Raw genomic sequence first — 69,477 nt, 5'->3', positions numbered from 1 at the left:
CCTTCGTCTTCTCCACATTCAGGCGGAGGTTGTTGTCCTTGCACCACATGGCCAGGTGCCTCACCTCGTCCTCATCGTTGTCGACGAGACCCACCACAGTTGTGTCGTCCGCAAACTTGATGAAGAGGTTGGAGCTGGATGATGGTGAGCAGTCGTGGGTCAGCAGAGTGAAGAGGAGGGGGCTCAGCACACACCCCTGGGGGGGCCCCTGTGTTGAGCATGATGGTGCTGGAGGTGTTGTGCCTGCCTCTTTAAGAGGCCTCGCAGATGTACTTTTTCTGGGTGAAGTGGATTCTGGACAAGACCCGTGGCTTGCAGACATAAACGCGAGAGGGAACAAAATGACTTTTCAGTTGGATTCCGGAGCGGACGTCACAGCTATCTCAGGACAAACATTTGAACACTTCGGAGACAAAACTGAACACTTGGAAAAGGTAGAAAAACCACTCTATGGACCAGGGAGTGCTGCAATAACTGTGTTGGGCTCCACAACAGAGACTATCAAACATGGTGACACGAGCACATCTGAGAAAATCTACGTAGTTGGAAACTCACGTGTGGCACTGCTCAGTACAACTCGTTACGCCGCCCCCTACAGGTTTGGAGGCTCATAGCAGCCGTGAACCAGGTTTTTCTGCAGGTAAATGAAGGTTTTAGTGTAGTTCTAGTTCCGTTCTAGTCTCTTTGCTGTCTGTTTGGGGGGCAGGAACTGAAGCCATCATGACGCGTCTGTGATTCCACTGCGATGGGATGTCAGGAGTCGAGATGCTGGGCCAGAGAGACTTTGGAGGAGGAGGAGGAGGAGGAGGAGGAGGAGGAGTTTCTGATGGACGAGGTGAAATGTTCAGATCCAACGGACGGAGGCGAGTGTGACCCCCCCGCAGCCGGCAGACCCGTCCTGGACTTGGCCCAGAGGATGTCGGAGGACGTGGTGGCTCAGGCCCTGCAGCTCTGCTGGCTGGTGGAGGAGCGCTACAAGGAGCTGCCCTTCATCGACAGCCAGCAGGATTACGTCATATGAAGAACCTCCTCCTGAGGGGTTTGACCAACTGTCCTACCTCCGGCTGCCTGGACCAGAAACTCACTTTTATCATCAGAAAATCACACTGGAAACAACGAAATGCTCGCTTATTAAACCGTTTCCTTCTGTTAAAACAGCCGGTTGTTGAGGTTTTCTGCAGAAATGTGTGAAACTGGAGGAAAAACATCTTTCTCTTTTTCTAGTTTAGCTTTTTTTAAGGTTTTATCTGCTGTATTTGTGAATGTTGTCTTTATTGTACACATATAATCGTTATTTATGTCATTATTGTATAAATATAAATGTAATATTGTATAAATAAATCCCCCAAAAGTTTCGAAAAACAAAACATTTAAAGGAAAAGAATAGAGAAAACAGAAAAAAAGAACAGAAATGTACAAATGAAGGAATAATAAATACAACACATACTCTCAATAATGTTCTAGTAGTATTTTTGGGTGCTTAAGGTTGTGATTGAGCACTAAAGTTCAATAATCATGCAATGATTTAGAATGATCATCTGAAAAAGACTGAAATCAACTAAATGTTCACCTCAATCCATTTGTGAATGCTTTTATTTTCTACAATCAGCTTATGTATGATGAATTTAATGCTGTTTTTGCGAAAATGCTCATTACTCAGTTACTTGTCTTTAAAATGTGATCAAAATCTGCATATAACTGTATGAAGAACGTGAATAAATGTTTTTGCGCGTGTTTACTCTTCAGCGCGAACATGAAAACAACAAAGTGGCTGGAGGTTGAAAAAAAAAAAAGCATAAGAGCTTGAATGAAATGCCTTCAGGTGTTTGTCATCAGAGTATTTTTAATTCACAATCATCTTCCTGGTGTTGACAGTGTGGTGAGATTTCACTGTGTTGGCTGGATTTCAAACAGGATGACGAGCTGCATGAACACCATCTTGGCACGGAATGTAAAATACTTTTGAGATGCTTTTTTTTTTTTTCCTTGTAGGTTCTTATGAATGCAGAGCGGTTCTCTGCTGGAGGACACTTCTGCTGCCTGGAACAGAAAGGGACAAAGACACGTGACATTTAATCTCTTTGACCATATTCAATAATACTGACGGGGTGAAACTCCAAAAACTTTATTGACCCAAATCCAGCTTTTCCTTGATTTTCCCCTCCATGAGAATATTGGATCCTAGGAGCTACATTCAGAATCTGCTGTGTCTGTGTGAGCTGGACTGGCTCCGCCCACCCATGTATGGGAAGAGGAGGAAGTGCTTCCTCTCGTGGCGCCATGTGCCAGAGCAGAGCTGCCTGATTGTGGGAGGAGTCAAAGGGGAGGAGTCTACCTTGATTGTGATTGGCTGAACCCCCGATGACACTATATAGGGTTTGATTTCTGATTGGCTGCTTGGAGCAACACACTTTTTAAAACCTGGAACAAGCCGGGGAGAGAGAGAGAGAGAGAGAGGACACACTGTCTTCACCTCTTCAGCGTCGTTCCAGGTATGGAGACGATTATTACCGATTGAAAACCTTTAGAAAGTGAATTTGACATAATGTGCTTGATTCTCTTGTTAAATGGTTGAAGATTCTTCAACTATGTTGACAAAAATAACAAAATCTTCAAACTCCTGATGTGAAAATGTGCCAAAAAGAAGAGGGGGGGGTAAACGAGTGTTTTTGTGTTGAGTGATGAAGTGAGCATCTCACCTGACGAGACCTTCTTTCTTTTTTTAAGCGTCACAGGCCTTCTTTCCCTTGCACTTTTTGTTCTTTTTACAGCGTCCACCCGCTCCGTCGCTGTCGCTGCTGCCGCTGCCGCTGTCGCTCTCTCCACTTCTTCCACCTGGGCTGTTGCCACGGTTCCTCCTTCCACCTCCACCTGGGCTGTTGCCACGGTTCCTCCCTCCACCTCCACCTGGGCAGTTGCCACGGTTCCTCCTTCCACCTCCACCTCCACATGGGCTCTTGCTGCGATTCCTGCCTCCACCTCCACCTCCTTTTCCACCTGGGCTCTTGCTGCGATTCCTCCCTCCACCTCCACCTCCACCTCCTTTTCCACCTGGGCTCTTGCTGCGATTCCTCCCTCCACCGCCGGGGCTCTCATTGCGCCTGCTGGGAGAGCAACTCATCTCTGGGTTGGATGATGTCTGGGTCAGATGTGACACTGAGAGAGAGAGAGAGAGAGAGAGAGAGAGAGAGAGAGAGAGAGAGAGAGAGAGAGAGAGAGAGAGAGAGAGAGAGAGAGAGAGAGAGAGAGAGAGAGAGAGAGAGAGAGAGAGAGAGAGAGAGAGAGAGAGAGAGAGAGAGGGAGAGAGAGACCACAAACATGCATATCAGCACAAAACTTTATTGTGGATCTGCACTAAGATACCATTTTTGTTTTAATCACTTAGATCTTCTTGGACTTAAAGTTATAAGGTATGGTATATCTTTAATTGGAACTTAAAATAAATATATAATAAAAAATTATAATAATTAAATGTGAGTTGCCACATTTACTTAAAATCTTTCTAAACAAAAAAAGAGGTGACAAATACATTTCTCAAAATCTCAACATATTAGTAATACTTATCTAACATCTAATATTCTGGTTTCCCGGGTCAACTAAGCAGAGTTGGAACTCACCTGATGTGAACAGCAGTCCAGAAACGCAGCGTCTGTCCGTGTGCAGGAGATGCTCTTGATTTATGAAGGCGTTTCCGCACCTTCTCAGCACCTTTTGTTGTCGCCGTGCGTCAACAGTGACATGACGGGCGTTGTCCTCAAGTGGGAAAAAAAAGGTCCTGTGTTTTGTTTCATGTGTCTTTGTCAAAACAGAATGAATGCATTTTTTAAAATCAGGTTCTTCAATTGTGAGCAATCGATGCCCAAAAAATTAAAAAAAAACTATTTTAATCCAACAAATGGTGGTAATTGTCATTGATATGCTGTTGTAAGTGGTTATGAGCTATGTTTGCCATAAATAAATATTATAATGACACTATAAAGACACTCCCTGAAAACTTACTGTTTAGTTATCTGTGTGTGCTGTACCGGGAACTCGGGTGACAGGAATCAACTATTTGAACTGACTGAAGCTGCCATGTTGTTTTCAAGATCCTTTAAATTAGATTTATTAGTAACTTACTGCTCAAATCCACACCGCAGTTCATCATTTGTTCGTTATTTGATGTCCAGCTTCTGTAATTATATTGCTTTATATTTAATGTTAGTGGAGGTCACTTAAGGTCGTGGCTGAATTACTGTTTGTTACGTAACAAGTTACTGTTGTTACACTGACAATGTATGTAATTACTACCTCCGCCTCTTTGACACAAACGGTTTCGGATGGAAAGTCCACATTCTATTGGTTGGTTGTAAACCGGTTTGTGCCGAACATCAGTATTTATCACCCATCATTCTGATAAACTGGACCAGCTTGGGCTCAACTAGCCTACTGGACTCCCTGACAGGGAGACGGCAGCAAGACGTCCAGCACCCGCTTCCCCCTCCGCTGACCTCTGACCTTTTGTGAAAATACATAATCATATATAAAAATACACATGGTTGGTATCATTAGTTAGTTTTCTGAGTCCATTCCGGAGGCAGAGGACTCTTCTTAGGGTCAAACGGCAACATTTGCTGCGTTAGCACCTCGAGCGTGCTAGCCATTAGCTCATGTCAACGCTAACTCGCCTGTCAGGTCACGACATATCCCTGTGCGAAACACTGAGCGCGGGGCACACAGATAAACCTCTACCAGAGTCGGTGCGCTCACACTGGTGTTTCTGGATACTTGCCGAACCGAGATATTGGCTGCGAGCTTCCGGGGCGCCGCGCTAGCTGGGGGCTAACGGCGGCTAGCACAGTGGAGGAAATATCTTCACTCTCCAGGAGCTGCTGTGTCTGAAAATGTAATGGATTGATCCTTGGATGGTGACAAATCATGCCTGGAAATGTCATGCGGTAGCTTTTTTTAGCAAAATGTTGGTAAAATACATGCAAACAAACAATCCAATCAATAAATAAATGTAAATAAAGTGGCCCAGAAACAATACCTTTGCCCAACTTTTATGAGCAACGGTAAGAAATGCTTTCAAGAGGTGAAGTGCACAAAGAGACATGTTCAACCAGATTGTCTGTGTGGCGTAAACAAGTTTGATTGGCATCTCATTATCTAGTCTCCAGCTCAAAATGCCCCAGGACACGATGGCAGCATTACCCAGCCACCATCCTATTTGAACTATTTGTACCTTACCTTACCTTACCTTTCCTAACCTCCTCACACAACACAACAAGACACTTTTCAGATTTATTTCAGTCCTATATTGATAAAATTATTAGCTTTTCATATTTGTGAGATGAAGTGAAGTTCATCGTGCAATGAAATGAATCTCGCAAATCATAACTATTCTTTTGTTCGTCCTCTTTATGTGTTTAAGTAGTGTTATTTTCTTTTTCTCACATTTTTAACAGAGAAGATAAAACTTGTAGCAGGTGCCCGTTTCGTCAAACCTCAGCAGCAGAGAGGAAAAATAAATATATATATATATATATATATATATATATATATATATATATATATATATATATATATATATATATATATATATATATATATATATATACTCCAAGGCTCATTTTATTTGTTCATATACACTGCTCAAAAAAATAAAGGGAACACTTAAACAACACAATGCGACTCCAAGTCAATCACACTTCTGTGAAATCAAACTGTCCACTGAGGAAGCAACACTGATTGACAATCAGTTTCACCTGCTGTTGTGCAAATGGAATAAACAACAGGTGGAAATTATAGGCAATTAGCAAGACCCCCCCAATAAAGCAGTGGTTCTGCAGGTGGTTCCACAGACCACTTCTCAGTTCCTCTGCTTTCTGGCTGATGTTTTGGTCACTTGAATGCTGACGGTGCTTCACTCTAGTGGTAGCATGAGACGGAGTCTACAACCTACACAAGTGGCTCAGGTAGTGCAGCTCATCCAGGATGGCACATCAATGTGAGCTGTGGCAAGAAGGTTTGCTGTGTCTGTCAGCGTAGTGTCCAGAGCATGGAGGAGACACCAGGAGACAGGCCAGTACCTCAGGAGACGTGGAGGAGGCCGCAGCAGGGCAACAACCCAGCAGCAGGACCGCTACATCCATCCTTTGTGCAAGGAGGAGCTGCCAGAGCTGCAAAATGACCTCCAGCAGGCCACAAATGTGCATGAGTCTGCTCAAACGGTCAGAAACAGACTCCATGAGGGTGGTATGAGGGCCCCACGTCCACAGGTGGGGGTTGTGCTTACAGCCCAACACTGTGCAGGACGTTTGGCCAGAGAGCACCAAGATTGACAAATTCGCCACTGGCGCCCTGTGACCTTCACTGATGAAAGCAGGTTCACACTCAGACCATGTGACAGAGTCTGGAGACGCCGTGGAGAACGATCTGCTGCAGCAACATCCTCCAGCATGACCGGTTTGGCAGTGGGTCAGTAATGGTGTGGCACCCCATTCCTCTGGGGGCCCACAGTCCTCCATGTGCTCGCCAGAGGTAGCCTGACTGCCATTAGGCACTGAGATGAGATCCTCAGACTCCTTGTGAGACCAGATGCTGGTGCGGTTGGCCCTGGGTTCCTCCTAATGCAAGACAATGCTGGACCTCATGTGGCTGGAGTGTCGGCAGTTCCTGCAAGATGGAGGCATTGATGCTATGGACCGGCCCGCCCGTTCCCCAGACCTGAATCCAGTTGAGCACATCTGGGTCTCTCCATCCACCAACACCATGTTGCACCACAGACTCGTTACTTAGACATTACAATCAACTGGCCTGGCCCGGTACCGTGGTGTATGGGTCAGCAGTATCATCTCAAAGAGACATGTTTATGTAGGAAAAACAAACTATTCTACAGGCGCAAGTATATAGGTGACCGTGGAACAGAGAGACTTCCTTTTACCAGAGAAATCTCTGTATTGTTGGCAGTTTTCTGCTGGTCTGGCTGATAAAAAGGAATAGAGCTCCGGATGAGCCCTAAATGCAAGATTTATTCATTAAGACGATTGTGAGATGGACCTTTAGACTGTTTTAGCCGAACCCAAAAACTAGGGTTGTGTTCTTTTCTTTTATTAAGGAGGAATCGTGAGCAGTTGGAGATTTTGCAAAGATCATTTTCAAACAATCTTTCCAAGCATTACAGCACACTTCTAAATGAGTTAGATGCCATTTCCTCACTCGTTTTCATAATGACCTTTATTATGTTCACAATTGTTTGTTATACCATGCAGCTCACCTCTTCTGAGTCGTTGTTTTTATCTTCTGAGGGGCAACAGAATCAAGCATGGAGCAACGTGAAGCTGCTGCAACATCTACAACGAAAGCAATCCGAATTGGGCTCATTGCTAAGACAACTGATTTCCATGATTCAACTTTGTTTTTGGTTGCATATGGAGACTAGAACTGTAGATGAATTCAACTCCTCCTGAACTAGTTTCTCGAGGAATCTGATCACTAATATGAGTAGTGGGGGTGTGTCACTATTATTTGATGATTGCGGTTTTGGTTCTGCTCCAGAGGCAGTTTTTGAATCATAAAGTATTCCAGACTTTAGTCAATCACCGCTGACAGTGGACATTATGTCACAGTTGGATCAGCCTGTAGTGTCTTTTTCCACTTTATTTTTTAGTGTGATTCCAAATCCAGACCTCCATTTGTTAATAAATTCGATTTCCATTGATAATTTTTGTGGATTTTGTTGTCAGCAAAATCAACTATGTAAAGAACAAAGTATTTAATAGGAATATTTCATTCATTCAGATCAAGGATGGGTTATTTTAGTGTTCCCTTTGTTTTTTTTATTTCTTTATTTCCTTCATTATTACTTCGACGGAAGGTCACTTCAGGTCGTGGTTGAATTACTGTTTGTTACGTAACAGTTGCTGTTCTCACACTGACAGTCGTGTGTAATTACTACCTCCGCCTCTTTGACACAAATAGTTTCCAAGCTCGGTCGGTAAATCCACATTTTACCGGTTGGCTATAAACCGGTTTGTGCCGAGCATGGCAATGTTATGAACACGTCAACAGAAAAGTGACAACATGTCGTTTGTTGGTACTTTTTAATTAGAAGGTGTGTGAATTCACGACAATAGGCAAATCAGTAACAGAACGTTTGATTTATTTAAAATAGGGATTTTATACAGGTAATTAAAGTTCCATTTATGATTCCCCTCCCATGATGTCAGACAGCAGTGTGTGGACTAGTTTATTTTCATGCATAAAGTCTTGTATTTTTTTATTTGAACATGCGTAGCGGAATATAAAAATCAACACGTAACATGGATTAGCTTTCTGAGTGGATCCCAGAGGGCTCTTGAGTGGGTCAATCCATGTGTCTGAAAGACAAAATAGGAAGAACAATTGAAGTGTTTTGGGTTTTTTTTTCATACAGTCACATGAGCAAGAAAACAACTCGACAAGACAAAGGTAGATTTGAGGCGTGTGCATAAAGAGACATGTTCTGCCAAACTGTCCGTGTGTGGTGTAAACAGGTCTGATTGGCATCTCGCTATTCTCCGGTTCAAAATGCTGCTCGACTGTTTGGGACATTAAAGTGTGCGAAGATGTGTTTGATCCGAATGAGTCATGCACACATCAGACCAGTGGGACGACCTGACGCCGTGAGAAATAACCCTTTGATTCCTTTAAACAATTTTCATAAGAGTGGCAGATAAAACACTGAGACATTATCTCAGACTCTAAGAATTAGTCTGTCAAGGCGATTTTGTAAAAACATCCATAATGCAACAGTTTTCTGGACATTTGACTGTATTTTGCACCAGAAGGTTTCATCAAACCTTTATGTTGACATTGTCGTTTTACATAGTAATTGTTTTGGTTTTGGGAAAATATAGACATTCTCTCCAAGCTGTAGATTTTTAATTTAAAGGTTATCATGACACGATTTGTCCTCCTACTCAAGGTGATAGTAGACTATTCACGGCACCTGAACTAAAATGTATTTGTCACCACTGGTCTAGAAGTTGATCCTGAGGCGGATCGCGTTTAAAGAATGGAAAAAAAAAACTTGGCCTCTCACCTGTGTTGACCTGTCTACCACCTCCCGTGTCCTTTCCGGTGACCTCTCCCACGCCCCTGGCCGTGACCTTTGACCCTCTGCTTGTGGCGTCTCCCTCCGCAGCCGTCGGACTCGCTGCCGCTGCTTCCGCCGCTGCCCCGACCTGGGCTGTTGTCACGACTCCCGCGGCGGCGATCCCTCCTGGGACTGCCGCTCTGGTCCCGGTCACGGCGAGGGCTGCCGCTCTGGTCCCGGCCCCCGCGACGGTCACGGCGAGGGCTGCCGCTCTGGTCCCGGTCACGGCGAGGGCTGCCGCTCTGGTCCCGGCCCCCGCGGCGGTCACGGCGAGGGCTGCCGCTCTGGTCCCGGTCACGGCGAGGGCTGCCGCTCTGGTCCCGGCCCCCGCGACGGTCACGGCGAGGGCTGCAGTCTTCCCTGTCTCGATCCCGATGGTCATCTCTCGGGCTCCCTTCATCCCGGTCACGATAACGACGGCGACCGTGATCATCGTCGTCATGGTGATCCCTGTCAGGACTGTCATGATGGCCCTCGTCGCGGTCGTATCCACGGTCTTTGTCGTGTCCACGGTCTTTCTCGTGTCTGTCGTGATCATCTTTTTCATCGCCATGCCCATGGCCACCTCCAGACCCTCCGTCCTCCAGACAATCGGTCAGATCAAATGGGGAACTCGCACCTGCCAAGAAACATCAGAAACATTTTAATACCAAACTTCCTCAGCAACAGTCCTGACACTTTTCCCAAGAAAGAATTCAAAAGCTCGTCTTACCCTTAGGTAGGTTGAACATTTTGGCTGCTGGCGGTCTTTGTGTCAGATGATACTATAAAAGACTGTTAGAAAAAAGGAAATATATTACAAATGTCAGTGTCAAAACCTGTTCAGAAAATGTTAGTATACTTACGGGACTTCAGATGTCGTGTCTCCACACTGAACTTTTTGCATTACAAAGAAAAGAAGGTGTGCTGTATGATTAACAGGGCGGTCCGGTTCAGCCTGTGTCACTTGCGTCAGAATAAAGGGGATGTCCTAATAAGTGTTTAACAGACAGGATTTTATTGTCATTTTTATTTATTTATTTATTTATTTATTTATTTATTTATTTATTTATTTATTTATTTATTTATTTTCTATTTTATTTTTATTTTTATTTTATTCTATTTTGTTTTAATTTAATTTAATTTAATTTAATTTAATTTAATTCAATTCAATTCAATTCAATTCAATTCAATTCAATTCAATTCAATTCAATTCAATTCAATTCAATTCAATTCAATTCAATTCAATTCAATTCAATTCAATTCAATTAAATTAAATTAAATTAAATTAAATTAAATTAAATTAAATTAAATTAAATTTATACTATTATCTACTGTACTATACTATTCTACTCTACTCTGTTCTGTTCTATTCTATTCTATTCTATTCTATTCTATTCTGTTCTGTTCTGGTTTGTTTTATTACATTTAATTAGATTTAATTTAAGTATCTAAAAAGCCAAAACACAAATACACGGAGCTCAATCTTTAACATTGTGGTCCACACATCAGAACAAATAAAAGCATCACGTCGGGACACTGAAATGTCTGTGGTGTCCTGCACACACAATTAACCTGGTTTTAAAGCACATTCGGTGTTGATGAGTTGAGATTCGTCCTTCTAAATTTGGAACAATTGTCCTGCTGTGAGTTGCAGTGAGTGTCGAGTGACAAACTGGATCTGAGTGTCGTCTCGTCTGTAGCTGAAACTTCCTGACAAGCGACAGACGCAGAATGCCGCAGCAGTGCAGACAGACAGATGGCGGTGTGAGAACAGTCTGTGCTCAGTGTTGATGGATGTGCGTCGTGACTTGTTGACGCTGAGGCGTCAACCTAAAGTCGACCGGTTCAGTGCCCTTATACTGGGTGTATTCTTTTTTATTTTATTTTTTTATGATTGACTAAAAAACACATTTATTTAGGATGGTGAACATTTCATTACATTTTCAGTTGTTTTGAGCCTGATTTTTCCTATTGTGAAGCTTTTTTTCTTTTAGTTGTTTTTTTTTTACCTGTTGTAGCAGTTCTTCCTCATTTTTAAAATGGTTGATGGGTTTTACACGAGTGTCACTTTAATTTTACACATGTATATACATTTTATATTGTTGTTTTTACCTTTTCTCCTGTACAGCACTTTGTGATTTTATCTGTGAAAAGTGCATTTTACTTACTTACTAATAATTTTAGTGGTCATTTTTAAAAAGCCCTAATTTTTTTTAGATAAAAGTCCTGTTGAAAAGGACTTTGTGAGCATTAATCCCCTTCCTGTGTCTGGATGAATCAGGATGATCATTGACCTTTGACCTTTCCTCTCTGCTCTCCAAAAATATTGACTTCCGGTTTGGGTTTTTTTCTGGGTTAACTTGTGAATTTCTGACACATCCACTTATTAATCTGAAGTTTGCACTTAGGGCAATGCCGGGAGCCTTTGAGCGCACATCCAGATCGCGCCAGAAGGGGGCGCTGTGCCCCGTTGAACGGCAGCTCTGAAGAGGAGCGACGCTGACTTTGACGCACACGTGATCCGCCAGTGAGCTGCAAATGTGCTGCAGCACAACATGAGCCCTGCAGAGCGGATCCTCTTTAAAAAAAAAAAAAAAAACACTTGGGAATTCAAGCTCACCGCGCGAGGAACGTTTAAAATGACCGGTTGGCGTGGATGAAGACGGATCAGCTGCTGGATTTGTGCCATTTTGTGGAAAGTTTTTTTTGTTTGTTTGTTTTCTTCCAAAGAACCATCTGACAGTAAGTTAAATATCCTTTAAGTGCTTCAATAGCGGCGATTATTGTAAATAAGCGGATCATTTGTTATGTAATCTATGTGAACATGGTGACGTAGAATGTGGTTAATATTGGTTGACATAAGACACTTAAAAATATTGTTAAATTAGAGCAAGGAAACTGTTAAATATGTTCATTTTCGAGGTTGAAACAAAGACAACCTTGACATGTTATTAATAATTAATCCATTTCGGAGACGTCCCACGTCACATAAGGACAAGACCCTCATTTCGCTTTCATCCTCCAGAGTGAGCGGATGTGGATGGAGGCCACTCCACCCGAGGCATCATGGATGCCGTGGACTACAGGGACCACCTGAGGGCCTCGGCAGGGAGGATGAAGTGGTGGAGGGAGGTGGTGGATCGGGAGAGTGGCGAGCTGGTGAAAGTGCTGCTCCGGGGCAGAGCCCCGTGGGGGTTCACGCTGAGGGGGGGCACGGAGCACCGAGAGCCCCTGGTCATCACCAAGGTAGCCCAGGAGGACGCTCAGGCTGCAGGCACTTCAGTCCGAGTCGTTGCTTAGACTTCTCGTGCAGAATTGGAACGCTTAGTGCAGGTGTGAAATATTGCACTTGAGGTTTAAAGCTTTGAGGAGCTCAGTTCACACTATGGAACTCACATTTGTCACCGTGGAAACCAATAGATTTACAAAGGTTGTTTGATCCAGCACAAGCGCTCCTTCCGTCATTGCTCACGGACATCCATCGGATTGAAACTGACTGTGTCGCGATGAAATTAAGTTATTGACCTTGTCATGACCTTTGACCCAACCGCGGCGCAAAACGGAACGCCACCTGAAAGTTTCACACACTTCCTGGTCGATACTTGTTGCGAAAAAGTCGGTAAGACACGTGCATACAAACTAAGCAATAAATAAATAAAGTTTCGCCTGACTTTTATCGGCGAAGGTAAACATTTCTCCTCCTGATCATCCTAAACACACGGCAGACATGTGAAGCCTGGTAGGCACCTCGGGTTACAGCTGCCTGAAATATTCATCAGAACACTCGGGTTGCAGCCGCCGGAACATGAAATTCTGGTTGTCTTGGATGTCATCAGACGAGACGAGATGACATAATGTTGAGTGAAGAGTGAAAAGTAGTGGCGGTATCGGCGGGTACCGGCCCTGTGCTTCGATACCGGACCTTCGCGGTGTCGCACGCCACTGTTAGGGACGACTCTAAACGGGCCGTTGTCGTCTCCGTCCAGGTGGAGGCGGGCAGCGTGGCGGCGGCGGTGCGTCTCCAGGCCGGCGACGAGATGGTGAGCGTCAACGCCGTCCCCCTCAGTGGCTCTCGACAGGAAGCCATCTGCCTGGTGAAGAGCTCCCACAAGACCCTGACCCTGGTGGTCCGGAGGTAAGACGGCCGACTTGACTTCGTTGGGTTGAACGTGTCGAGCAATTGTCAAAAGTAAATGATGAGTGAAGTGCGTAAACGAGACCGTCTGGATCGAGCTGCTGTTCGGGGGACGTTGAAATGTTGAAGAGGCAACGTGGAATGAAGTAACACGCTGGCGTTGGGCACACCGTGTCCCCGAAACATTAATTTCTCTTACGACGGGTACGGAGAAGAACAAGGAGCACGACGACCTTCCACATGGGCCTCTCGCCGCCCGGTTGCCCCTCGGGGCTGGAAACAAGAGCCGGCATTGTGGCGGCGGCTGAGCCCCGGCCAGCGCTGTTATTGCGGAGCCCCAGATAATGACTTGTCAATTAGACAGCAAGGAACAACCCCCCCCCCCCTCCCCAGCAAAACCTCGCCACATCAAACCAGCTATGACCCTATTGGTGGTCCAGCAGGAGGTCAGGACACCTTGTCCACATCTGCGGACACAGTGTACGAAGGCTTGAAGGGTGTGAAGGCTGAACATGTGTTGTTGGCGTGGAGAGCCTGTCATTATGTGTGGAGGTGATCTTTAGTTATATGACACTGAAAATTCAAAGGAGTCCTTTGATTGTCGTCAAACACAGGAGGCTAATATCATAAACCCACCTCGGTTAAAGTTAGGGGTTAGTCGTTTTTCATTTTTTGTGTGAGCAAAGGACCGCTATGCTATTGGGATTTATCATAGCTATCGCTATGCTATCGGGATTTATCATAGCTATAGCTATGCTATCGCTATCATCGACAGTTCCCATGGCCGGCACATGCCTAACTTCCATACCGGTCAAATGCCGTTTCTCAGCATGCGTACTTTGTGCCCATACTTGCGTTCTGGCCTACTTCAAGTACTGATCCGATCCAAGGTACACGTCTCGTCGAGTACGCGTGAAATACCTGGATGTGTTCTCAAAATTACCCATAATGCATTTGACAAGGGATTGCGAAAGTACGTACTTGCGTACTTGGCACCCAATAAAATGTCCAAACTCTCTCGTGAGAAGAAGTTACGGTATGGAAGAAGCGTCAGAACAAGCTCCACATTTGATAGATTTTTTTTTTCTCCTAATAAATGTGAAGAATTGATTTCATAGATAATTTAATGGAGACTAAATATGTGAGAACACCAGCTGATGACTCTTTTTAAAACAACTTAGTTTTGCTGCATTCCTCAGGTTTTAAGTCGTTCATGAGCAAAACTCTCGCTTCATGTCTCTTCGGATTTCTCTCTTTCGGTATAACCCGTCTAAATGGCCCTGAAAAGTTTTTCTCTTTGTTTGTTTCTTTTTTACTCATGTGCCACTGATGTCCTGTCCCCATCAGGAGTACACGCTCCCCCTCCTCGCCGGCAAATGGCAGCCGAGTATTAGAGCTTGAATCCAATTACTAGTTGTAAAGCCACAGGCGTGGGCTCGGCTTTGCCCAGCAGGCCGAGTCAACAGACGGTGGACGCGGACCGCCGGCGTTCCAACAACCTGCCTCCGCCGGGGAATCGCTCCACCCGGGTCCGGCGGGGAAACGGCGGGCGGCGCCCGGGAGGGGAAGTTTTTGGAAGTTGTTTAGCGAGACGGCGGAGGGGGAGTCTGAGGCGCCACTGCTGAGCGGTGGGTCCCCCCCTCCGCTCGCAGGAGGAGTGGTATAGTCCCTGTTGCCTAGGTGAGTGGACACCGCTTAGCGGGATAGGCCGTATCAGCAGAGCCTATTGTTTTCAGGGGCTTTAGCGTCTCCGACCCACTCTCCTGTGTGTTGGTCTCTTCCTCGCTCTGCAACACCGTTCGGCTTTCAGGGTCCCAAAGAGGAGATTCTATCACAAGGTACTTCCTCTTCTGCATCTTCCTCCCGATTCGGGGATTTGGTCCACCGGACCAACGAGTTAGTTTTGCTTCGAAGGCTTTGAGAGAGTCTGTTTTGAACCCAGTGGAAACAGGTGGATGACACAAGCGCAGGTAAATTCACCTTCCCGGTGACTCTGATTGCCGTGGAGATCACACTGACTTCATCCTACAAATTATGTGTTGGAGGGCTTCAGCTCTTAAGCCTGTTTTCGTCTGCCGAGGGCAAAAATGGTAATTATTGATTGTTTTTCAGGGTAGGACCGAGAGGAAAGTGAACTTTTAAGTGAATTGTTAACCCGGGCAAATCTTGTCATTTATTAATCTGGATCTGCAATCATGTTTTATCCAGATCTGAAGGCTTTTGAGCCGCGTTTTCTATCCAGAGGCTCTAATTGAAATGAAGTTCTTGACATGGATCAACAGTTGAGGGAATAAACAAGCGGTTGTCGGTGTGAGCCAGATGTTGCGGGCGCGTGCCGTCCCGGCGTTTGCTCTCTGCTTACAGTGCGTTGTGTCTTTATTGCGTGTGTTATACACACACACACACACACACACACACACACCGATAAGCCCAGCTGTGATGACGCTGGCACTTTCTATTGTGCCGCCGTGTTTGGAGCTCAGCGGGGGCAGCAAGCTGCTGCTGGCGGCCCACCGGGGCGGCGAGCTGGTGAATCAGCAGGATGTGTCACCGCTGAGCCCTCCGGGGGGGGGGGCCTGGGGGGGGGGTTACATGTCACAGATTGAAAGAGTCATGATGGAATAACTGATAAATCCCAACAAAGCTTTGTGTGCATTAGATAGCGAGTTACAAAGGACTTGTGCCGTTAAAAAGCCCAAAACAGATGCTTTGATTGTCCGTTTAAAACCTGAAAATCTCTCTTCATTTTTCTATTTATCATAAAATTGATAATACAGTGTTTCAAAATGTTGAAATATTTAACTCGATAAGATGTTTTTCTTACTGTTTTTAACCGGGAACCATAGTTTACACAATCAATAGAGGAAGCAAATTGTACTTTATTCTTGTATTATATTTATTTTTTGTTGAAAAAAATAACAAAAATCAAGATATATAATAATAGGAAAATCATTTATTGTTCCGTTTGTTTTTTTACATGATAACTTTTGGCCCCATTCAACTTGAAATGATCTACTTAATTCAAGCAGTTGTTGCTTGTTGTATTGGTAAATATTTATTTAGTATAAAGCTATTATTTTTTTTACTTCTTATTGACTTTGTTAGTCTTTTAATGATCTGATTTGAAGTTGAATTTATCTGAGATTACATTTTTCCTCACGAAATTATTATATATTGATGTGTCAAAGAATCAGTAGTAGTAAAGTCTTTATCTGGAACCACTTAATCCAGAACTTTCATCTTAAAATACAGACATGAGAAGTGATCCTTCACTCTCTTTTTACTTATTTTTGTATTAATTAAAATTAATATATATAAAAGCAGTTCCATGTAAAACAAGTACATGGAGAAAGTAGAAAATGTAATTAAATAATAAAGCAACTTCCAAACATGGACACAGGGTGCTTTAAACTATATGATAAAGAAAATATGAGGAGGATTGTACAATGTATATGTAAATATAGCTTTTAATATTAAATATTTTAAATATAGCTTTTCCAAAATGAGCAATCAAAGTAGGAAACGCAACAAAAACTCCCAGATTTGGTCAAATCTTGCTTCTGGAACCACTTGTTTTTCTCCATTGCAAAGATTCCGGAGGTGAAGCCATGCCTTCATGTCTGCGTTCTAATAAACTGGTCGGTCAAATTCAATTTTACAGGCCAAATAAGTGCACGTGTGCTTGTTCCAGTCTTAATGTTTGCAGTAGCTTCTATCTAAAACCTGTACCAAACATCTGAGAGTTCACCATCAGCCCCCCCCCCTTCTCCTCCCACTCAGCCTGACATTGGCTGGTATCTCTCAAAAACAGAGCCCAAACATTCCTGCCTGTTCTGTTTGCTGACAAGGACGCTGATGTACGTCCTCCGCGGGGGGAACAAAGTGCTCGTGAAATCTAAGACACGACGGAGAGAAAACAGAGGCCGAGTGGAGACTAATGACTAATAAGTCATTTTTGCGTAAAACGAAATTGTCCGCTAAGATTATTATTCTCGTTTTAAGATGATTATTGCTTTATTTTCTTATTTGCTCGAATGGTCTTGGCGTTGAGTATTAAAAACTAGTTCTAAGTACTGTTAGGGGCTTAAAACAAGCATTTTTTCTCATTTTAAGACGACTGACCAGCATTCAAAGCCTGAACTTGCATTTCATAAGCCCAATCTTCTTATTTTAATAATAACACATGAAAATAATACTTGTTTTGAGTCCAAAAATGCCGTTTTCAAGACCACGCTGGGTCTTATGGGGCGAGAATCCTTTTCTTATTTTTGAAAATCTTGTCGAGTAAAATTTTCTTGTTCTGTTGACAGAAAATTTTGCTTATTTAAGTATTAATTTTCTTGTTTTAGTATATATTTTTTTTCCGGAGGGATTTTTGCAGTGCATGGTGTTGATTCACCTTTCCCAGCAGCCTCAGTGGCGCTCCACCGGGGCCCGAACGCTGGATTACAGCAAGGACGCCGGACGGGACAATAACTCCTCCCCCCCCCCCCCACCCCCCCCACCCCCCCACCCACCCCCTCGTCTCAAATCCCCCACCTCCCCTCCCTTTTATAATCCCCAAGAAATCTCCTGTGTGGCACAAGGTGGAGAGCGTGCGTTCATACGGGGTGAAGGAGGACGAGGAGCAGCCACTCATGGAGACGTCAGACGTCCTCCTCTCGTCCACGCAGTGTCGGAGTCCTGTTCTCTGGTTTTTGGTGATTTTTGGGAGGGGAACTGTTTGAGATAGTTGGTGAGTTATTGATATTTTTTTGTCCTTTTAAAAACAATACGGACTGCCACTTTAATGTTGCTGTTTCTGTGTCTTGAGTACGACATAACAGTGTCTCTCCCGTTTTTAAAGCACAGCTACAAGCATATTATGTCAAATGGATTGTGGTCAGTTGACAATTTGCATGGTAAATCACACTTTCAGAGGTTTTCCAGCTCGGGTTGTCCAATGTTTTTGTGTCGGGATGCGTCACGAAAAGACTGTTTCGTTTGTGGGATCAGACAAGAAAGTCCTTCTGTGTCTCTCCTCCAGATTCAGTCTGGATCTTCAATCCAAGAATCTTAACTGACAAAGCAAACCTGTGATTCTACTCTGAAACCTCCCCTGTTTTGATGACTGTGGCCTGTATCCGTCGAGAGGGGTTCCATGCCCTGGGAGCCGACGTCTCCTCCCCTTGAGGACTATCTGTGACGGACCAGCTGTAGCCCCTGACAATAGGCCCCTTGGCGCTTTAGAAGACGGTACATTTGCATTTGCATTGTGCTCTTGTTTGGAGGCGACACAACTCTCGCTTTGTGTGTTCACGCCGAGCCGCAGAGATCATTTTACAAGTCGCAGGAAAATAATTGGAATTGCGCATTTATTTTACTTTATGTGCCCAGATGTTGATAATAGACCCTAAATAAGTCTTTTATGACATAAAGACCTACGTTTATGATAAGTTGAGGGAATTAGAATTGTCAAACCTGCAATAATAAAAGTCCTCAGAAGCTCATGTTGGAAGGTTGTGACACCCTGGTGAATCTTTCCGTAATAGGAAGGACGTATTGCTGGATTCTTAGGGACTAGTAAATGATCACATAACTCTATTTGTTTTCGTTTTCATAGTATTATCAGATAGTTTAATCGTAATACTTTTGTTTCATATGTTGGTATCTGTCATTTCCAGAGCGTACCTGAAAGTTTTAACCTTACTGAGGATTCACAGGTGAAATAAATGTGAACGATAGGCAGCAGCTTTACATTTATCAAACTGTGCATTTAGGATATCAAAGTCCCAAGATTCAGAATGAAAAACTGATGGTTTTTATGTGTAGAATCCAGTAAAATTGTGTCTGGAAGCATCAATGTTCTTGTATTGATTCCTTCTCCATTCTCCTGGGAGATGGCCAGTGTTGATGTCCCACTTAAAATCAGGGAGGGGGGGGGGGTTGAATACCTCCCTGCATTCCTTTGTGGAAAGAATGCGGCGTCTCCGTCGTGGCCTGGCAGGGTTAAAGTTTCAGTTGGGTAAACTCTCATCTGGTCGGGATATTTTACTTCTATTTGACGTCCTGAACTTGAACTATCTGGTAAAAAAAAGAAAATCCCAGTGATCTAACACGGCCAAGCTTCTGTATGTATACTCTTTTGTCTTGTATGTGCTGAGATTAAGTCATTAACCTCACCGGTTGGATATAAATGCGGTTTTGGAGCCTTGTGGGAGCAGATTACGCTCCGCGCCGGGTATGCAAAGCCACATTCATTGAATATTTCTAAAAGCTAAAGCAGCTAAACTCCATCGGGGGCCATCTGGCCGTGGCAGGTCTCCCCCTTCCCGTTGTGACGACCCTTTACAGTGAGACAGGCGACGTGTCCAAGAGCTTAAAACTTGAGAAAATGGTCAACGTTTTCTTTTTATTTACACCGCAATGACCAGCTACTGAAGGGCAATCGGATAGTTTCTAAGTTGGGTGGTAACATTTTTAATTGGACTGTTCAGATCCCATACTTCAAATGCTGCGAGCACAACTCATGCCAACATGTCCTCTTTCCCTTCTCTCTCTCTCCCTCTCTCTCCTCCTCACTCGTTGGCCATCAGGGCTAAAATGGTCGATGTTGTGTCGCCACGCGCGATGCCGTCAGAAACTGAGGTTCATGTGGCGAGGAGCTTCCTCACCAAGATTTTACGAAGCTCTATGAGGTACCGGCTCCTTGGCTCGCCGTGCTATAGATGCTAGTCCCCGATGGTGATCTGTGGCCATCGACTTTGTGCTCCTTTTGTTTGGTGCCATCGATTTGTGTACGTTTGTGTCGCGTCACAACCAAAAATGGCCGATTTTGGTTGCGACGCCGTCGTCAGTTCTGTGTCGTTCGCCCCCCCAGTGTTTGTGTCGTGACGGTTTCTTGACGCTTTTGTTGATGTGACTGAAGATCTTTTCCTTTTCAACATGCCTTCCAGGAAGAACCGCTTCAAAGGGTATGTGAAAGCGTCACGCTCACCTTTTGTGGGGCTCTGACCAAATGTTTGGGCGATGAATCATATCTCATTGGTCTCATTGAACCCAACACGAATGTGACTGCTGTGTATCCTGGATTAAGAGCGCCAAAATGGACCAAACCTCTTTCTTGTGGACGTTTTGACTTTTTTAACTAATTGAATAAGTTGCTGGTAAAAATCCATGTCCAGTTGGTACATTTCAAAACACCAATTCACCTAATCTGCACGTCTTTGGACTGTGGAAGAAAACTTTACCCGACGTTATCCTAGAATCAGGTTTTATGCTTTCTATTGTGAATTCCAGGTTCCAGTTGTCTCCAAGCAAAAGAAAGCAATTTAAACGTAATCCAGTTGATAAAAAAGACAAACTGCTCTTAAGCTTTGTGAGGATGAATAAATGTAATGTCATAACTTCATACCAAACAGAATATAATAAATAGCGCTGCTATTAAATTATAGATATGTTCAAAGAAACATTTGAAAAATTCCCTACAGCCTAAGGATGACTGGAATCACTTGTATTCGAAGTCAAAGTTGGTGTTCTCACCAACCTGTCCTTGCTCTTATTTAAACTAGGTAGTGGAAGTACACAGTGAAATGTTGTCGGAGATGGATGGGGTTGCCCCATTTGGCGCATGAAGAAATGATAAACTCTTGAACTCCGTGAAATCCTGCCGTCTTTTTTTCTGGGAATTAAAGAAAAAAAAAAAAAAAACCTGGAAAATGTCAGAAGTTAAGTTGTCAAATACTCCCTGGTTGTTTAAAGTGTCCTGTTGCCTCTGTGTTTCACAGAAAGAATGATCCGAGCTCGCGGCCTCATTCCTGGCACTCGTCCAAATTGACAGAAGAGGAGACTGATCCTGCCAGGAGAGAGGCCTCCCCGGCACCAGTCTGGCAGCCAAAACATGAAGCAAAGTGAGCTTTACAACTTCAGCTTTACTCAGCATTAAAGAGGGCAGAGAATTCAGATGGTAATTTTCCGGGGGGGTGTGGTGGATTTTCTTTGAACGCAGGCCTGAAGAGACGTCGAACCAAGAGGAGCCGATCACAGAGCAGCAGCAGGCCAGTCAGTTCAGCTCAGTGAACAACATGGAGAGGCTGGAGCGGCCCCCCCACCCCTACCCACCAGGTCGTCTGTCTCCGGTTAAATACGTCGGCAGTGTCGAGCCGTTCTCTGAGCCAGGAGGCAAAAGAGACTCCGCCTTCAGCTGTTTCTCCTCTGGCTCCAGCCCCCCTGTTCACGACCCCCGGAAGGGCACAAGTACCGAGAATATCTTCTTCAAAGGAATTCAAAGTGAAGGGTCTTTGAGGTACCTGCAGCCGACGCTGGGGAACGGAGGCTGGGAGGTGCCGAGGCCAGACGAGCAGCCTGCGTCTCGGGTGTCTATCGCAGGTAGAGCCAGTATCGGCCCAGTGTGGCAGGTACCAGAGAAGAAAAAGTCCCAGTCGCCTCCTCCCCCACCCCCTCCCCTGCGCAGTGACAGTTTTGTCGCGACAAAGGTGTTCCCTTACTCCGAAGGGCCCGGTGGTCTGGCGAAGAGCCACGGCAGGTCGGCAGAAAAACTGACCGAAGGTACGAACCACAGCAGCCTCAGACCTCCGCACGAGAAACCCTCCGAATCCAGACGTAGCGTCAACCCTCTGCCCGCCAAAGAGTTCCCCCATCCCAACAAGACGGCCGATCACAACCACAACCAGCTTCACCCCAATAAACTCTTCTCGTTGTCCAGCTGTGACGTCAGACAGTCTCATTGCGCCCAACTGCCGGCTCACCAGAGGCAGTACAGCGACGAAAGCCCCTTCTACTTGCAGAACAGGACCGCTCCTCCCGCCAAGACTCAGAGCGTCGGAAGCTACTATCGCAGCCTCCAGGATCTGCCCACCAACGCTTTCAGCCGCAAGCATGTACGGCACTCCACTGCGACTTCGGCCGGGAACACCAACCTGGAAAGCGTGGGCCACAGCAAGTATTGGCAGAGTCTGGCCAGTAAACACTCGGTCCAGACTACTGAGCACAAGGCCAGGCCGGGCAAAGCGGAGGGCTGGAGAGGGGAAACGGAGAAGAGCCAATGGGGGCAGAACAATGAAGCAGGCTTCTCAAGCTCCTTGAAGATGAACGTTAAGGCAAAGTACTCTCTACCTCATTCCCAGATGCCTTACAGTGAAAATAAGGAGCGCAACGGTCATTCCCATCTGGGGAATGGCCTCCATTATGACCACCAAGCCTCGGAAGATGCTGCAAAGAGAAGTGAAACGCACTTCGACGTTAAAAGACACCTTCCAACACACCAGCAAAGCAGTGAACATAAGGTTTGCCTTTCACGACATCAAGATCCGTGGGTACCTCAAGAAGACCACCGGATATCCCCCTTGAAAACCCCTCTTCTCCACTCCCTCACCCAGGAGAGCAGGAGTCTGGCCGAGAGGCAGCCAGCAGCCGCCGGCGTCGCGTCCACGCTGGACGCCGGCGACACCGTGGCTACCGGCAGTGGGAAGGCGAGCCGACGCAGCGACCGCTATGCCACCACCCTCCGCAAAGAGATCCAGCAGAAGCGAGCGCAGCTCCAGAAGAGCCGCAGCGCCGCGACCCTGACCTGTGACGCAGAGGACGAGGACACGGAAGAGTGGAGATCCATTGGGGCCTTGACATCCTCTGGAGTCTCCTCCTCTAATACTTACAAGGACCATTTAAAAGAGGCTCAAGCCAGGGTCTTAAAAGCCACGTCCTTCCAGAGACGAGACCTGGAGCCCGTGGGACCAGAAGTACCCGTGGCTAAAGCTTCAAGTGGTCGTATCAGAGGACGCAAGCGCTTCCACTTGGCTAAGAGGACACACTCTTTCTCAGAGCCCGACAAGATGGACAAAGTCGGGATGGAGGGTGAATCTCAAACAGGCTCATTTGGGGAACAGCAAAAGCTCTTTGAGACCAGACCTGCTTTTTCCAGGCCTGTACTGAAGTCCGGTCAGAGTGCAAACCTGGACACGGATCTCGATGAGTCCAAGGAAGGAGCCCAAACGAGAGAGCCAAACGAGGCCGAACCATCCACAGACCCCGACCTCCTGAGTCCGAGACACAGGCAGCTCCTGCTGGAGCAGCAAAGGCTGGGCACTTTCGCGGAATTCCAGGCCACGTGGAACAAGCAGAAGAAGTCGTTGGAGGTCAAGACGCAAGGGCGGTATCACTCGGCGGAGAACATCCTGGACGCAGGTACCGAGGAAAAGACTGTCTGCATCCACGAGCGGTCCAGATCTTCTCCCTCTGCAGACTTCTACACACAGGTGATGGTAGAAAAGCTTATTTCTTCATTACTTTTTGGGATCCATTTTTCACCAGGGATAGATTGCAGCTCTTTCTGTCCCTTTGCCGATGATGGATACTTGAATAAGCGAGCTTAAGTCCTGATGTGTTGTTATTTTACAGCTTTTTAACACTTTCACATGGTCTTGTTGCTCCAAAAACATTTTATTCAAAGTTTATCACGCCAAATCCAGCTTTCTCCTTCATTTTCATCCATTAGAATATTGGATCATAGGAGCTGCATTGAGAATCTGCTGTGTCGATTATTACCATTGGAAGACCATTAGAAAGTGAATTCTGCATAATATGACCGCTTTAACACTCGGCTGAACTTTGGTTTGCAGCGTTGATTTAGTGTTTGGACAATCCAATGACACTTTTCCATTTGAAAAGTCTTTAATAAGTCTTTATTCTCTCTTTCAGGAGATTCCTTGTCCATGGAGTGATTCTCAAACACAGCAGAGCAGCTTAACCATCAGGTGAGACCAACAGAGGAAGCATCCGATTTGTGCATTATCTCCACAAAATATCTCAAAATGATTGGAATTTAGGGTGTTGTTCATAAATTTTAGGTCAAACGTGGATAAATATGGTTTCATGCGGAAAGAGCAGCGTTTAGTGTTTTTCAGGTTTCCTCGCGTTAAAGGAAGTGATCGTCTTCTGTTATACTAGAAGCTTTTTGTTTTCTAACCTGATCCTCTGCTGCTGGAGCTCATGTGGAGGAGAACAGTACCTTTTGGGGTTTTTACAAACGTTTTCTCAGCAAGTACAGGTGATTCAAGGCGGGTGGGAGTATATCAGTTTGTCCATAACCTCCGCGGACAAAGGGACAAATTCCTTCGTGGAGTACGTGATCAGTGTCTCAGCCTGATGTGGAAATTCATCCTCGGCCTTGGCGTCTTTGTTGACGTACTACCCTGTGTGCGAGGTGTTACATTGAGCTTTTCAGAACAAAAAAAGAAATTCAACCAGCAGGCTTACAGTAGGAGGTGTTTGCTCAAGTGTTTCCTCAAATTCGTCTTTTCTAATGTTACACTGGACGCCTTTTTTTTTTTTACCAGGTAGCAGTGTCGGGATATTGTTTCAACCGAGGATATTCTTCCCACGTTCCCTATGAATTTATCACGTTTCCATTTTTTTTAATAATGTTCACGTGTGAATTTCATCTTTCTAAGATATTTTTGTCTGCCTGCGTCGTATAAAAGCAAACCGATCAGGTCTGTGATAATCTGCATATCAATGGCAAATAATAATCGCCGTCGCAATTTTATCCTCCGAGCAAACGCCGTCACTTCACCGGTGTCACTTTCCCCGTCTCCCACCGTAAAGTCTCACATTGGCGTTTGAGAAAGAGCTTTAACGTGGGACACCGACAAGGAAAAACACTTATTTACAGAAAGTATTAAAGTCTCCGTTTGCATGTAATCCAAACGCGAACCAGCCAACACCTGGAAAACCAAAAAGACTTTCCAAAAGACTCTCCTGGCTAAGATGGTTAAAACGGCTAAAATCGGCACTTATAAGTTAGAAGGTGGTAAATTTGTTTAAAAAAAATCCAAGAGCAAGCAGAGGTTTCCACCAAAGGTTGACGGAGACACAGAACTTTTTTTTTCCAGATCACCTCCGAAATTTTATGGAAAATTAGTTTCTCCATCCATCCATCCATCCATGGATTATTTTGCTAACAGACATCCAGAAAGACGAACAAATGATTTTATTACATATTTGGTGGATGTAACAAATCTGAAAGTGTTAGAATTGCTAAAAACAAAAAAGAAGATGGGAAGGGTGTCAGACCTGGTGTATTTCTGTGTATTTCTATATATTTCTATGTATTTCTATATATTTCTGTGTATTTCTATGTGTTTCTGTGCATTTCTATATATTTCTGTGTATTTCTATGTATTTCTGTGCATTTCTATGTATTTCTGTGCATTTCTATGTATTTCTGTGTATTTCTATATATTTCTGTGCATTTCTATGTGTTTCTGTGTACTTCTATATATTTTGATGCATTTCTATATATTTCTGTGCATTTCTATGTATTTCTGTGCATTTCTATGTATTTCTGTGCGTTTCTATGTATTTCTGTGTATTTATATATATTTCTGTGCATTTCTATATATTTCTGTGTATTTCTATGCATTTCGGTGCATTTCTATATATTTTGGTGCATTTCTATATATTTCTGTGTATTTCTATATATTTCTGTGTATTTCTTTATATTTCTGTGTATTTCTATATATTTCTGTGTATTTCTATATATTTCTGTGTATTTACAAGCCGCAGCTGAAGACTATCTTTGTCTTTATTTTGACCTGTAGCGGGAAGACGGAGAACAGGCCGCCATACGAGTCCGACCACAGCCCACAGCCGGTCCCGTCAGCCCCCACAGACGGGGGCATCGTCTCGGGCCTCCCTGACCACAGAGCCAACCCAGACGCTGCCAGTCCCTCCCACAATGCACCCTGCCCCGGCTCCGAGCAGCGAGCCAAGAGCCTCCCGCCACCACCCAGGCCCCATTTAGGCCCAGAAACCACATCCTCCTCCCAGGAATTCCTCGCCGGCGCCCAGGCAGAGCCGGCCGCGCTCCAGCCTCTGTCCGGCTCCGACACCCAGCGCCATGCCGCCGCCGCCGCCGGCCACGCCCCGGCCGGCTCCCCTCGCCCCGGCAGGATGTCGGCGCCGGACGTGAGCGAAGGAGGCTTGGAGGAGACGGAGCGGCTCGGATCGACCTCCCCGCCGTCCCCGTCCCCGCTCCGCCCCGGGACCGCCGCCCTCTCCCTCGCCGCAGGAGAGCGAGCGCGCTCGCCCTCGCCGCAGATTGCGCCGCCGAGGCTGACCGACCAACCGCCCGCCGTGTCCGTGCGAGATGACTCACCTCCCAGGTAAGCAGCTTAGCCGGCGGAGCCCCACGTCTCCTCGCTGTTCCTTGTTTACGCAAAGCCGCTCCCTCCCGTCCCGGTTAAAGAGGCTTTTGAGTTCCTGCTTCACGTAAACAAGTCCAGCGAAGAAAAGGCTCCCGGAGGCTCCAGCAGAAGCGGCAGCATGTGGCTGAGATTTGAAATGTGGCCACGGGACGGAAGACGGGAGATTGATTGTTGCTGTAATTTAGCTGAAGCCACACGGCTTTGATTTCCACTGCAGATCCAGCCTGCGATGTGTCCTCTCCTTCACAGTTGTTACGTAGCGGTGTTGTTTTTAAAAAGAACATTTTATCCCAATTTTTAGGATCAGTTGTCAAAAACAGTTGAAAGAATATGAGTTTGAAATATGTTTGTCACAGTTTTTGTGTAGTTTGAGGTTGAATTAAATACATAGAAGGAAATTAAACCACGTCTATGATCTCAATAAGAAGAAAATGGTGCATTTCACTGCAACGTCACAGTGACGGTTGTGTGATTTTGCTCTCCAGGTCCGAAAATGAAGGCGTGATGGACGTGAGCAGTCCGGTGAGGAAAGTCCCGGTGAGGATCGTCCACTCCGAGAGCAGCGCCGAGCGGGAGGGGCGGGCCTACCTGCCCCAGAACCAGGCCTGCAGCTTCTTCCACTTCCCCCCCCACATCCCCTCTCTGAGCACCGCCGAGCGGCCGGGCTCCTCCCTGTTCAGCGCCTACACCCGCCAGGCAGCCCAGGACCCCGGTCAGGCTCCGGCTCCGGCTCCGGTCCAGGAGCCGGTCCCCGGGTCCGGCTCGGAGGAGGACGCCAAGAGGGAGGAGCTGGCCCGAGACATCATGGGCAAAGACAAGTCCCTGGTGGACATCCTGGACCAGACCGGCAGGAAGACCACCATGGACCTGATGGAGGGGCTCTTCCCTCAGGAGGAGCAGATCCTGGAGGGGGCCCAGCAGCGCAGGAGGGCTTCTGCTGGATCCAGGCTGCCCACATCGTCCCCCAGGAGCACAGACAGGTGGGACGACTTCTGTTTTTCAGGAGAATCTCAGAGAATTGGGTTTAAAGTTTTGGCCACAAGCACCCAGCCTGCCCTCTGGTGGCCAAATGGAGATATTGTTCAATTCGTTCTGGCTGCTCACAACAGTTTCCCCACGATTTCTGTGTGTGTGTCTCAGGAGGGAGGAGGACGACGTGTCTCTATCGGCGGCGTCTTCTCTCGTCCCCAGCTCCTCCTACTACAACACGTCGGCTCCCAAAGCCGAGCTCCTCATCAAGATGAAGGACATGCAGGAGCAGCTGGAGGAGCAGGACTCTGAGGACGAGCTGGACGTCGATCTTGCCAGTAAAAAGGTAAACGTTCGCCCACTGAGACTCAATTACTACGGTGGCCCAGCACGACAGCAAATAGCAACAACACAACACAAAAAGGTACAACAACACAACAGAAAAAGGTACAACTCAACAAAAAGCAACAATATAACAGAAATAAATTACAACACAACACAAAGTAACAATACAACAGCAAAAAGTAACAATACAACAGCAAAAAGTAACAATACAACAGCAAAAAGTAACAATACAACAACAAAAAGCAACAATACAGCAGCAAAAAGCAACAATATAACAGAAATAAATTACAACACAACACAAAGTAACAATACAACAACAAAAAGCAACAATACAGCAGCAAAAAGCAACAATATAACAGAAATAAATTACAACACAACAAAAAGCAACAATACAACAACAAAAAGCAACAATACAGCAGCAAAAAGCAACAATATAACAGAAATAAATTACAACACAAAGCAACAATACAACAACAAAAAGTAACAATACAACAACAAAAAGCAACAATATAGCAGCAAAAAGCAACAATATAACAGAAATAAATTGCAACACAAAGCAACAATACAACAACAAAAAGTAACAATACAACAACAAAAAGCAACAATACAGCAGCAAAAAGCAACAATATAACAGAAATAAATTACAACACAACACAAAGCAACAATACAACAACAAAAAGCAACAATACAGCAGCAAAAAGCAACAATATAACAGAAATAAATTACAACACAACACAAAGTAACAATACAACAGCAAAAAGCAACAATACAGCAGCAAAAAGCAACAATATAACATAAATAAATTACAACACAACACAAAGTAACAATACAACAACAAAAAGCAACAATACAGCAGCAAAAAGCAACAATTTAACAAATAAATTACAACACAACACAAAGTAACAATACAACAACAAAAAGCAACAATACAACAGCAAAAAGTAACAATACAACAGCAAAAAGTAACAATACAACAGCAAAAAGTAACAATACAACAACAAAAAGCAACAATACAGCAGCAAAAAGCAACAATATAACAGAAATAAATTACAACACAACACAAAGTAACAATACAACAACAAAAAGCAACAATACAGCAGCAAAAAGCAACAATATAACAGAAATAAATTACAACACAACAAAAAGCAACAATACAACAACAAAAAGCAACAATACAGCAGCAAAAAGCAACAATATAACAGAAATAAATTACAACACAAAGCAACAATACAACAACAAAAAGTAACAATACAACAACAAAAAGCAACAATATAGCAGCAAAAAGCAACAATATAACAGAAATAAATTACAACACAAAGCAACAATACAACAACAAAAAGTAACAATACAACAACAAAAAGCAACAATACAGCAGCAAAAAGCAACAATATAACAGAAATAAATTACAACACAACACAAAGCAACAATACAACAACAAAAAGCAACAATACAGCAGCAAAAAGCAACAATATAACAGAAATAAATTACAACACAACACAAAGTAACAATACAACAGCAAAAAGCAACAATACAGCAGCAAAAAGCAACAATATAACATAAATAAATTACAACACAACACAAAGTAACAATACAACAACAAAAAGCAACAATACAGCAGCAAAAAGCAACAATTTAACAAATAAATTACAACACAACACAAAGTAACAATACAACAACAAAAAGCAACAATACAACAGCAAAAAGCAACAATACAACAGAAATAAACTACAACACAACAAAAAGCAACAGCAAAATCAACAATACAACAAAAAAAGCAACAATACCACAAGAAAAAAACAACAATATAACAGAAATAAGTTACAACACAAATGGCAACAACAACAAAAACCAACAACACAACAACAAATGACAACAAAACAAAAAGCTACAATACAAGTGTTTGTGAATTTTCATCTCTTTTGTTTTTGCTTTTTGTTGTTGTTTTTGCTGCTGTTGCGTTGTTATTGTTTTGCTGGTGCATTATTATTGTTTTTTTTGTTTTTTTTTTACTGTTGCATTGTTGTTTTTTTGCTGCGGCGTTGCCCTGCTGGCCCTGCTGGGCCACCGTACCGCCATTCACTCCTCCACAGAGGCTGTTGTTTCCGTCTCCCCTCCAGCAAGAGCTGATCTCCAGCCTGGCGAGGAAGCTGGCGGTGCTGCGGGAGGCGCGGCAGAGCCTGCAGGAGGACGTGGAGGACAACGAGGCGCTGGGCCGCGAGGTGGAGGCCACCGTGCAGCGCCTCTGTCAGCCCAACCAGCTCGACAAGTTCCGCATGTTCGTGGGCGACTTGGACAAGGTGGTGAGCCTGCTGCTGTCGCTGTCGGGGCGGCTCGCCCGGGTGGAGAACGCCCTCAACAGCCTGGAGGACGAAGCTCCGCCCGAGGAGAAGGTGAGCAGTTAGGCATTGAGGCCCGTTTCCACGGCGACGTTTCACTACACCGTTAAAGGAAAGTGTTGCGCTGTATCTTTGTGAGCGACTAACCTCCTCCCCCCCCTCCCCCAGCGGACCCTGACGGACAAACGCAAGCTGCTGATGCGGCAGCACGAGGACGCCAAGGAGCTGAAGGAGAACCTGGACCGGCGGGAGCAGCTGGTCTCCGGCGCCATGGAGGCCCACCTGGGCGCCGAGAGCCTGGACGACTACCGGCACTTCGTGAAGATGAAGTCGGCGCTCATCATCGAGCAGCGCAAGCTGGAGGACAAGATGAAGCTGGGCGAGGAGCAGCTGAAGTGCCTGGTGGACAGTCTGCCGCTGGAGCAGAGGCCGCCGCTCTGACGCCGTCCGCCGGGGACGAGTCCTCCTCCCGGGGTCCCCGCGCATGGGACGAAAAAGTTACCTCCCGTTCGGCAGCGAGAGATGTTCTCCGTGATCTCACGGCCATCCCTGTAGCATTTTTTTTTTTTTTTTTCTTCAAACCAAATGGATCTTGCAGCTCTGGAGCTCGGACTACGTTCACACTGCACGTCTCCACGCTCCATTCCTATTTCTTTGCGTGATCGTTGACCTTTTATTCATGTTTTAAGCGTCATTTTTAATAAACAATGAGTTTTATTTTGACAAAAAAAAAAATGGGGGCTTTTATTTCGAAAGCCTCCAAGCCTAGCTAAGCACTTAATACCCATTTTGAAGTCCACGTTGTAATTTTAATAGAATATGACTTATTTTGAAGGGGTTTGGGGCTTTTATTTTGAAAGCCAGGACATACAGGTTAACTGGTCACAGTTTATCAAACTGCATAATCCTGCGTGAGACTGCCGTGTGAACGTGATCCCCCCCCCCCCCCCAGAGCCCTGACCTCACGGAATACAGATGCCCGGCTGGTCAGCGGGGTTGCCAGGTCTGACTCGCCGTTTCCAGCCCAAACGACGGGAAGACCCACACACCTCAATGAAGACCAGAACCAAATCTCAGCCCGTGAACAAGTCATGTACATGAACACACTCGATGAAGGAAGTCAAAATGTTAAGAGAATTGTGGGGGGGAGACCCGCCCAATCTGGCAACACAGGCCAGGAAGTAGATTCAGTCCAACGCACCTGATTGGAATCGAGGCGCTCCTCGTTGATTGGAATCAGGTGCGTGGGAGCGGCAGGCCTCACACCCTGACGCTCCCAGAGGCTGGAGGTCGCTCACCTGCTCACCGCAAGGTATTCCCCCCCCCCCCACACCACCACCACCACGTTAGCAGCATTTGTACGCGTGTCGATCACTGCGATTCTCTCGAAAAACAAAATCCGGTCCTTGATTTTTCAAGTATTTCTATTGAAACTTTTAAGTGTGAAACACGACAAACTCAAACCGACTTGTCCCCGTCACGCTGCAGCGTTTTCGGTTTTACCTATTTATTTGTGTCCTTTCAGAATTCTGCTGCCGGGTTCGTAATGATCGCTCATGTTGTTTTTAGTTATTTATTGTAGCCTTTCTGAAAACATATAAATGAACTAAAGGGGAAATGTTTTTCCCTGTAAAATATCACTCCTTTTTTATTTTATTTTTTGCTTTCTAGTGAAATTCTTCAGTTTGATTTCAAAGTATTATCATCTTGTCAAACAAGATGTGAAGTGGAATATTCTTCAGCGTATTAAACAATGAAAGTGTCACTTTTTCTTTTACTTTTTTCTTTTCTTTGCGTATCGTTTTGGAGTGCAATTCTTGAACTTGTGCTAGCATACGAAGTGGATTTTGATGGTAAATGAACGCAGACGCTGCTTCTGTTTTATACCCAGGAGCTAGATTGAAGGATTAATCGTTTATATCGTTTTTTGTTTTTTTTTGGTGCTTATAGTGGAAGCGCCGATTCACGATCGGAACATTTTATACTGTTTTTGAAGGCGAATAGTGAAAAGTTAGCACTTTACCCTGCGGTTTGGTCTTATTTAGAGTTTCATAAAGACGTGCCTACTGTGATCTCCATGGACTGACCTCACCTGTGTGGTGTGCTCATTCACCAAATTAAAGGCAATAAAATGATTAAAAATGACTTTTTTTTTTTTTAAATCTCTTTATTTTCCTTGTTTATCTTGAGCTGGAGGCCAATGCAGACTATTTTTATTTTTTTGCTCAGTCATGATTGTTATAGTTGAATAATCATGTGAGGTTTCCGTGTCGTCTGCAGTGACGAAATTATGGAAACATTTGATTTTACAGCTTTGAACTGGAAACATTTTACTGCCTTTTGACTGTTTTTTATGGCTGGAGGAGAAATGATTACCTTTTTTTTCCCTTGATGGACTCATCCGTGCCCCACCTTCTTTACGCCGACTTTTAACCTATTGACGTTCCCTGAGCTCAACGGGTGAAATGTGGACAAATCCACACTTGAATCTCAACTTTTAATCCAGTTTCTATTCCCTGTAATGCGTCTGGATCCCCCCGATTCACTAAAATATCCCAGTGGACAATAGTGCAGGATATTTTGAGTTTTTCTGGGGGGGAAAGAAAAAAAAAATCTACTTTTAAAGCAAAGGGCAGTGATGCTCAGACATCGAATCTGCATCCCGATCCGAGTTTGAGTCCTGTTGATCATTTACAGCCTCACACACCTGCCAGGAAGCTGCATCTAGGCAATGAGGAAGTCTTGCGTTTTGCTCAACAAAAGAATCAGAAGCCTCCCTGCTCATTGTTTTCACTCCGGCGGTTCCAATTCTTGAAGACGACTTCACCGGGAGCCCGACAACAAGGTACGTGAATTCAATTCTACTTTCTATATAGATATTAGTCAGGAAATCCATTTATCACATGGTTTCACTCTTAAATCTAGTTTTTAAAGCACTATTTCTAAAAGGTAATGTTTTAAATGTATGATAATTTGTTCATTATTTGAAATCTAAGGGATTATTTGTGAAGCTTATTTAGAAAATAAGCCCGATAAGGTTATTTACTGTTGGAGGAAATGAGCTAAAGCTGGATCAAGATGATGGATTTAAAAAACGTTTCAGTTCTACACTGAATACTCCCAAATCCATCACCTTTTTTTGATGTTTGTGCTGAAGAGCTGTTAAAATTCCTAAGTTGCCAGAAAGCAAACACTCTTGTAAATATGCATTTGACATTTTAATAATTATTAATTGTATATATATGTGTGCTTTAATTTAGATTAACATTATTTTACTTTTCTACACTTATTAATATTCTCATTTTGGTGTAGAAAAGGCAGTAAAAACATTTCACGGCACATTTCACTGTGTATAATTGTCTGTGACAAACAAAGGACTTGTTAAATTACATTGGAAGTTTATATTTACAAGTACGTAATATTAATATTTAAAGCATGCCTGTCAAACTGAAAACGTGAGAATGGTGAATTCTGTTCTTTTTTTTTAAACTCTATTTTCATTTTTCCCGTTTTTCTTCTTGACGGTAAACACAAAGAAAGAACAAAACAGCAACACCAACACAATAAGAATAAATAAATAAATACATAAAAAAAACTAAAATAAAATAAAATAAAAAAAACACAGAAAAAGCAAACAATTAACAATAATTCTAATAATAAAAAATAATAATAAATTGTGCTCACATTGACAATATTAATAAGACAAGGTCATTTAGCCTAATTCATTATTATTATAATAATTCTTTATAGGCAAGACTTGGAAAGGGTTTCACTGTTATTTCAAATCGTGGCTGAGATTGAAAACATCTCGTATCAATTGTACATGGGTAGGAAATAAATAAAAAAATTTGACCTCTAAAGAGGCTTAAAAATACAGAAATAGAAAAGCTTTCAATTAAAGAGCCACAATTTAAAGAAACAAAAATATTTTCTGGTTGACTGTGAAACAATAAAACGATGTCTGGCTTAATGTGTTACTCGAGTCTTTAGTTTGTGTGTAAAATTAAAGTGTAACTCCTTCCTCCTACATCACAGAAAAGGATTATAAAGGGGAGGAGCCTGAGGAGGAGAGATCTACACAACGTCAATTTAACAACAAAAAGCTCCAAATCAATATTCCTTTGACCAAGGACGTTTGTAATCTGAATTTGCTCAGTCAATAATAAGCGTCGTCGTCTCGTTGCAAAACGGAAGGTGGGACGATATTGGGCAACAGGAAGTGATGAAATGATGTGTTTATGGCAGGATTATAATCCCGCGGTTGCTCACCACCTCTTGTTTCCATCCCGTCAGAGTCTGAGGCTGGACGCCATGCCCTCGCCCGCGAGCCGGCGTCCGGAGACTCGCCCATGACCTACCTGGCTCACACGGCCCACGCCCAGCTCGCCGCCCTGTGGGCGTCCAGCGTGGGCTGGACGCTGACCGCCGTGGCCCTGGGCCTCATCCAGTGGCGGGTGTGGCTGGTGGAGGAGAGCGAGGCGGTCAGCTCGGGCGTGGCGTGGGTGGGCGTCTGGCGGGCGTGCTTCAACAGCCGCACCGAGGTGACGCCGGGCCTCCGGGTGATGCACTGCACGTACATCGACGCCACGGCGGCCTTCGCGCCGCCGGAGATCGTGGCGGCTCAAGTCCTCATGCTGCTGTCCGTGCTGGTGGGGCTCGGCGGGAACGCCGGCGGCGTCTACTCCATGAGGAACGTCTACTTCGGCGTGGCGAAGGGCTCGGCGTGGTTCGTCGCCACGGGCGCGCTGTGCCTCCTGGCCGCCGCCATGGCGCTCGTGCCCCTCCTCTGGAACCTGACGTCGGTGGCGAGGAACCAGACCATCGACTTCCCCCCCGACTTCAAGCTGCCGCCGGCGCCCGCCTCGCAGCACGCCGGCTGCGGCATCGCGGTGGGGCTGGTGGGGGCCGCCCTCATGCTCGTCTCCGGCGTCGTCTTCTGCAAGTACAAGGCTCCGAAAAGAGCTGAGCGGTGGACGCACGGCGCCGTGGCGCCGGCCGGCACGGCGTTGGCGGTCCTCAAGGGGAAGGACAACCCCGTGTTCCAATCACACGAACGCTTGTGACTTCCTGTAGTCTTTACCCGACACCACGGTTCATAGGTTACATCGTCTTCATCAGGACCGACGAGCGACTGCTGTACCGAGCACTTTATGGACTCGCCGTCCTGAACCAGGAAACGGCGCCACGACGGGATGAGATTATAGAACAATTCTCTCCGCGTTCACATTTTTATCCCCCGCCATGGCTGATAGGCCCCGAAGGGGGATCTTGAAACAGTCTCCGTCCGTACGGCCGTCCGTTCGAACGTTTCTACCTATATCTCGGCAACCCCTGGGCCCACAGTGACCAAACTTCACATGTGGATACATCTCAGAGGGGGAAGGGATACTATCGTGACCTTGACCTAATTTGCATATTAAGTAGGTTGCAGGGTCACGAAGTGCTTAAAAACACATTTTGGGCTCTGGAGGCCTAGGTTTTTGAGCTAGGGCTCTGAAATTTTATACACACATGAGACACACTCCAGGGATAACCTCCAGTACACCAAGTGACCTGACCTTGACCTTGAAGATTGGTAGGGTCTGAGGTTTGCTCGTCATGGTTGCACAATACATGTATTTTCATATAAACATTTCTCCTCATTTCTCAGCAGTTCCTGGGCCCACAGTCACCAAACTTCACACATGGACACTCCACCTGGGGAGAAGGGGCACCTAAAGGGGCATATAAAGCCCTCCGGCGGGGGATTAGCCGAGCAACGGCCTTCTTGTATAATCTGCTTCTGAAGCCGTTTGTAAGATTTCAACTGTGCTATTTTGTATTTTTAAAACCTCAGTTATGCGTTTCGTGATGGAAATTAATATATTATACTCAATTGAAACGAGTAGACCTTGTATTTGTTTTTTTGTTGTTTTTTTTTCACAACCAAGCTCTAGAACTTAAGTTATAAAGCAGTTTATTATGTTGAATTTAACTTGAATACATGTTAATGCAGTTCACCTTTGGCACGGAATAACTCCTAAATGTATTTAATACTGTGAAATATTCTGTTAATCTGGTTTAAAGGGGGGGGGCAATTACTTAAAAACTATTTCTCACTTTAGGTTTGAACATTTTTTTCTCATTTAAAATGAGTGATTAAGGTTAACAAAAAAAGAAATGGGAGATAAAAGAAAAGGGAATGAAGAAAGAAAGTAAAAGGTAGATAAAGAGTAATATCTTGTATTAAAAACTAAAGTGAGAAAAAGTGCAAATGGTAGGATTATACAAGTCTGTACTTCCTACCCTCATCCAAAGATGTAAAGCGAGTGATGTATATGAAAAATGGTGTGCTATTGCTAAAACACTTTGTGCTCTACTTATCTTGATTTTTGTCGTTTTTTTTACTGATGCCATTTGAATAAATATTCACTCATTTATAGATGTGAATGTATTTAATTGCTCAAAATCAAGCTGCCGTTGTATTTTTCATCCTCTGAGCTGTGTGACGCCATTATTTCGAGTCCAACAATTCCACCTGGGCTGTCCAGTCAGTTTGTTTTGATCTGACCAGTGAAATAGGAGCAAAATTAACTTTGAAAAAAATACAATTTAAAGGGGGTCATATTTAGCAAAATTCACTTCCTAAAGGTTTTCCAGCAGTACGACTCGTCTCCAGACCTGGAACGAGGCCCGAGAAGTGTAGAAAGTGTGTCCTCTCTCTCTCTCTCTGGCTTGTTTCAGGTTTTAAAATGTGTGTTGCTCCAACCAGCCAATCGGAAATCAAACCCTATATACAGGTGCTGGTCATATTATTAGAACACCATGAAAAAGTTGATTTATTTCAGTAATTATATTCAGAACGTGAAACTTACATATATCAATTCATTACACACAGTTATATATTTGAAATGTTTATTTCTTTTAATTTGGATGATTAGTACTGACAATTACTGAAAATCACAAATTCAGTATCTCAGAAAATTTGAATATTAGTTACGACTAATACAAAAATTATTTTTTTTAGAAATGTGGGCCAACTGAAAAGTATGAACATGGAAAGTTTCACTGTGTGCAGGAGCCAAGTCATGTTGGAAAATGAATTCTTCACCTCCATAAAGTTGGTCAGCGGCAGGAAGCATAAAGTGTAAAACTTCCTGGTGGACTGCTGCATTGACCCTGGACCTCCGGAGACACAGTGGACCAACACCAGCAGAGGACACGGCACCAGACCAGTACTGACTGTGGACATTTGCCACTGGACTTCAGGCAACGTGGATTCTGTGCCTCCCCTGTCTTCCTCCAGACTCTGGGACCTTGATTTCCAAAGGAGATACAAAATGTACTTTCATGTAGAAACAGAACGTTGGACCACTCAGCAGCAGTCCAGTCCTTTTTGTCTTGAGCCCAGGCGAGACGCTTTTGACGCCGTCTCTTATTCAAGAGCGGCTTGACGCGAGGAATGCGACAGCTGAAGCCCAGATCTTGCATCCGTCGGTGCGTGGTGGTTCTTGAAGCACTGATTCCAGCTGCAGTCCACTCTTTGTGGATCTCCCCCACATTTTGGAATGGGTTTCGTTTGACAATCCGCTCCAGGGTGCAGTTATCCCTCTTGCTTGTACACTTTTTTTCGACCACATCTTTTCCTTCCCTTCGCCACTCTATTAATGTGCTTTTGGACACAGAGCTCTGTGAACATCCAACCTCTTTGGCAATGACCTTTTGTGTCTTGCCTTCCTTCTTTAAAGTGTCACTGGTCATCTTTTGGACAGTTGTCAGACCATTTAAAGGCTTTTCCAGGTGTTTTGAGTTAATTAGCTAGTTAGTGTGGCACCAGGTGTCTTCAATATCTGACCTTTTCACCATATTCTAATTTTCTGAGATAATGAATTTAGGGTTTTCATTGGTTGTCAGCTATAATCATCCTTTTTTTGGCAAAAAAACACTTGAAATATATCAGTCTGTTTGGAATGAATATATACATTCTACACGTTTGACTTTCTAAGTGGAATTAATGAAATAAATCAACTTTTTTCATGCAACTGTAGCGTCATGGGGGGGTTTAGCCAATCACAATCAAGGTAGGCTCCTCCCCCTTTGACTCCTCCCATAATCAGGCAGCTCTGCTCTGGCACATGGCGCCACGAGAGGAAGCACTTCCTCCTCTTCCCATAGATGTGTGGGCGGAGCCAGTCCAGCTCACACAGACACAGCAGATTCTGAATGCAGCTCCTATGGTTGAAAAAAAAAATCAAGGAAAAGTAGGATTTGGGGTAATAAACTCTGAATACAATATTTTTGGAGCAACGAGAACGAGAGCTGGATAACATGACCCCTTTAAGGACACATTTAAATGCTTGTTTTTGTTGTAGTGCATTTTTCCCCTCACTTGAAATAGTGAAATCAAAAGGATAGGAGGATTTATTTATTTATTTTTTTTCCTTTTTTAAATATTTTATTCAAAAAAAGCCAAAACCTCAACTCCAGAATTTCAAACCATCTGTATCAATGTTCCTCTGGTGATCAACAGTCCCTTTTTTTTAATTTTTTTATTTGACCTCGACGATCCCCGGAGCCGCTCGCGAAACACGGGGGGTGAAACCCAATTGAGGTATATCAGAATCCAGAGTTCGAGGCGTTTTTCACTTCCTGCTTGAAAACGCCTGGTCCTAAATGAAAGGGTCGAACTCTGGAGCTTGCGAACGACCGCGTTTTTTTTTTTTTTTTAAATGGTTATTGCTCCGGGGAACACCACAACCTCTCGCTTTGGCGTCCAATTAATTTTTCCCCCGGAGGGGGCAGCTCGTCGTCGCTCGTCAGGTCAAAGTACATAAAAGAGGGAATCTTTGGGCCGGGGGGGGGGCTGCGTCCGGGCTTCACCGTCTAGAGGACATTCATACAGCACACACAATTTAAAAGGTTCATTCCAAAAAGCAAACAAAGGAAAAAAAAAAACCCAAAACATAAAAAGGGAGAAACGCCGACGTCGGCGTTTCTCCAACAGCATACAACGTTTGTCGCTACAGAATGGAGCTCGGCTATAAATAAGAACACTGGAACGACACATGGCTTGTCATTCAAACACACAAATACTGAATACAACATGTACAAGTAAAGCACATTTATCTTAAAATGTTCGCAAATCTCCTTTACTGTTTCAGGGCAATTTCTTTTCATTTATATAGATTTTTTTTTTTTCCCATGATGGGTGACGCACTGGGGCTCCATGGCTCAAATCCGAGGTGATAAATGGAGTTTTGAGTGAATCTCATCCTCGGTGAGAAACGTGTTAAAGTTTCCCGAAGCGGACAGTTGTAAAAAGCTTCACGCGGCTGAAGTGTGATTAATGAGACAAACTGACAAATCTTCAAACAATTCAAAATCTGTATTTCACTTTGATCAATCTCGACCTCCATAAACGTCTCTCAGTTGATTCTTTAAAAAAAACAAAAAAAAAACCCAAAATGAAGCCACGTCGGCTCACACAAAGGCAGCAGAAACGAAGGTTTGTACAAAGAACGTTTTCAACTCAAACCAAGACAAAGTTTCTGGTGTTGAATTTCGGTGTAGCGCACCCGGAGACCCGCCTTCCGTCCCCTCGGCGTCTCCGCCTCCCCGCATTCCGCGACATGGAAGCCCTAATTGAGTCCGTTTTGATCCAGATGGTTTGAAACTGAACGAAAAATACGTAAAAGACATAAAAAAAAATCAAAACAAAGGGGAAAAAAAAAATAAAATTGTAGAAATGCAGGCGGTTTAATCGTTCCAAAGTCCACCCGTCTGTTCTTGATACACTTCAATGACGTCTTCGTCCTCCATGCCGAGCTGGACACACACACACACACAACACAGAAATAAACGAGTGAGATGGGATGTATATATTTTGCCAGCAGAGCTTGATGTGGACAAATGGACGCACCTCTTTTGGGGTCTGGTTGTCTGAGATTCTCTGTCCTTCGAACAGGAACCTTAGCGTGCTGGCCGGGACGCCCTGGGGGCCAAACGCAAAAAAACACACACACACACACACGTTTTCCTCGTGTTTCCAAAGTCTCCGCAAAACCAAAACGTCCACGCTTTAGCGGCTGATGGGTGAAATACCTGTCTCTGGCTGTACGACTCTTTCAGCTTCTTTAGATGTGTCGTCATTTTCACCTTGAAGTGGATTTCACTGCTGTCCTGTGGGCAAATAAAGAGACGCGCTGATACATTTGAAACCCAATAGATGGATTGAGTGCCTTGCATACCAGCATCCTCCATTAGTGTGGGAATGTGTGTGTGATGAAGAATAATACTCTTATTAAAATTCCTTTTGTTCAAAGCTGCTGACGCAGCATCTGGCTATTTGTGTCTAATAAGGACAATAAAACAAAATCAATCATTAATAGACGGCGAAACTGTTGGGATGGGACCATACGGTCAAGGCCACAAGATAACGCGTGAAAAACATCTGATCCTTCAGATAATATCTACACACGTGAATTAATGGGACATCTTTCCTGGCAGGTAATAAGGCGTCATAAAAGGTCAGGAGTTGTTTTGGACTGTTTCTGTAACAGAACAAGTTCGTATAGGATTAAAAGACTTGACAGGATCCGGGTCCCAACAGTGAATAAGAGTGTGATTCAATGTGAGTAACAGTGTAAAACTGCTCAAACCATGTACATTATTTTTCTAAAGTGAAAATAATTTACACAGACATTTTAGTGAACCTGATTAACCAGTCACTTTCGGATTACTTGAAAATGCAGTATGTCAACACGACACACTGATGTGACCCATCCGGTAGCCACGTGCGTGTGTGTGTGTGTGTACACACCTGACCAATCACTTTCAACTTGATGTATTCTCCATCTTTCTTGTCTCCACCGTCTTGGCTGGAAGGTTTTGTCTCCTACGAAGGCAGATGTAAACAAAAACAAATCAACAGCAGAAAGCACCTGAACGCAACGCGACTAAAAAAGGCCTTAAAGCCTCAATTGGCTTTTATCTACCGTCTTAAATGAGTAATAACTTGAACATTTAGAGTGCATAATGCAGGTAGCTGATATTATTTTCCTGCAAGATCTCTATGGATTAAATTGAAACCTGAGATAAAAGCTGCAAGTTTTGGGCCTGGAGCTACGCGGGCTAACAACTAGCATATTAGATAACCACACGGAGAAGTGATCACAAAAAAACATCAACTTGTATTTTTAACCGAGCCGTACTGCAGTCAAACAACGGAGACTCGTCAGAACTCGCATCTTACCGTATCTGACATGTTTATGTTCCGTGTGTTGTGGTGAAAAGGAGCAGTAAAAGATGTTCGCGTTAGCGCTCTGTCCGCTCCAGCTTGTTGTGAGAATTCAACATCAAGCGGAAGTGACGTCAAACTCGAAAGTCGCGAAGGGTTATTTTTTTGTTGTTGTTTTTTTTAATAATCGCAAATAATCACAAGTACTCACAAATACCCCAGTTTAGAAATTAAAAAACAAATGACTTAAATATAATTCTTCTAGGATTATAACGCTGCTCAAGTTTCTATTTGTTTCCAAGACCAAGATAAGTCAGTGAATATAGGATTGTTTATGAAGATATGTAGTTTAACAAAATGCAACACAAATTTGAATTTAATGTATTGCCGGGTTTCGGAAATGTCTTTTTGTTGGTCGCTTTTAGAGAGGTTGTGGGGTTCAGACTTGTCAAGCTAATTAAGAGAGTCATATTTCCGGTTTGTTTCTGTGGAAATAAAATGATAAAATCTCGTTCGCTTTATCAAGGAACTATAAAGCATTTATTTTGTCCCAACATCACTTCCGGTAAAGTTGCCTTCATGGCTGGGAACTTGACGAGGCGGTTGTGTCAACAGCGAGCGAAGCTACCGTTAACCGGGCTGTAAAGTAGCTCAAAATGGAACCTGTCGACTGATTTAAGGTTCCCAAACCCACCGCGGAGACACGGATACATCTCATCGGGCTGCGAGCGGCCTCCAGCCCCATCCAGCGGTCTCCTCCGGCTCTCGGTCCGGCCTCCTCGTCGTGGCCCAGCAGGACTCGAGTGAAGTTGGGAGCGGGCTGCCAAAGTTCTGCTTCCCCCTGCGGCTCTCCGCGGGGCCCGGGGCTCCTGTCACCGGCCCTGTGGATGAGCGACTAAAGAGGGAGCTCGAACCAACCTCCAGGTGCGATGTTGACGAGAAATCTGCCCGGATTAAAGCCTCCCTGCAGGAGAACCGTGATGCTGCGGAGCTGTTAGCATTAGCTTAGCTTGACAACTTCCCTGGCCTGACAGCTAGCTCCCAGCGTTAGCCACTTAGCTTCTCTGATCACGTCTATTTGTTTGCTATAACTCAATTTTTCATCTACTAATATCCACGAAAAAACCCCTATATGGTTGTCTACTGTCGATGTCAGCCTTATTGGCAACAGTTGTTAGCTTGACGGGGCTATGCTTCTCACATTAGCAATGTAAAGGTAATTACACACCTAAAGAGAACATCATGATGGATATCTCTCTATTTAATGGACGTTAAAGATGCTTCACACTTGGGAATCCATGAATATGAACGTGTTTGTGTGTCTACATACACATGTATGGATACATTCCTACAGATGCATAGTGTCACATGATTAAATGGAACGAGCAATACACACCCTAAAACAGCAGGTTATAAAGATAAGACACTCTTACAAAGTGAAATACATTCATATATATATATAAAACATCAATGAATGCATTTAGGTTTAAATGATCTGCGAAAATAGGATTATTAATGTACACAGCGTGGCTGAAAACGTGGATTATATGTTTTTTTGGTTTGATTGACAAGTATTTCATTGTTCCTGGAAAGTGTGGTCCAGGTTCATGACATGTCGTCTTCTCATTTTAGGACTGTGTTGTCCACTCTCTTATGAAGACTGATATCGGGAATGTTTAGTTGGCCATGACTCTAATTGTACCTTGTTGTCCTTTATTTTTTTTAAGGAATAGAAATACTTATCCTCCATATTGATGTTGTTATACTCGGACACACTTTATTACCTGTGTTGAGGAAACGCTGGGGATTATATTTGTTTATATGTACTCCCGGCTTTGTCAATTGATTTGCTTCGTAATATCTGAAATAGTTTCCTTCTTATCCCGGCAGTAAATCTTGATCTGCTAAAATAAAAATAAAAACAACAACGTGACATTCATTGTATTTTGTAACCCGCACTCAGCAACTTTAGCCTCTTAAAGGTCCTGACTGATAACGACGTGACGTGTTAAGATTTCTGTTGTCTTTTTTTTTTTTCTTGCTGCTGCTGCAGGAGAAAGGAATCCCTTTGATGGGAGAATCCTCTTTCCTGGCCTCCTGGGTCAATCGCAGTGCCATGATGATGGGTACGTATGTGTGCGTGTTCAGAGTGTGTTGCCGATGGGCACTGAGCCAACCTCTTTTTTTTTTCAAAACTACCCCTCACCCCTCATCCAACAATGGTTCTTTGACATCTTTGCCTCACAATGATCCCTTGTGTTGTCTGCTTAAGGGAACAGTGATCACATCTCCACTGTCGAGGCTTTAGAAAACTTGCAATATGGGCGAAGGAATTGTAAAGTATGTTATATTTCGTTTGACTTTCAACACTCTGACGTCCGTCTCTCCAGATGAGCAGGAGGCTCTGAACTCCATCATGCAGGATCTGGCCGAACTGCACCGCTCCAGCCGTCCTGCCATGCTCCTGTCGGACCTGGGCAAACCCAAAGCCTCCTCTCCCAAGAATCAGGCGAGCACTCGGGAGCTTCTGACTCTCAGGTTTTTTTTGTTTGTTTTGTTACTCGACGAGATCTTGAGAGGTTGTTCTTTCTCCCTCCCGACAGAATGACGTGCGAGTGAAGTTCGAGTTCAAAGGGGAGAAGAGGTGAGGAGACGGCGTTCAATCAAGCGGCCCCGCTTCGTCCACTTCCAAAACCTCTCTTCTTCTCTTGCAGGATCTTGCAGTTCCCTCGGCCTGTCAAGCTGGAGGACCTGAGGTCCAAAGCGAAAGTGGCTTTCGGTCAGACGATGGACCTTCACTACACCAACAACGAGGTACCGAGCGCCGACGCTTTAGATCAGGGGGGCCCACACTTTTTCAGCCTGCGAGCTACTTAATAAACGACCAAATCAAAGTGATGTACCCACTACAAAAATGCAAAACATATATTTATTTTCAAATATATTGAGGATTCTTGATATGTATATATGATCGACTGGCAGACGAGACAAACGCACTTCGAAAATGACATCGTGAAAAAAAAGTCCACCTCCCATTCCTCGTGAAAGTGACACGTCTTCGTCTTCTCACTTGGTCCGGCTCCCCCACTCATTTTTTGGGGGGGGCTTCAAATTTGTGGTAACTCGCTGACTAACTTGTTAGCTTCGCCACACTTAGCGTCGTTGTTTGCGCGTGTAGGGTGACCTGAAGGTCAGAAAAATTCAGCCGTCATCTGACGCTGCGTTCGATTGTACTCGTAATTCGGTAAATTAGTTTCATTACACCAGCGTCTATTTTTCGTTTCTAATGTCATGCGATCTACTATTACGACCTTTGCGATCGACTGGTAGATCGCCATCGACGTATTGAGCACCCCTGCTTTAGATCCATCGTCCGTTTAAAAAAAAAAATAAAAAAATACTGAATAATTCTTTTGTTTGCCTTCCAGTTGGTGATTCCTCTGACCACCCAGGACGACCTGGACAAAGCCGTGGAGCTGCTGGACCGCAGCGTTCACATGAAGAGCCTGAAGATCCTCCTGGTGCTCCACATCTCCTCTCAGGTCTGCACGCGTCGCGTCTGAATCCGCCTCCCGCCGTCCGGCAGGTTCTAAATACTCCCTGTTTTTTGTTTGTTTTTTTGTTTCTCCAGAACTCGTCGTCCAACATGGAGCTGCTGCCGTCCCACGAGGAGCTGGACAACACGGGCTTCAGGGTGGCGGACAAGAAGAGCATGCTAGCGTTGATAGGTGAAGAGTCCTTCCCGAATCGTTTGCGTCTTCCCAGAATAGATGTATTAAAATGTATAACTCCTTCCCCCTCCGTCAGGCTCCCATTCAACCGACCGCAGCTCTCCTCCCCCAGGATACATTCCCGACGCCCTCCAGCAGGTGGCGAGAAACGGCTCCTTCACCAGCATCAACAGCGAGGGGGAGTTCATCCCCGAGAGCATGGACCAGGTACCGGAGCTTCACTGGCGCCCGGCGCAGGTTTCGCAATCGTGTTTGAGCGTCTTTGTGTTTCTTCAGATGTTGGACCCGTTGTCCATGAGCAGCCCGGAGAACTCTGCGTCGGGAAGCTGTCCCTCTTTAGACAGCCCGCTGGACAGGTCAGGAGGACACCCCCCCCCCCCCCAACACACATCAATCGGTGGGCCCGTTTCTAACATGTTGTTGTTCTGCAGCGACTACCCCAAGTCCAGGATGCCCCGGGCGCAGAGCTACCCAGACAACCATCAGGACTTTCCAGGTAGCTGCTGGAAGAGCCCCCCCCGTCGTCGTCCAGGAGACGAGCGCTTCTCTCATGCTCAAGTGTTTCCTCCACAGAGTACGACATTCCTGTTTTCGAGAAGTCGGGGAAAGGCGGGACGTATCCCCGCCGGTACGGCATTCCCTTCGGCCAGGACTATAGTGATGGTGAGTCGCCCCTCCCCCAATCCCACCCTCCCCCCACAATCTGATCCCTGCTGATGGAAACGTGACGCTCTGCGTTTTTTTTCCAAGCAGGGAGGAAGACGTTCCCCCGCGCCCGGAGGACGCAGGTCCACGGCTTCCGCTCGCCCGTCAGCTTCAGCCCCACGGAGCAGTCGCCGAGCACCAGCAGCGGCAGCAGCGTCTTCACCCCGGACCTGGAGGAAGCCCCCGGGCCGGGGCGCCGGCCGCGGCGGGGCAGCGACATCGAGCCCAACCCGAGCGCCCCCACCCTCTCCGTCATGGACATCAGTCCGCCCAGCCGCTGTGAGTCCTCCCGCCGCCACCAGGCCGCCGCCGCCGCCTCGTCTTCCAGTGCCGTCACCGTTCTCCGTCTCTTCCAGCGCCGCGCGCTCCGACAAACTGGCGCCTGGGCAAGCTGCTGGGTCAGGGGGCGTTCGGACGCGTCTTCCTGTGCTACGACGCCGACACGGGACGGGAACTGGCCGTGAAGCAGGTCCAGTTTGACCCCGAGAGCCCCGAAACCAGCAAGGTGGGTGGGAAGTGATGTCACTGCATCACGCGGCATGTCAGACGACGGGGAGTTGGAAAACTGACCATTTTGGCGTTGGTCCAAAACTGACAACAAAATGCATTTCTGACCTTTTTGCAACCCCGACCTTTGACCCAACTGTTCTACAAATCTACGCAACATTTCCTCTGATGAATTTTGATTTCTTTGGCGACGGCCTCAGGAGGTGAGCGCCCTCGAGTGTGAAATCCAGCTCCTCAAGAACCTGTGCCACGAGCGCATCGTCCAGTACTACGGCTGCCTGCGGGACTCCATGGAGCGCACGCTCTCCATCTTCATGGAGTACATGCCCGGGGTGAGTGTCGGGCGCGACGACGTCCCGCCGCCCTCGAAGACGCTTTCCTTTAACGCTCCCCCCACCCCCCCTCAGGGCTCCATCAAGGACCAGCTCAAGTCGTACGGCGCGCTGACGGAAAACGTGACGCGCCGCTACACCCGGCAGATCCTGGAGGGAGTTTCCTACCTGCACAGCAACATGATTGTCCACCGAGACATCAAAGGTGAGTTGGACTTCAAAGCTTCGCGGCGCGTCTTTGAAAAGGTAAAATGGCCGCTGACGGACTTGCCGTTGCGTCCCCCCCCCCCGCAGGGGCGAACATCCTCCGCGACTCTGTGGGCAACGTGAAGCTGGGCGACTTCGGGGCGAGCCGGCGGCTGCAGACCATCTGCCTCTCGGGGACGGGGATGAAGTCGGTGACCGGCACCCCCTACTGGATGAGCCCGGAAGTGATCAGCGGCGAGGGCTACGGCAGGAAGGCCGACATCTGGTGAGGGCGCTCGGCCTCGCCGCCTCCTCTCTCTGGGGCTCGGCGGCGGGACGCCACGCTTAACCGTCCTCCTCTCTCTCTCTCTCTCTCTGTCTCTCTCTCTCAGGAGCGTCGGCTGCACCGTCGTGGAGATGCTGACTCAGCGGCCGCCGTGGGCGGAGTTCGAGGCCATGGCGGCCATCTTCAAGATCGCGACGCAGCCCACCAACCCGGTCCTCCCCCCCCACGTGTCGGACCACTGCCGAGACTTTCTCAAACGGATTTTCGTGGAGACCAAGCAGCGGCCGTCCGCCGACGAGCTGCTGAGGCACATCTTTGTACATTAACCCGCCGGAGCGCCGCCGGTCAGATACGGCCTTACCTGGCGGCGGGGGGGGGGGGCCGTCGACGTTTGTACTCCAGTTTTTAATGTTATTTTTCTCCGCAAGATGCACCTTAATTTGTCAAACGGAGGGCGTGGAGCCCGTCCTCCTGAAGAAAACAAACAAAAACAAAACTTTTTTTTTTTTTTTTTTTTTTTTTAATGTTTGTACGGTTTTTTTTCCTCGAAATGCGAGAGAGCGTCAGTGTTGTGGACCTACAGGAGCCGGTGCCTGACTCTGGACCCCCCCCCCACCCCTCGGTCTCGCTGACCCGACCCCAAGAATGTAAGTCTTTCTGCCAAAACCCGTTGCGACGCTGGCGACCTTGGGCCCGCTGCTACAGAGAGAACAAACACTCCCCCCTCCGGAAAGTCGTCCCCCCCCCCCCCCCCCCCCCCCCGCAGTCTGACATAATGTGGAGTCACTCCTCCTCCTCCTCCTCCATCTTCGTTCTTTGCCGTGTTGCCTTTTCAGTTTCTGTCGGCGCGAGTCTCGACTTTCTTTTTGCCTCCCGGATTTAAAACGAAAACAAAACAAACTGCCTTTCGCACCGTTTAGCCCGAACGTCCGTTTTCTGCCTTTTCTCACTCGGATCTCAGCTCGGCTCATCCGCTGTTCACCAAAAAGTTACTGTGCCAACGTCAAAACTGGAGATTTAGGGTTGTTTTTTTTGTTTTTTTTGTTCCCCCCTCCCTCAGATTTCCTCTTCTGCTTCTCCAAGCTGCTTTTTAAATCCCAGCAGAATCTGGAATGAGCACGTTTTAAACAAAAATCAACCTGGACCTTGAGCCGTCTGGAAAATTGTGACGGAATGAAAACGGGCGCACAATGAAATGATATTCATTTCATCGTCACAATGGGGGGGGGGGGAGTCGGTGCTTTGAGCGTGAAATAATGTGAAGAGAAGCAGGAGCGGGAACGTCTGAGGAAACTCCACGTGTCATTTCACCAACAGGTACTTAAAAATCGTCTGCTGCAGTCGGAGCGTCGCTGTTTGGTATCGGCGTGCTCTCGTCTTTTTTATTTTCATTTTTTTTTTAATCCAACATCGCACTCCAATAAGCCAGGTCTCCCAGCCTGTGCTTTTTTTTTTTTTTTTTTTTCCTTCTTCTTCTCCCCCCTCTCTCGGTACCGCAGTCGAATCATCGAACGTGATCTTGTCACTTTATCCGAACCTCAAAACGCTCCCATCTATGCACACGCTGCCATCATTTCACCGCCTTTTACAACGTTTCAGTCGGGGGGGAGGGGGGGGAAGCCGACACGCCCGACCGGCCTGCTCCGTCCACACTGGTTGTGGAACGCTTTTTATGGCGGCGACGCGCGGGAAACGACGAGATCTAGTGGAAAAACGATGCCATTATGCACTATCCATCATTCACTGACGGTTCCTCGCTCCTGCAGCGAGCTTTTCTTTGCACATTTTAAGGATTTCTCTTCTTTTTTTTTTTTTTTTTTATAGTGTGAATGTGAACAGGTGTGTGTGTGTGTGCGTGTGCGCAGTGCCGATGTAAAACTCCTCATGAATGTAACGTCTCATCTCGACCGTCGGGTGCTCTCGCTCACCACAGTGGATTAAAACCAGTATTCGTCAGCCCGCGAAAGACGCTCCCGCCGTTTCACTTCTCAGTGTCTGAAGCCACTGCTGCCACGCTTCGTGTGAATGTCCGCGTGCGTAGATTTGCATTCGCTGCAGATTTTTGCGCGCCCAAAATGCCTCGAGCATTCTGACTGTCGGGGGTGAGATCCTAAAAATAATCATAAAAAAAAAAAAAAAAAATCATGTACAAATGTATAAAATTAAATTGTACCTTTTTTTTTTTTTTTTTTTTAATCTAAAAAAAAGGAAAGTACGCTTATATCCCACCTGTTTGGTCTCTGTGTTGTCAAAGAAGCCATGTTTATAATTCTAATTGGTTTGTGACCAATGCGCCTGTTTATATCAGATCTGTATATCAGTGGTACGCATAATTTTTTTAATATATATTTTTTATTTTACTTTTTTTTTTAAAGAGAAAATGGGAGATTTTATGCATGGTTGGGTCCTGAGAGACGCAGCGGTGCCATTGAATGGTTGCTGTTTTTTTTGACAAAAGATGCTGGACTTATTGCAACAGCTCTGTGTTCATAATTACAATTATGACAATGAAAACAATAAAAAGATATTTATTTCACATTGTTGAATTTCATTCCTTTGTATTCATGTTGTGTCGGTGTGACAGCGAGTAAGAGTCAAATATATAGTACTATATATTTGAATTCAATATACTATAATACAGGCTCTGACTACTGTTTATTTTTCATTTGCTTGCTGTCATTTAAAACCAGCTTCTTTTAAATATTTGCTCATATGAGCCATTCTAATTTTTAAGGAAAAGCTGGCGACAAAGGGTTCCGGGACTGCGCCGGAAGCAAGGGGGGGGGTATTTTAGTGTAACACCGCGGATGAAAATGGGAGAAACATAGTCGCTGCTGTTGTTTTTTAATGTCTGGAGACGCAGCAGGCTGATCATGGACACACGGAGGAGGAAACTGCTGCGTCTCGTCGCCTGTGCCGCCGCGCTGCTTTTAGAAAACACTTCCGGAAAGCGGAAACGTCACCGACGCGTGTGGAGGAAGAACCGACCGCTGGACCTGACGGTGAGGAGGGGACTGCCGTCAAGTGAGCCGGCACTCAATTTTAACTGCGCTTTTATTAACGCCTTTACGGTAAAACACAGGACAGCGTACGGCCGCAATGCTGGAAGGGAGTGACAGAAAGACAGATGTTCTGATTTCAAAATGCAATTAAACGGAATCCTTCATAGGTTTCCACCCAATTTCACTTCAGTGCAACACTAGGCATACTCCTTTATTACTACAAGAAATATGAAAGAATATTACTGTAGAAATTTGGAGAAAAGTACTCTTAAACTTGGATCTGTTGATCGAAAATGATGGTCTCGTCTATTTTCAAATTGCAATAAAATGGAATCCTTCATAGGTTTATGCCTGATTCCACTTCAGGGCAGTACTAGACATACTCCTTTACTACTACAAGCAGTATCAAAGAATATTACTGTAGGAATTTGGAGAAAAGTACTCTTAAACGTGGAGCAAATCAACGAAAATAATGGTCTATCGCCTGTTTTCAAAGTGCAATTAAATGGAATCCTTCATAGGTTTATGCCTAATTTCACCTCAAAGCAATACTAGACATACTCCTTTATTGGTTCAAGTAATATCAAAGAATATTACTGTAGGAATTTGAAGTAAAGTACTCTTAAACTTGGATCTGTTGATCGAAAACGATGGTCTATCGCCTGTTTTCAAATTGCAATAAAATGGAATCCTTCATAGGTTTATGCCTGATTCAACTTCAGGGCAGTACGAGACATACTCATTTACTACTACAAGCAGTATCAAAGAATATTACTGTAGGAATTTGGAGAAAAGTACTTTTAAACTTGGAGCAAATTAACGAAGGCAAGACCATTATTTTCGACCAACAGATTCAAGTTTAACATTACTTTTCTCCAAATGTCTACAGTAATATTCCTTCATATTTCTTGCAGTAACAAAGGAGTATGTGTAGTATTGCTTTGAGGTGAAATTAGGCATACATCTATGAAGGATTCTGTTTTATTGCAATTTGAAAACAGGCGAGACCATTATTTCTGACCAACAGATTCAAGTAAGTTTAAGAGTACTTTTCTCCAAATTTATACAGTAATATTCTTTCATATTTCTTGTAGTAACAAAGGGGTATGCCTAGTGTTGCACTGAAGTGAAATTGGGTGTAAACCTATGAAGGATTCCGTTTTATTGCATTTTGAAATCAGACCATCTGTCTTTCTGTCACTTCCTTCCAGCATTGCGGCCGTACGCTGACCTGTGTTTTACCGTAAAGGCGTTAATAAAAGCGCAGTTAAAATTGAGTGCCGGCTCACTTGACGGCAGTGGCTCGCTGGGGTGAATAAACCACAGCAACGGGGGTTATTTCGTCCTATAATGTTTAATTCTATCTTGTATCATTTACCTGTACGTTATATATATATATATATATATATATATATATATATATATATATATATATATATATATATATATATATATATATATATATATATATATATATATATATATATATATACAGAAGATAAGGCAGGCAGTTACAGTGTAGTACGGTGGCCTAGAAGGGCCAATAGCAAAAAGCCACAACACAAATGTGGGATTTTGCGATTGTGTTGTCTTTATGCGGTTACCTTGTTGCTTTTTTTTCTGTTGCATTGTGCCATAAACCCTTCTGAGCCACCATAAGTTCATACTTTGTACCATTTGGAGTTTTTGTGACGTACTAAACTTTTCCATAACAAAGTCTTTGCTCGAAACGTTAAACCTTCTTCCAAAAAAATGTCAAACGCCATCACATTCCTATGCACAATGGAAGACTGTTCTCCGTTCCCCGTTTATTGCAATCGTCCCGGTTGTTGGCAGACGCACGAGTGAAGTTGTAACGGCAAAGGGATTTCTGCTCGGCAGGCCTTCGACAGCCGAAACAACTTCTTACGGTTCGTGAAGATGACGTCTGAGGACTTCGACCTCCTGCTGGAGCGACTTGGCCCTCGGCTCGCCAGGCAGGACACCCAGTTCCGGAAGGCTATCCCGCCCAGAGACAGGCTGTCCTTGACGCTGAGGTTTCTGGCGACAGGTAAAAGGACTCGGAGACGGGAGAGAATGCCACAGGAGGCAGGGAACGTCACGGCGGGGTTTCTCGGTTGTTCTTGTTTTCTGACAGGGGAATCCCTTCAGTCTCTCAGCTGCGCGTACAGATTGGGGAACAGCACCACCTCCAACATCGTCAAGGAGACGTGCACGGCGATACACCAGCTGCTCGGGGGAGAGTTCCTTCAGGTGGTGGGATTACGTCAACGAGATATTTGGAGTTTACTGGACGTTCTATGCATTAACACGGTGTCCTCTCCAGAGGCCGGACTCCGCGGCAGCTTGGCGCCGCGTTGCCGACGGCTTCCTGCAGAAGTGTGGGTTCCCGCATTGCGTGGGAGCCGTGGACGCCAAGCGCATCTCCCTCCATCCGCAGGGAAGCGACGACAAGCGCTCGGTGCTGCTGACGGCCGCCGTGGACGCGCATTGCAGGTTCCTGTCGGTGAGCGTCACGCCGCAGACTGGAGACTCGGACGCGTTTGCCTTCGAAGAGTCCGACTTGGGCAGAGCGCTGGATCGGGGTTCGCTGCGACTTCCTGCCCCCGAACCGCTGCCCGCCTCGGACCGCGCGTCCCCGTACGTGTTTGTCGGCGACGGGGCGTTTCCTCTGCGCTCTGACCTCATGGTTCCGTTCCCCGGCGAGGACGCCGGCGGGCGGCGGGCGGCCTTCAACCGGCGGCTGTCCGGAGCGCGGCGGGCGGCCGAGAACGCCCTGGGGATCCTGACCAGCAGGTGGCGGGTTTTCCACACCAGCATCCCGCTGCAGGCCGAGAAGGTGGAGCGGGTCGTCCTGGCAACCGCGTGCCTCCACAACTTCCTGTGCGGGCGGCGCTCCGAGGCCTACCTGCCGGACGGCGAGACGGACTCCTGGAGGAGCGACGGACTTGGGATCATGAAGTCGGTCCGCAGGGAGCCGGCGGGAGGCGGCGGCGGCGAGGGAGAGGACGTACGGAACGCCATGACGGACTACTGCCAGCCTCCGAGCGGCTTGACGTGATGGAGGACGAAGGGGAGGAAGAAAAAAAAAAAGACACCCCTTTTATGACAAGTTCCTGTAGTACGACGCTGGATTTTCTCTATTCAATACAACTTTATTTGTATAGCATCAACTACTACACAGTTTAGAGCGGAGGGGAGATATGAGTCTGTTTGACATAATAGAATAAATAAATTAAAGGATTTATCAAGTTGTTGGTTTTTTTTAGGGTTTTTTTTCTCGAATGTCTTTGTCCATTGAAAATCAAAAGTAAATTGAGGAAACATTAACACATCAGTCGACCTTCAACTCAGATCAGAGCGAGCAAAACAACCACAACAAGACCGTGCACTCAGTAGAGCGCATACCTTCGCCAAAGGTTTATCACCGTGGAAACCAACGGATTACAAGGTTATTTGACCCACCGCACCACTCCATCATTTGTCATGGTGCTTTGAATTGCTTTCATGTTCTCGCTGTGTGACACTCATGTACACACATTTTGCAGTTTCTGAGTAACGTGTGACCGCCAACCGCCAGGGTGATGATGTCACTGCATCATGATCATATCAGAGGATGGGGGATTTGGAAACTGAAAACATTACGGCGTTGGTTTGCTATCATTCAGAGTCGAAGGTAAAAATAAATACACGTGGACAAAAACATAACCTGTTGGAAAAGTTAAAAAGTGGGAAAATATCCGTGAGGCTTAATATTTAGACAAATAAATAATAAATCATTAGATTATATCAGCTTTTATTTAAATGTGTAATTCCTGTGTAAAACACTTTTTTTTATTACGTTATGGTATAGTTGATTGACTGGCGTCAGTCCCCAGGGCGGCCAGCAGGGGGCGCGCACGGCGAGGCGTCCGCTGTGCAACGCCACATCTCCGGTCCAGTATAAGACTGCCGTCAGTATGAGACTGCCGTCAAGTGAGCCGGCACTCGAGGGGAGTGACGCTCCTCCTCAGTTGCAGCCTCTCATCACCGAGCTGCTCTCATGGTGTTCCGGGTAGCTGCTCGGTTCCCTCCGCGGCCTCCCGGGGCCGGGGTGTCCCGCAGACCCGGGTCCGGGGCCGCGAGGAGGAACCTGAACGTCCGGGCCACCGACTGCGGGAAGCTGAAGAGCATTGATGACCTCCCGGGACCCAGCGCGTGCACGACCCTGTACTGGCTGTTTGGTAAAGGCTACGCAGACAAGAGTCACCTGATGCAGGTAAAAGGTACCAGTTATTTACAATTATTAACCTCTTATGGCCTCAATTTGTTTACTTTTTTTTTTTTTTTTTTTAATGGGGGTGTTTTTTGTTGTTGTTTTGTTTTCTCCAAGTCGTTGCTCGATGAAGTTGAGTGTTAATTGGAGAGAAGAGATATATATATTTGTGAGGTGCAAATTTCAACTATGAAGATTTATTTTAGCGACGGAATATTCCTAAATGTTTGGATTAAGCGCTGTAAAATTTGATTGAAAATCACTTTATTTTGGTATAATGGGTGTCTTGGTAAGCATTTTATTATGTTATCCGCTCTGTGACACTTGGAAATACGAAACATGTGAATCATTTCAATTTCCGATAAAACATCTCAAAAATTCTTAAAAATATATACATGCAATGTGTCATACAACATTATAATTGGAATTCTATTGTAAATAAAACACAATCCATCCATTGCAACATTTAAAAAACTGTGCAAGCATAGTAAAGGTAAGTAAAGTAGGGCAGGACATTCCTAGCAGTGTAAAGAAACACAATCATTGCCAAAAAAACATGAGCTGTAGCCAATAATGATAATAATAATAATAGGAAACTATTATTATTATTATCATTATTGGCTACAGCACAGTAAACTTAATGTGCCATATTTTTGTATTAAAAAAAACACGTTTTTTTAACGTGTTGAAATTCTTTCGAGGAATCCACTTGTGGCCCGGCGAGCATGGAAGGCCACCGTTTAGTTTTTTTTTCTTTTTTCTGGGAACTGATTGGATGATGCAATGTGCCACGGAGATGTAATCTAAAGTGTCTTTTGGGGCAACTTTTTTTTTTTTTTTTTTGAGCGTTGGATTCAGGATCCGGATGATTCTTTGCATTGTGTGAGTATGTTGTCAATTGAAAGGGGGGAATTGAAGAAACTGATGGAAAAAATTAGAAAACTAATCAAAAAAATGAAGAAGAAAGGGATTTAAAAAGAAAATGTTAAAGCGACTCAAAGCCAAGGTGCCTAATGGGGTTAAAGAAAACCCTCTAACAATGGCTACAAACGGCAAAAATGTAATAAAATACATCAAAATTGTACCTGTGACACTTCCTGAAGGAACACGGGAGCAAAACCCGCCTCGTTTCTCAGTCCAGCGACGAGCCAGAGGCGACACTCGTGTGTCGATACTTCTGGATTTTAAATCCGCGGCGGTGGTTTCGCAGGGCCTACAGAAGAAACTTTATGGCCCCATCTGGCGCTCCAGTTTCGGCCCCTTCGACTTGGTGAACGTGGCCAGTCCAGAACTCCTCGCTCAGCTGGTGCGACAGGAGGGCCGCTACCCGGTCCGAGCCAAGCTGCCGCACTGGAGGGATTACAGGGACCTGAGGGGCCAGGCGTACGGGCTGCATGTCAAGTGAGTGGAACAAGTCGTGGGTCAATGCCAGTGGCGGGGGAAGGGGGGAGGGGGTGGGGAACCGCTTCCTCCGTCTTTTTTTGCTGACGCCCAGAAACGGTTTGGTCTCCGTCTTTGACAGCGAAGGGCCGGAGTGGCACCAGATCCGCAGCGTCCTGAACCCCAAGCTGCTGAAGGTGAAGGAGGCGTCGGCGTACGCGCCGGTCATCCACCAGGTGGTCGCGGATCTCCTCGGCCGGGTCGAGCTCCTGCGACGCCGCAGTCCGGACGGCGTCACCGTTTCCGATCTGTCTCCCGAACTCTACAAGTTTGGCTTCGAAGGTGAGGGCGGCGGCGGCGGTGGTGCCCCCGGCGCTTGACGCCGCGCGCTCACCCGGGCGTTCTCGCCCCCCCCTCGCCATTGCAGGCATCTCCGCCATCCTGTTCGAGACCAGGCTGGGCTGCCTGCAGGAGGACATACCGCGCGATACGCTGCGCTTCATTTCCGCCGTGAGCGACATGCTGACGCTGTCCGAGATCGTGGTGCTCTTCCCCCGCTGGACCCGCGGCGTCCTCCCCTTCTGGAAGCGCTTTGTCCAGGCATGGGACGACATCTACGACACTGGTATGGGATTTACATTTTTTTTTTACAAAAAGCAGCGGCAAACGGGAGAATTCACGCCACAGTTTGGTCACAAGTTGGTTTTTTTTTAAATTGCAGCAAAGACGCTCATCGACCAACGGTTGGCCGAAATAGAAAGCTGGGTACGTGACGGCGAGCCGGCGGAGGGCATGTTCCTGACCGACCTGCTGTTGTCTGAGCGGCTGAGCAGGTCCGAGCTCTACGTCAGCGTCGCCGAGCTGCTTCTCGGAGGAGTCGACACGGTGAGGGGGCGTCACGGTTTGAGCTTAAGCTTCTTCGTGAGGCCTAAAAGTAAAACATTCACCCATCAGACCACCTCAATACTTGCAATGTGTCACTAATTCAGTTTTAATGATGGGAGGAGAATCTACTCTCTTCTTCGTGTAACAAGACACCGCCACTTTGGTCATAAACCAAACGGGTGGAGTGTCAAAACAACAGATGGAGGGAGGGGAGCGCTACTGCAGTAGAGAACAGCGTCGTCGGCATAGATGGAAAGCTGCGCGTGTGAAATGTTAGGATGACCCAGGTGGTTGGTAAAAGTGTACCCAGGACAGGGCCTTGGGGGATGCCTGATGTGACATTTCCCCAAGTAGAGACACTATTGTATATACATACATATGTATATAATGGCGACTGGCGGATAGAGGGCGCAATTTAAGTCACCACTCGGAATGAGGACGAGCCCGACCTGTGAACTGTACAGTGCACTCGTTTCCATTATTGTCAACGTTACCGTGCCCCTTACATTTTTAACTCTTCTACTATTATTAAAAGGACCTTTTCGGTGCGGAACAAAAACACATCCTTTCACATGTTATACTGTGTATATTGGACGTTGGTGGTAGTTGAACTGGTTGAACCAATCCTTTTTGTGTGTTTAAAAAAAAAAAAAAAAAGCATTTTTAATAATACAGTTTTTCCCCCCAATTCAAAAAAAATAATGCATTTGGGATTTTTTTTTGCCCTTTTTTTTGTAAAGACCCGAGTCTCTGAGTCGCTGTGTGGAACGCTAGTCAGAAACATGTTAATACATGAGGATTTTTCTCAGTATTTGAGGTGAACCATCAGCGTGAAACTTGCTCTGGCCTTTATTTCCTCGTTTCCACTGCGAATTTTCTTGTGTTTGACTGGTGCTCTTCTATAAATAACTGTGAGCACACAGGACATGCCAGAGCAAACACAAAAATCCTGAGATGACCCCCCATGCCCAAGTAGGTGAAAGAGTTATAATCGGTTAAGACTAAAAAAAAAAAAAAAAGAGTTTCAAACATATTTTGGTGTCATTTGGGATTGGTTGTACCTCTTTTTTTCATTTTAAATGAGTATTTTCAGTCAAAAAAAAAAAGTATTAAAGTGCGTTTTGATGAGAAAACGTTATTAAATAAACTCCACGCAGGCCAAGCCAGGTAAGTAAGTCAGACTGGCACAGCATGTATAAAGAAAATGCAGCAGACTCGGAGCCCGTCGGAGCGGCCGGGCTGCATTCCTGGCAGAGGTTGGAACTTGTTGCCTTCGGAGGCGTAATTATCGGCGTCCTTTCTTATTTATTTATTTTCCGTTTGCAGCGGGCCGTTTCGGTTGCACAGGCAGCGACGATGGTATCAATATTGCGGCGAACAAAGGGACACGCTTCGTAAAGGCCAGGAATGCAGTTCCGCCGGTCGGCACTCGTTTGTCCTCGGAAGAAACGGGAGGTCCAAAAAGTGAAAAGCGCCGTCGTTTTCCGTCCCGCAGACATCCAACACTCTGTCCTGGGCGTTGTACCACCTGGCGCGGGACGGCAGGGTCCAGGAGCGGCTGCACGGCGAGGTGAGCTCCACGTGTCCCGGCCGGCGGGAGCCCACCACGGCCGACCTGAGCAGGATGCCGTATCTGAAGGCCGTCATCAAGGAGACGTTGCGGTGAGCCGGGCCACCGCCGCCACATTCCTCCGCCCGTTACTTTGTACGCGGCGCACGATCACCGCGCGGTGTGGCACAGTACCGCGCGGTGTGGCACAGTACCGCGCGGTGTGGCACAGTACCGCGCGGTGGAGCACAGTCCACAAGGCCAAGAAAGTGTCTGTTTCAGGACGACCCCCGAACTTTTCCGCTTAAAGATGCCGTCTCACTTGAATTTGTCTGCGATGTCCACATCCCCACTCACTCGCTGTGTCATGTCTTCATGCTTTATAGTAAAAAATAAATGCAAATACCGCACGATATTGGATCTATGACAGTTTCCAGGTAAAAGTTTTTTTACATTTTTTTTTTACTTTTTACAAACTTATTGATCCTCCCCACAAAAACGACAAACTAAAACATTGGGGGGTCGTGGTCACAATGGTGACAATCTGTTTTTTTTTCTCATATGAAATGGAAATTCAAATATAAGGTTGGAAAAAATACCTTTAGAACTTATTATACTTTATTATAGTCTGTGATTTTTATCTTATTTTTATTTTAGTCCTATTTTATTTTATCTGACTTATTATTACTTCTACTGTAAATACTTTTGGCCCTTAGAGTTCTTGATAGTCATTGTATATAAGATACTTCTATTCTTATCTAGCTGTTTGCACATTTCTTGTCTTTCCTACTCATGAGTCCTTAAGAGCAGAATGTAACAAGTACATTTCTCCTTTGTGAGATCAATAAAGGCTTATCTTATCTTATCTTATCTTCCCCTACATATTTTTTTCATTTTTAAAGTATATATCCATTGTTCCAACCTGAGAGTTTCAGTCAGAATTTGTTCAAGCGTATGATTTTTGAAGTGTGAAGTATAAAAATGAAAACTGACAGATTCTGATCTAAAAACACCAGATCGGCAAAAATGACATTTAAAACCGCCCTTGGTCAGAATTTGACGCCCGCCATTAATGCATCTGTGGAGGACACATGACGCAACGCCTTTCACAATAAAACGATGAGTCCAACTTATGTGACATGATACTTTAGACACGTAAACTCAAAAATATTTCCAGATGACAAATTGTTTTAATCCCGAATACGACATCCAGATGACTGAGGGTTTTTTTTGGGCAAATATAATAATATCTGACTTCCTTTTAATATGTATATTTCACAATAGACTGGCAAATTCTTGCAGTTTCAAAAGAAGGAAAGACTTTGACATTTGTCCGTATCTGCAGTTTAATATGTGATGTTTGACTTGTTCGGCTCTCCAGAGGTCAGATTAGGTTGATGTGGCCCCTCAGCTGAAATGAGTTTGACGCCCCTGGTTGACACCTTTATTAATGATAACTTCTGCCCCCCCCCTCTGTAGCTTGTACCCTGTCGTACCCGGAAACGGACGCTTGGTTTCCGAAGGCGAGGTGATCCTGGACGACTATCACTTCCCGAAAGAGGTACGACACTCGCGACCCGACAGCCTCGGTGATCCTCGTTAACCCCCCCTCGTTCTCCAGACTCAGTTCCACCTGTGCCACTACGCCATCTGCCACGACGAGGCGGAGTTCGCGAACCCGGAGGACTTCGAGCCGGAGCGGTGGCTCCGCGACCCGGCGCCCGGCTCCCGTCTGCCGCACCACCCGCACAGCTTCATCCCATTCGGCGTGGGCGTGCGGGCCTGCGTGGGCAAGAGGGTGGCGGAGCTGGAGATGTACTTCGCCCTGTCCAGGGTGAGCGAGAGAGGGAGGCGCTGAACGCCGACGCGTCCGAAGGGGAGCGTCGGCGTTCACCGAGTTCTCGCTTTGTCGCGCAGCTCGTGCAGCATTACGAGGTCCAGCCGGAGGACGGCGCGCCGACGGTGGAGCCCAAAACCCGAACGCTGCTCATCCCCGGAGCGCCCATCAACCTGCGCTTCCTGAGCAGAGCCTGATGGTGGCGGCGGTGGCGCGGCCCGTCTCACCTCTCGCCTTTAAACCGACACGGTTCTGTATGAGATGGTATCGTTCTATACTCACTCCTTGTCCAGCTCTACATTTAAAAGGTCAATTTAAATGAGTAGAATTACACGTATATGAACTTGTTCTTTAATATTATTGATCAGAGTCGGGGGGGGGGGGGGAAATAAGTCCATCCATCCATCCATCCATTGGCTACCGCTTTATCCGGGGCCGGGTCGCGGAGGCAGCAGTCCAAGCAGAGTTGCCCAGACTTCCCTCGCCCCAGACACTTCCTCCAGCTCTTCCGGTGGCACCCCAAGGTGTTCCCAGGCCATAGAGAGACATAGTCCCTCCAGCGTGTCCTGGGTCTGCCCCGAGGCCTCCTACCGGAGGGACATGCCCAGAACACCTCCCTCGGGAGGCGTCCGGGGGGGCATCCGAAATAGATGCCCGAGCCACCTCAGCTGGCTCCTCTCGATGTGGAGGAGCAGCGGCTCTACTCCGAGCTCCTCCCTGGTGACGGAGCTCCTCCCCCTATCTCTAAGGGTGCCTGAGCTCCTCACCCTATCTCTAAGGGTGACTGAGCTCCTCACCCTATCTCTAAGGGTGCCTGAGCTCCTCACCCTATCTCTAAGGGTGACTGAGCTCCTCACCCTATCTCTAAGGGTACGCCCAGCCACCCTACGGAGGAAGCTCATTTCAGCCGCTTGTATCCGGGATCTCGTTCTTTCGGTCATGACCCATACTTTATGACCATAGGTGAGGGTAGGAATGAAGATCGACCGGTAAATCGAGAGCTTCGCTTTTTGGCTCAGCTCCTTCTTCACCACGACCTCACGCTCCATCTTTCCCCCACTCGTGAACAAGACCCCGAGATACTTGAACTCCTCCACTTGGGACAAGGGCACTCCACCGACCTGGAGGGGGCAAGCCACCTTTTTCCAGTCGAGAACCATGGCCTCGGATTTAGAGGTGCTGATCTTCATCCCAGCTGCGAACCGCGTCAGTGCACGCTGAAGGTCCAGGTTTGATGGGGCCAACAGAACCACATCATCCGCAAATAGCAGAGATGAGATCCTGTGGTCCCCAAACTGGACCCCCTCTGGCCCCCGGCTGTGCCTAGAAATTCTGTCCATATAATTGATGAACAGAACCGGTGATAAAGGACACCTTTAATAAGTGTTGATTGTAATTCTGAGATGTTTTTTTTGCCAATAGAATGTATATTTAAATCTGAAACAAATATTTTAGAGAATTTAATAAAATGAGGAAGAACTTCAGTATTTTATTATACAAATCAACCAAATATATTGATATTCTTTTAACGGTGAAGAGACTTATCCGCCGAGAGCAGGTTTAAATGGTTAAAGTGGTTTTCACAAGTTTTCGAAGAGCAAAGATAATGATGTATATAGTTTTATAGCTATTGGGCAGCGGTTGGAACTCTTCCCGATATCCAGGGGTGTCCACTAGGGGGTGCCCTCTCAGCCCGCTCCTCGGTGGAACCGTGAGCTGAAACTATTCCGACTGCCTTCCGGGATTCAGCACAGAATTGCCTTGTATTGCGGACAATTTTATCCTCGTCTTGGCAATCAGTTTCAGCAATTCTGGCTTTACTTACTTACTTGGGATTACCGGCGTCCTCAGACCTCGGAGATCTCCCAATATTTAATTTTGGCCCCATCTGTAAATAAATAAAGACATTTGGAGCGCTGGCAGGACCTGCCCCCCCCCCCCCCCGTCTCTGTTTGGCACGACTTGGAGACTTTTTTTTTTTTTTTTTCGTGCACGTCACCCTCATGGAGCTTCGTCGCACCTAAGCCCCCCCCCCAAAAAAAACCCCCAATCAGTCCTGAATTAAAGCACACTGTTATTATTTACAGTCACGTAGGGATGAGTCGTGATACAGCGAAGTGCCTCAGAAGGAGAAATGGGAAGTCCGTTCTTCTGCAGATCTCGACGGGACGTTCTGACCGTTCATTCCAGGATAAGGTTGTTCCGCTATCAGCCTGACGTAGGACGGCAGAGCAAAAGAGATAGAACCCAGCTACTCCAGATAACCACACACACACACACACACACACACACAGCTTTCATGACGCACGCTGATTACAGATACCAATAAAAGTTTTGTTTTTTTATCCTTTTTATTTTTACTTCATCTATTTATAATCTATTTTCATTAATCTAGATTGGTTTTTTTTAACCCACCCTCTATCTTAAAATTATTATTATTAGTTATTTTGTTACTACTTTTCTTGTTAAGTAGACTATATTTCACATTTCTACCTTTTTAATTGTATAACTTGATGTCAAATGGGTTGTGGGCCTTTGTATCTGAGTGCATAATAACAATAAAATGTGATTAAAAAAAAAAAAAAAGTGTACTTTGCCCTGTGTGTTTGACCGTTACTTCCTTAGCAATTAAATAGATTTTATGTGCTTTTTAGGTATTTTCTATCTGTGCAGAGGGATGTTGTGTTGTCACATGAACTACAAACATGTGAAATGTGATCTTTGCGATACTGATGTAAATGCAAGTGAAAAACTAAACAGACACAATGGACAGATGACCTAAATGTATACGAATCAATACATCTGCATTTAAAGATCAATAGTTAACCGCGTACGCCGGCTGTGGAAAAGGTATCTAAAGCCATTTTTGTCTGCTGTTTAAGGTAGGGCCTTTAGGATCCGTAGGACTCAACATATCTGACCTTTGGTTTGTGTTTTCATGTGTTGATTAATAAAACTTGTAAAAACAAAACAAAAAAGCTCCTAATTCTGATGTATGTGTGGAATAACGGCAGAGATCAGGCTATAATACTGTTGAATGAATATTGGGGAGTGAAACTGACAAGCTGTATAGGATTTATGGAGATATTAACCCTCTACCAGGCAACAAACCACATTTTTGACACACTTTCAATCTTTTTTGCCTTTATATTGTGACTGATAAACCCTTTTTAGGTTGTATTTCTTTTTTTAAACAAAGATTGTTGTATTTCAAGAAGAAAAAACAGTTTTCTTTCCTTCTTTGTCATCGTTTCGCTCAGGCGGCAAACCTCACCTTAAAGCCTCTATATGTAATATTTTCCCTTCTACAATAAAAAGCCATGCTTTTTAAAATAGGGTGTTGGAATAAAGAATAGTAACTGGATCATAGGTCTTGGAAAGACGGGGCCCAATCAAATCGATGTAGAGGTGTAAGTATACAAGTTTAAAAAAAGAAGAAGATCATCCACTCAATGTGCGTAAAATTACGCACGTTTCGTGCGTAAAAAAGGCAAAGTGGACGCTTTCGTTTATGTTAGATTTGTGCGCGCGCGTGTGCATTCAAATACTCGTCCTCGAGGAGGCGCTGCAGGATCTCCCCACTTTTAACATTGAAGTGAAGCGATGCAGGCTTCGACAAGTCGGGACTCGTCATTTTTTGCAGCGGAGGCCACCTTGTTCACCCGACGCACCGCGCTCATGTGAGAGGCTGCACATCCATCCATCCATCCATCCATCCGTCCGCACAGCTTTTGCACAAATAGCTTTTGCTTTCTTCAATCTCGACATGTAACCTGGGTTTTTTTTTTTTTTTTTTTTGGTGGTGTTTTCATGGCCAGGTTTCTCTCGTTCCTCCACCATGGATGAGCAGTGAGGTCGTGTGGATCCGCCGCCCCTTTGCAGCCTGCCGGGGTTGGGGGGGGGGTGAAGAGGGAGCCGCACAAACACCCGCCGAGGGGGGGGGGGCATAAGGCACCGATCGGGGATGAAAAGGCAGGAAATGGTCGGCGCTTCGGGCTCGGGAGGATCCCCGTGCCGTCGTTTGAGTGCGGGCGAGGCGCGTCGAGCAGCCGGGGATGATGATGGTGAGTGACCGACGCGCGCTGATGTGCGCCTCTTTTATTTCTTTACAAAAAAAAAAAAAAAAAAACACCTGCTCGCAAAACTATGTGTGTAAAAATCTGTTTTTATATAATGACGATTTACAAAAAACGACATCGTCGCTGAGGTGCGTTGCTCTCGTCGCCTGGCGATCGTTGGGTGTTTTTTTTTGTTGTTTTTTTTGCGCTTTAATTGAGGTCAGCTGGTTGATGCCGCTCCGTGACGTCTGACCCGGATGGACGCATCAGGGTCGATCATTCGCTTCGAGTCAATTGCCTCTCGTTATGGCAGATGGATGGCTCCTCGATGCCTTCAGCAGAGAGGCTGATGGCTTTTTTTTTTTTTTTAATGTCCGGGCCAGACGCTGGATTTCTGGGTCTGACCGTAAAACGCACCAAGTTTAACGTCCCAACACTTATTTGTATGTTTACTCCTTCGAGCTCAGCTTAGGTCTTGATGTTTTTTTTCTGTGAAATGACAGTACTGGGCACCATTTTGCTCACTAATTTATTCGTGTTACTTAAATTATGGATGTCAAACAGTTTTTTGTTTTGTTTTTTTTGTATCTGTTGCTTTCATCTTCAAAGCCTCTTCAACCAGTTAAGGAGACGCTCACAGCGGTCACACATCCATCACAGGACGAACACATTCACACCTCTGAGAGCCTGTATGTGGAAATCAGAGGAAATCCAGACTCGGGGGAGAGAACATGCAAACTCCAAAAATGGCTTCTCGACCAGTCAAGAGCGTTTTCCCACTTTGTGGCCATATGTTCTTCTATAATGACATTCTTGCTCCTCGATATGTGTGGGGGGGAAAAAAAGTTGTGAGTGAAGCTTAATTTGAAGTTGCGCTGAAGTCTTTCAGCGGCAAAAACACTTGATGTGGAATTTTTGGATGAAACGCGTCCAAGGGGGCTCAAGTGGGATTATAGAAGTTGTGATGAAAACGGGGCCATTGTTGCCGCGAGGAGCCGACTGCCGCCGCCGTGCACGTGAATGTTTCGGCTTGGGGGAAAGGAGACACGCCAGGTATTGCGTAACCGGTGGAGTTTGAAACTATAAACCGCTAGAAAACTGATGGAAGGCTTTATTAGTTGTGTAAAATCCATAAGATGCATGTTGAATGGGCTTCATAATCCTGAAGGTGTTTCCTCTGGCTCCTAAAGTATGCAGATATGGAGTCAGTTACGTTTGTTTGTTTTCACCTGGCTGTAAAATGGACGTCACGCTCCCCAGGAGGTCGCTGCAAAGCATCCTGGGAAACTGTTTTTGAGTTTGTTTGCAGACTGAAATCGGTTGCCCGGCGGGAAAATGCCACAACGCGTCACTCCTGCATTAGCGGCATCCTCCCCATCCTCGCTGTCTGCCTTCGCCAGCTGCTGTTCAGAAACCGCAATCTTCTTTACGTGAAAGAGGCGTCTTTCACCTCCTTTCCTCGGAGGTGCTTCAGGCTCCTGCAGAGATAATGGCTGCACCGACTAATGAGGGACTCTCGGCGGCGAGCTGAGGTCTGCCAGGCCGCCGAGGGCCTCGTGTTTGTTCACTGCTGCGGCTTGTTGTGGGATCCGGCAGGTGCCAACAGGCCGTCTGAGGAAAACAAAACTACCTGTAGCTCTATTCTCTTTCAACGTGCTTAAAAATGCATTTTCCACTGATTTAATATTATGAATTGACATAACTTTCTTCTTTTTGTTAAGAAAATTAGGGTTTTTTTGGGTTGTTGTCGTTGACAAGAGGCAATAATTAGTTTAACATTTTAGTTCAAGGGCCACATACATTTTTAAATGGGTGGACCGCTAAAACAGAGCCATAACAACCTTTTAAATGAATTCTTTTTAAAAATATTTTTCTTTGTTCTGAAGCAGAGTTTATGTGATGAAATTGTCGGTATTTTCAAACAACAATCGCCACAGAAAATGACAATAATATCAACATAAAGCCAATTTTGTTGGTGCAAAATACATTGCAATGTCACCGAAAAAAAACCTTGTTTGTTTAAGAGAGATTTGTTTAAAAAAAAATCTATTTTCTTTTGGAATCTTTACAATTTGCTTGGTTGTTTGGCCGGATTGGAGCCTCTTGTGGGCCATTTTTGGCCCACGGGCCTTATGTTTGACCCCCGTGGTCTAGATCCGTGTGGCCTTCTAACCGAAAAGGCCATGAAATTTGTGACCTTATAATATATATATATATTGAAACCATACATTAACCCTTGAGGACCATCCTCACAAGAATAGTCACAGCATATTGTCCTCTTGGCTTCTGGATGCGATTGATCACAGAAAATCGACTTAACACATAACGTTCGCCAAAACTGTGCTCCAGTTTTTGTTTTATGTTTTGCAGAGTCACGTTCCGCAGACACTCATTAACTAATTGACTTTTCCAGCGTTCCGACCTCCGTCTGCTTCATCTGCAGGGAGAGGGCGCTCAACTCCGATTCTCCTCTTTTTCTATTGTCTGCACATGTTCAAGACTCCTGCTCTCACCTCAAATCAACACTTCCTGTCTTTGCGCCTCCTAAAAATAGACGTCGTGAGGCAGAGTGTGTGTCTCCCAGCGGCTCGGAACTCTGGGGGAGAGCGATCGGGGCGATTTAGCTCCGTGGAGGTCGCCTCCGCAGGATTAAGACGCTGCGAAGGAGAAGAGGGGCCTCCCCCTCTCTCGTGGGAACGTGGCGGTTACGTAACGACAACTTGTCACCTGGAAAGAGATAAATGAAGCAATTTAGTTCTTGGAAGCCCACCAGCATGTCGCTGCAGGTCTGATGGCATCCCAGACACACACACACACACACACAAAACAAAACAAAAGTTTCTTGTAGCCGTCATTTTTGGCCGGGCTTTTTTTTTAAATTTGTTTTTTTTTTTTTAAAAAAACGGGTTACAGAGAAGAGAAATGTGAAAACGGCGCCTCGGCTTTGACGTGTGTAAAGACAAGACGCTGAAAACGATGATGTCATGACCCCACGACGTCAACAATGGAAGCCACTGTCGCTTTAATAAAGCCAAATTATACTTATTAAGCCAATTATACGAATTATTATACAATGTTTTACTCAACATAAAATTGGACTCTATGTGACCCCCTGAACTAAAACATGTTTGACATTTGGGAACTTTTCTGTTGCTTTTATTCGTCGCACTCCTGTGATTCCCTCAGCTGGATTGTCGCCGCAGTAGAGTTCGATGAACGTTCGGCTGAAGTCGGTGGGAGGAAGATGCTCTAATGTCGAGCTGATGGCATTTCGATAGGCAGAGTCACGATGGCGAGGAGGAGGAGAAACGGCCAAGAGCAACATGGATGCATGTTGTTTACGGCGGACTTGTTTCATGTCGTTTCGAGGAGGGATGAGCATTTCTCACACTGTTGAAAACCATAATTGGTTCAATCAGTTTAACATGGGGCTGCGCGATTATGGTAAAAACTCATAATCACGATTATTTGGGGCAATATTGAAATAACAATTGAATGTTTTTGATTTTGGAACAGCATTTATTGAACATGTTTAAGAAACTCATATTGAATATATAAACATATCTTGTAATGTAGTAGTAAAAAAAATAAACTGTTGTACTGCATTAAATCAATAGAATAAATAAACAACTTTAGATACTAATATAAACTACAGTAATGAATCATGTTGCTTTACATTATATGTTGATACTTTTGTCCTGTGAGGCAGCTAAGCTCAGTACTTAAAGCTAAGTCATGCTAGTAGCCACCGTTAGCATCACTTAGCTTTAAAATGACAGGGACCCTAAACCACTGGTGTAACACGCCGTTATTATCATCATCAATATATGTTAGTTTACGGCAGGTATATCAACGGCGAGCACACGCAAGAAACCATACGTTCATAACTTTTTCGGGAAACTTAAAAGTAGCAGCTTACCGCTAAGTAGCTAGCGCTTGCGCGTTCGGGTTAAATGTGTCGTCGTTTCCTGTCTGACAGTGGAGGAAGCCTGAGAGTGGAGATCCTGCAGCCAAAATGCGCATCTCACAACGAAAACATCGTAGAAATCGTTTTTCCTCCATTATATGAATGTTCGTCTGGAGCTAAAATCGTAATCGCCATTAAAATTCGATTAACCGAGCAGCCCTGGTTGAACAGTGAATATAGAAGGGAGCAAAAGCAGTCGAAAATAGACAAAGAGCTCAGTATCTTCCTCCTCCTCCTCCTCCTCCTCCTCCCTCACACATCTCCCATCAGCAGATTCTCCACATTCGGCCCAGTCGGAGGCAATAAAACAGCAGCTTGAGCAGATTTTCCAAAGTGGAGCCGGCCCGTTCGCTCTCGGCCTTACGTAACCCGCTCGGCGAGGAGCATCTGAGGAGGCGTGAGAACGCCTCGGCCTCGCCACGCCGCCGGTCGTGCGCCGGTTCGGTCCCAGTCGCGTCGGCGTTTGTGGGCGAGGGATGACGCGCCGAAAATACTCACGTAATGATGTCGTTCTGTGACTCATTCTGTCTGAGCGAAGTTTTGGCATTTTGGTGACTGATATTTCCTGAGCAGAGAGATTTGGATTTTTTTTTTAAGTTAATATTCTTATTTGAAAGTAAGTGACTGGCAGCAGTTGCAGCTTAAGTTTTTGCAACTTGACTTTACTGGTCAGTCATTAACAGTTCATAAATGTATTTTATCTCATTGCTAGAGCTCATCTAACCATTCATATTGCTGGTAATATTTACCAATATACATTAAAAGACAGATGGTTAATTTGAACAGTCTTTATCTAAGTGTTCATACATTTTTGTCCAATTTAGATCTGAAATATGTCACATTAGAGCTTTTTTCTGACTGTATTCATGTCTCATCCATCAGCAATGTGTATATATTGTGTTTGAGACGACCTAAGATAATGTCGCCAGGTCCCGGAAGGTTGAAATGAATAGAAATTGCTTTCAGGCCATCATCTTCGGTGAAGATTGCTCTTTTAAAGAACAATAGTCCAGCCCACTGCACAAACCCAAAACAATGTCCACATATGTGGACACCAGGACCTAAGAGGCGATAGTGCCTCCTTTTCTGTATTTGTTTTTTTTGGTATATATGTCAATTAATGGATAATCTGAAGCTTCGTCTTAACGCCGATCTTCCATCCGTGACCATCCGGCGGTCGCTGCAGGGCGTGTCGCTCATCACGCCGCTGTTCCGTTGGCGTCATTCGACCCCCCCCTCCCCGCCTGCATGTCACATGTGATGCTGCCTCCTCCCTGCTCGCGGTCGGTCACGTTTCTCCAGCAGCCGGTATCGATAAACATGTGCGAAGTCGGGGTCGCTTGATCTGCCAGGTTTATCGGCAGGCCAATTGACGACATCCACCTCTGCTCTCCGCTTCTCGCCGGAAGCTGACATGTGAAGCGGTGTGACACACACACGCACACACACACACACACACACACAGTCTCTCGGCGGGACGCTTGGCAGCTCGTCA

General features: G+C 45.6%; 7 protein-coding genes and 1 long non-coding RNA gene across 9 annotated transcripts; 5 read left to right on the top strand and 3 right to left on the bottom strand.

Annotated features, from left to right (window-relative positions):
• Positions 1-1,823: 1,823 nt before the first annotated feature.
• LOC308147597 lies at positions 1,824-3,692 on the bottom strand. Its single transcript, XR_013937164.1, has 3 exons — positions 3,618-3,692; positions 2,700-3,156; positions 1,824-2,040 (listed from the first exon to the last, which is right to left on the bottom strand). It is a non-coding gene; the product is annotated as an uncharacterized lncRNA (long non-coding RNA).
• Positions 3,693-8,124: 4,432 nt separating this feature from the next.
• On the bottom strand, positions 8,125-10,030 carry LOC308147591 (uncharacterized protein). 2 transcript variants are annotated; one of them, XM_080519840.1, is made up of 4 exons: positions 9,964-10,030; positions 9,831-9,892; positions 9,065-9,737; positions 8,125-8,360 (listed from the first exon to the last, which is right to left on the bottom strand). In XM_080519840.1, the coding sequence occupies exons 3-4, from the start codon at positions 9,675-9,677 to the stop codon at positions 8,185-8,187; spliced, it is 789 nt and encodes a 262-aa protein (XP_080375966.1). In that variant the 5' UTR covers positions 9,678-9,737; positions 9,831-9,892; positions 9,964-10,030; the 3' UTR covers positions 8,125-8,184. The 2 variants fall into 2 exon arrangements, with proteins under 2 accessions (XP_080375966.1, XP_080375967.1); XM_080519841.1 differs by lacking the exon at positions 9,964-10,030 and having other exon boundaries at positions 9,831-9,946.
• Positions 10,031-12,166: 2,136 nt separating this feature from the next.
• On the top strand, positions 12,167-30,716 carry LOC308147529 (protein Shroom2-like; the record flags this gene model as incomplete). Its single annotated transcript, XM_080519742.1, has 10 exons — positions 12,167-12,346; positions 13,087-13,235; positions 21,002-21,124; positions 21,223-23,488; positions 23,931-23,986; positions 25,832-26,395; positions 26,923-27,417; positions 27,578-27,752; positions 29,869-30,141; positions 30,256-30,716. The coding sequence occupies 10 exons, from the start codon at positions 12,167-12,169 to the stop codon at positions 30,526-30,528; spliced, it is 4,554 nt and encodes a 1,517-aa protein (XP_080375868.1). The 3' UTR covers positions 30,529-30,716.
• A 3,720-nt stretch (positions 30,717-34,436) lies between these two features.
• On the top strand, positions 34,437-35,150 carry cldn34a (claudin 34a; the record flags this gene model as incomplete). Its single annotated transcript, XM_080519741.1, has 1 exon — positions 34,437-35,150. One exon carries the CDS (start codon positions 34,437-34,439, stop codon positions 35,148-35,150), a length of 714 nt encoding a protein of 237 aa, XP_080375867.1.
• A 3,306-nt stretch (positions 35,151-38,456) lies between these two features.
• On the bottom strand, positions 38,457-41,424 carry sumo1 (small ubiquitin like modifier 1). The gene is made up of 5 exons (XM_080519845.1): positions 41,318-41,424; positions 40,886-40,960; positions 40,168-40,245; positions 39,986-40,057; positions 38,457-39,891 (listed from the first exon to the last, which is right to left on the bottom strand). The coding sequence occupies exons 1-5, from the start codon at positions 41,327-41,329 to the stop codon at positions 39,823-39,825; spliced, it is 306 nt and encodes a 101-aa protein (XP_080375971.1). The 5' UTR covers positions 41,330-41,424; the 3' UTR covers positions 38,457-39,822.
• A 1,934-nt stretch (positions 41,425-43,358) lies between these two features.
• map3k2 (mitogen-activated protein kinase kinase kinase 2) lies at positions 43,359-47,734 on the top strand. Its single transcript, XM_080519846.1, has 16 exons — positions 43,359-43,428; positions 43,693-43,811; positions 43,906-43,946; positions 44,017-44,116; positions 44,731-44,844; positions 44,934-45,030; positions 45,110-45,240; positions 45,310-45,389; positions 45,465-45,529; positions 45,607-45,696; positions 45,787-46,017; positions 46,095-46,243; positions 46,446-46,577; positions 46,653-46,782; positions 46,872-47,049; positions 47,156-47,734. The coding sequence occupies exons 1-16, from the start codon at positions 43,374-43,376 to the stop codon at positions 47,373-47,375; spliced, it is 1,932 nt and encodes a 643-aa protein (XP_080375972.1). The 5' UTR covers positions 43,359-43,373; the 3' UTR covers positions 47,376-47,734.
• A 2,140-nt stretch (positions 47,735-49,874) lies between these two features.
• LOC308147527 (uncharacterized protein) lies at positions 49,875-53,112 on the top strand (the record flags this gene model as incomplete). The annotated part of the gene is made up of 3 exons (XM_080519740.1): positions 49,875-50,051; positions 51,933-52,304; positions 52,378-53,112. Exons 1-3 carry the CDS (start codon positions 49,923-49,925, stop codon positions 53,110-53,112), a joined length of 1,236 nt encoding a protein of 411 aa, XP_080375866.1. The 5' UTR covers positions 49,875-49,922.
• Positions 53,113-54,047: 935 nt separating this feature from the next.
• cyp27a2 (cytochrome P450 family 27 subfamily A member 2) lies at positions 54,048-62,892 on the top strand. Its single transcript, XM_080519838.1, has 9 exons — positions 54,048-54,309; positions 55,517-55,707; positions 55,829-56,028; positions 56,114-56,311; positions 56,408-56,571; positions 58,067-58,233; positions 59,600-59,681; positions 59,742-59,954; positions 60,038-62,892. Exons 1-9 carry the CDS (start codon positions 54,094-54,096, stop codon positions 60,152-60,154), a joined length of 1,548 nt encoding a protein of 515 aa, XP_080375964.1. The 5' UTR covers positions 54,048-54,093; the 3' UTR covers positions 60,155-62,892.
• The last annotated feature ends 6,585 nt before the right edge of the window (positions 62,893-69,477 follow it).

The sequence above is a fragment of the Blennius ocellaris genome (assembly GCF_963422515.1).
Source record: "Blennius ocellaris genome assembly, chromosome: 24".
NCBI lineage: Eukaryota > Metazoa > Chordata > Actinopteri > Blenniiformes > Blenniidae > Blennius > Blennius ocellaris.
The sequence above is the reverse complement of the archived record's forward strand: the minus strand, read 5'-3'. Positions and strand labels throughout refer to the sequence as shown.

What these genes read in the sequence shown, in the direction of transcription:
- LOC308147591 (XM_080519840.1), bottom strand. Translation starts at nt 9,677, where the DNA reads ATGGGCATGGCGATGAAAAAGATGATCACGACAGACACGAGAAAGACC. An exon ending in TGGTAGACAGGTCAACACAG is followed by an intron (nt 8,361 to 9,064) that starts GTGAGAGGCCAA and finishes TTTGTCTTTCAG; the next exon opens with ACACATGGATTGACCCACTC.
- sumo1 (XM_080519845.1), bottom strand. An exon ending in AGTTGAAAGTGATTGGTCAG is followed by an intron (nt 40,246 to 40,885) that starts GTGTGTACACAC and finishes ATTTGCCCACAG; the next exon opens with GACAGCAGTGAAATCCACTT. An exon ending in ACAACCAGACCCCAAAAGAG is followed by an intron (nt 39,892 to 39,985) that starts GTGCGTCCATTT and finishes GTGTGTGTCCAG; the next exon opens with CTCGGCATGGAGGACGAAGA.
- map3k2 (XM_080519846.1), top strand. Translation starts at nt 43,374, where the DNA reads ATGGGAGAATCCTCTTTCCTGGCCTCCTGGGTCAATCGCAGTGCCATG. An exon ending in TCCCCGAGAGCATGGACCAG is followed by an intron (nt 45,241 to 45,309) that starts GTACCGGAGCTT and finishes GTGTTTCTTCAG; the next exon opens with ATGTTGGACCCGTTGTCCAT. An exon ending in TTAGACAGCCCGCTGGACAG is followed by an intron (nt 45,390 to 45,464) that starts GTCAGGAGGACA and finishes GTTGTTCTGCAG; the next exon opens with CGACTACCCCAAGTCCAGGA.
- cyp27a2 (XM_080519838.1), top strand. Translation starts at nt 54,094, where the DNA reads ATGGTGTTCCGGGTAGCTGCTCGGTTCCCTCCGCGGCCTCCCGGGGCC. An exon ending in ACAAGAGTCACCTGATGCAG is followed by an intron (nt 54,310 to 55,516) that starts GTAAAAGGTACC and finishes GTGGTTTCGCAG; the next exon opens with GGCCTACAGAAGAAACTTTA. An exon ending in TTCTCGGAGGAGTCGACACG is followed by an intron (nt 56,572 to 58,066) that starts GTGAGGGGGCGT and finishes TCCGTCCCGCAG; the next exon opens with ACATCCAACACTCTGTCCTG.